At 46.8% G+C, this 72,089-nt stretch overlaps 3 long non-coding RNA genes across 3 annotated transcripts; all 3 read left to right on the forward strand.

Moving 5' to 3' along the window:
• The first annotated feature begins 18,901 nt into the window (after window positions 1-18,901).
• Window positions 18,902-32,959, forward strand: LOC149358113 (uncharacterized). Its single transcript, XR_016291924.1, has 2 exons — window positions 18,902-18,990; window positions 32,789-32,959. It is a non-coding gene; the product is annotated as an uncharacterized LOC149358113 (long non-coding RNA).
• Window positions 22,653-30,877, forward strand: LOC149358114 (uncharacterized). Its single transcript, XR_016291923.1, has 3 exons — window positions 22,653-23,773; window positions 25,034-25,141; window positions 30,751-30,877. It is a non-coding gene; the product is annotated as an uncharacterized LOC149358114 (long non-coding RNA).
• Window positions 32,960-62,988: 30,029 nt separating the features above from the next.
• On the forward strand, window positions 62,989-65,969 carry LOC149358115 (uncharacterized). The gene is made up of 2 exons (XR_016289941.1): window positions 62,989-63,077; window positions 65,799-65,969. It is a non-coding gene; the product is annotated as an uncharacterized LOC149358115 (long non-coding RNA).
• The last annotated feature ends 6,120 nt before the right edge of the window (window positions 65,970-72,089 follow it).

Raw genomic sequence — 72,089 nt, forward strand, 5'->3', positions numbered from 1 at the left:
CCACGGCCGGTCTCGACGCGCGCGCTCTCACTCTAGAGAGAGCGAGCGTGCGCGTCGAGACCGGCCGTGGTCTGTCCTGACTCGTCCGTGTCTTTCTGCGCGCTTTATGTCAAAAGCGGTTTTACACTAGCCCAAAACCATACCTTAATGAGAGATTTACTGCCGCGGCTGACTTCCATCGTGGCTCCCCTACCATAGCCTGAGTCGCAAAGATGCGGTGGTGAGCCACCCATGCTCTGGCGGCATAGTTGGAAAATTTTCAGTTTCGATGCTCGAAGAAAGTGGTCACTCATAACGCATATTCCATGCACCGAATGCTACTCACGTGTGCTCCCGCGTTTTCTGCTGAGACGACGAGTGCCTGTTCAGCGCCAGCTAAGACGTTTAGACAAGTTTTTGAACGGTGTCCATAGGCATGCGCAGAGTTCTCCATGAGAATAAGCCAAGTTTCAGCGCAGTGCCCCCTCCCACCAACCTCCTCTCACTTATGCCCCTTTGGCCAAAACGGATCGCAAAGAATGATTATAAAACATTTTGTGATGGAATTGCAAAATACACAAGATATTCACCAGTAGTTTTTATTGTAACCTGCAACATCGGCAGAGGAATATGTGGTATAGAGAAGATAAGCGGCTGGTTTTTTAACACTGAAAATGTGAGCAAGGGAGGAGAAGGCATCAGGGTGCTTGTCAGCGTTTCCACAAGAGGTATTATCTTCACCCAGACGAAGGCTGTTCTCTTATTGAAATGTTCGCAAGCACCCTGACGCTTTCCCGTCCCTTGTTCACCACGTGAGTACCGGCAGAGGAAGGCACTCACTGCATCGCTGAAGCATCAGTGTAATTTCGTGCTTCCGGAGTAATTTTCATCCTCTCTAGACCCCAGAAAATATGACAATTTCTTATTTGGTTACTGTCACTGCAAAAAAGAACCTGAAAATATTGCCTCAAAATGACCCGTCAAGAGTAAACAGTGCTTGAAACACCGCATCATGGAGCGTCGGCCGTTAACATTCCTGCGTGACCATAGCATTGCACTGTAAACAATGACGGAACAAATCGGCAGAGTAAATGTATTGGGCAGACTTCGTGATTAGGGGGCTGAGACGATTAGGGGGAGGGAGCGAACCCCCCTTCCCTTGTGCGCGCGCCTATGAAGGTGTCTAAGTAACAATAATGAGTTTCCTTTGACAATAGCCTTGGATGGTGTCTAATTACCCATATAGAGAGTTTGCACGAACGCTGGCGACGCTATGCATTCTGGGTACTACGCCATCTTGTCTTCCTATCAGCAGTCGTCGCAGCCACCGCACTTGCAACGCAGCCAAGTTTATACGGTTGTGTAGTGCGTGCAAACGGTGCTGGCATGATGGTATACTGTTATGTCATGAGCTTTAACAGCCGAACCCAAATCAAAGCGCAGAAACTAAGAAAGGACGGGCAGACTCTGATACGTCTGCACGAGTGCGAGAAGGCAAACCAGCTCTCAAGGCGACGCCTACGCGAATGGCTCGCGCGGATTAACAGACGCGAGATCGACGCCAGCCTGGACAAGTGTAAAGTCTGTTCATGCCACTTCGTGTCATGTGCGTAAACAATTTGCGACATATGGAGAGTTTGATAGTCGATTTGTTTACTGCAGCTCCTGCGTTCTACGCTTCACAAGGCAGGTACCTGGCGACGCGTCTAATTGCTGCCCACACCGAAGATCTTTGGTTACACGCATACATTTCCTACATCAACCGTCGAAACTTTTCGACGATTACCCCATCGCTGCACCTGCGCTATGACTCGAAATCCCCAAATCAGACGCGCTATCATTGTTGCAAAGCACGATCCCATGGCTGGCCAGCAGCCAGTGTTAATGCCGTCTATGAACGACTGTTTTTGAAGTGCGTGCAAGCCGTACCCTACATAATACAGTAAGGTAGCAACACGCAAGCATGCTTCGCCGTTGCCATCCATGCAGATACAGTGTGCAGATCAAATGTCGCCGTCGCTTTCGCTCCAGTGGTTCACCTGGGTTTAAATCACCAAGGCAACAAAAGGAATTTGTATCTCTGTCAATAGCATCCTTGCCTGTGTTTTCAGGATCACGGCCTCGGCTGTGACCGTTTTCATCCATGGCTTGCATACGCATCCACTGGTGAGAATGCTATGGCCTTCCAAAGCTTCCTTGTCCTTAAGTTCCTGCTTAGTGACAAAACTAGTTCTCCGAACTAGAAATTCATGACTGCGGACGACGTCGACGGGCGGCCACGTGTCCAAATGCATAGTGATCCATAGTGCAGTGGCCGGCGCGTATTGTGAACGAGTCCACACTGCATTGCTTTGCCTTTTCCTCGTAGCGCACCCGATCTTTTCGGCACAGCTGCACACAACAATCCGGAGCAGAAACTGCTGACATAGTCCATGCGCGTCGGGGTGGCACACGAGCAACCCTGTGTTTGTTTGGTTGACTGTCGAAGACGACGCGGCTCTCGGGTCAGTTCACTGCAGCCTGCCTGTGCGGCGTCGACTGCTGTTTAGGACGGCAAGATGGCGGATTACCCAGAATGCATAGTGCCGCCGGCGTGCGTCAAGCTCCCTGTTTTGTCTTCCTTGACAATGAAATGTCCGTGACTCTGCGTGAATATATTTTAGACAAGTGACGGCTATGAGTACCTTTCGCGGCACGGAAAATAGAGCGTGTTTTTACACGATCGAGTTATTTCCTCAAGTAAAGGGGAATGGGTGGAATAGGCCGCAGGTCGAGGATTTCCCCGCGTAATCACCATGCTAAGGGGAGTTGTTATTATCAATCCATTTACAAAACCTCCTAAGCTTACTACGAATGACTGATATGCAGACATTTCTGCAGAGCAGTATGTTTTCTGGGGTGGTATTCTCCCGGTGTCGCCTTTTGCGACATGTCGCATTCGCTCTTCGCTGATTGGCTCGAGCCGCGGTGACGGCGGCGTGACGACACGGACCCGCTTTCCTGCTACGTCATCGTGACGTCGCCCCAATTTACTACACTTAGTCGAACAACGGAATGTGCTGAAGCGATTCGCGCGGGCGACGGGCTACCGTTAGCGTACGAACGCAATCGGCAGTTGCGGCTTTTGCGCCCTTGGCGTGAAAACATGGCGACGTCCTTTCAAGCGAGAGCCGCCCGCTTCAGCCAATTCAGCAGTCCTTGCGATTCCGGTCGGCATGTTTACCGGCAACTACTGCTGTTGTTACTCTTCGCTATCACTTACCTTGCTTCGACGATAAAGTTTAAGCTGCAATTCAGCCTAGTTTTTTAGATACGCTCTAGATTCTGGAGCGCGCAAGCCTAATGGGTCCTCCAGCTACACTGCTACCGTCTGCAACTGCCCGAAACGCAGCCGAAACCTAGCACAACCGTCCGGAACGAAAGAAAAATAGATTTGGAGCTTTTTCGCGGTGTTTTATAGACTTAAATGAAGTAAAGCGAGTTTATATTAAATTTGCAAATGTTTTTTGAACATTATAGACGTCATGTGATGGCAAATATTCTTCACTGATCTCCACTAGGTGGCTGGATGCCGCATTCCCGCTTTCCGAGACGAGCGCGAGTGAAGCCACCGGAAGTTGGACCGCTTGTCCCGGAAGTCGGGTGTCTGCTGTGTATTTCAATGCAAAAAGTCGTGTCTTTCGCCCTTTCGTTCTCAGTTTTTTGCGTTGTTTTCGTGTGATGTCTGCTGTTATATGAAAGGAAGAAGCAAGCTGAACGCGAGAAATGTGAGCATTGTGTGCAGAACCCTGTAATTTCTGCGAAAGCGAAGAAAACAGGCATGCAGGTCTCACCCTGCCTTGCCAAGGGGGTACGTGCATTAAACACTATGTTCTTGCCTGGTTCGTGTATTCCGAGCGTAAAGGAGAAGTAGTGGAATGACTATGAGGCTAGGTCACCTTAAAACCGAATTTTCGTGCAGTAAAGAAGAGGCACAGCGCGAGAGGAACGACTGACAAGAAAGGCGAATGGTGCAGTGCGCGTGAGAAGCGCTGTTAGAAGTCAACTGCACCAAGCACCACGAATTAAAGACCATTCAGGCTTAACTTGCTACAACACGAAACAGTACATGACACGCTCCGTCGAAAAAGCAGTACCATACCTTTTGGAGGCGCTAATGTGAACCAACCGAACACCGTCGACACCTCACAAGATAGTAGCCTAGCCCTCGCTCCGGTTCGGTCTAAACTTAATTCGGTAAAATGGTCGCTGCAAAGTAAGCTGCCTGGTGAATGTTTCAACCTATTCTTTCTTATATTTATCCCACATTGATAGCATAACTTGGGCTTGAGCGTGGGAACAAGCATCGCAGTAAAGAGCACAGTTGGCGAAGCTAGGCAAAAACGAGACGACACCGAGCCGAGTAGACGAGGCTCCATACTTGCTGTGCGTAGCGGCGTCCTGTCGTCTGCTATTGTCGCCCCATTGAAATGCAATGGGCCCTTATTTTTGAAACGTCCTTCCCGAAGACTTCGCTGGTCTCCTCGCTCAGTTGGCGGCGCAAAAGGTAGGCATTGTCATGGAAAAAGACGAGAACGGCGAAAAGACGAAATGCTAAGTGGGAAAACAAAACTGGAACTGAAAAACCGTGCTGAGCTCCGATTTCATGCACTGCCAAAGGCTGACTTCCGGGACAAGGCCGCTTACTTCCGGTGGCTTCACTTTCGGGCGCCCGATGCGGCATCCAGCTCCGCTAGTGGAGATCAGTGATATTCTTGCTATAAAAGATACGAAACTACTGCTGCTAGTGAATCAGTAGTGGTAAATTGTCGCTTCTCGGAGTGAATGAATGCACCGCAGACGAAAGTGCCGGCGGCTTTTTCCGTTTCTTCGAGCATATGTAAGCACTTTTAAGCATGAAATGCTTTTAGCCCCCGTTGTCGGCAGTGTGGTGACGTCACGCCGAGACCGAGATCCACTCATCCGGGCATTGAAATCCACTCATCCGGGCACTGAAATCCACTCATCCGGGCACTGAAATCGAGTCATCCGGGCACTGAAATCGAGTCATCCGGGCACTGAAATCGAGTCATCCGGGCACTGAAATCGAGTCATCCGGGCACTGAAATCGAGTCATCCGGGCACTGAAATCGAGTCATCCGGGCACTGAAATCGAGTCATCCGGGCACTGAATTCCAGTCATCCGGGCTCTGAAACGAGAACATCCGGGCACCGTACGAGACTTAACGAGATTTAACGAGACTCTCTAAGCCCTCCTACGCGACCGGCATGCAAGCAACGGTTGGTCTCCAAACGAGTCACAAAAAATAACTGCTGCCAGTGCCTTCTCAATGTTTATCAAGATATCAGTCGCGCTGTGCGTTTGATAATGCACGGAATTATAATTTCCGATTTCTAATAACGCCTGCAAAAAGCACATAAATGCCACGTACACTTCGTTGTCGTACGTGATCTCTTAGGGGCTTCGCGCATCGAAGCAAAGCTGCGCAGGTGCACAGGGGCCCGGGGGAGAAGCGCTGCGTTCAAAGGGCAAGGCATCGCGCCGAACGGGTGGTGGCGTTCCTCCCTTGCTTTACGGTGCGGTTCGGGTGTCCACCGAGATGGCAGAGAATTACTGCGCCATTTCCTTTCCTCAAAAAACCAAATGGCAAGGCATCGCGCTGAACGGGTGGTGGCGTTCCTCCCTTCCTGTACGGTGCGGTTCGGGTGTCCACCGAGATGACATTAGGCCCGTAAACATTTCATGCTTACTCTACTCTCGGTTACGGGAGAGGCAGAGGTTTTTTTTAGGCCCCGCCCATATGCGACATGTCGCAAAAGGCGTCACCGGCAGAATACCACCACTGCATTGCACACAATCTTTCTAAAGGAGGTTTTACAAACGAGAGCAGTGTTTTTGAGGCAAGTGCGTGCGGAGAACACATGTGCATCCGCTTAGTAATAGGGTGTGCTTAAATTGCACCACATTATTCTCCAACGTCGTTCGCTGAAGCATGCGTATGCAGCTAACTTGTGAGCCATTTTGTAGCGCTCCCCCTTCTGAAACGGTAGGACTTTACTGGGAAAAGCGCCATCGAGAACGCGGCAAGCAATGGCTTGCCGCGTTCGCGATAAAAGAACTTCCATTCAGTTTTTTCTCTACCAGCCACAACACTGCAGAGAAAGGGGGTGAGTCATGCCAACACCCTCTAGAGAAAAGTCACCCTCGCTACCCTGCGGGATAAAGGGAGCCGGACAATGAAGGATTCCAAGAATACGGGTAAGGTCAAGCCCCCTCCGGGAGCGTATGCGTCACGTGGCATCCCACTGTGCACGTTCTTGTGACAAGGCGGTTCACCGGCTGCACGCAACAATCATTTCTGGCGCAAATTAAAACATCAAATATTAAGCGGGCTCACCAGGAAGAAGGCAACTCAGATTTGAACTTTTTCTGTGGATAGATGGCCACACCTGAGTACCCCAAAAAGGAGGGAAGTTCTATTGCCCCTCCAAGTGTGTAAACTACACCGCGACACGAAAGTATTCGTTCTTCCGCGTACAAAAAGTAGAGCCCATAACTTTCTGTAGGTATGCGGCAAAAGTTCCGGGGACCGAAGCACAAAAAAGTTAACCCCTCTCAAGCCATTGAGCCCAGAAGGATGTGGGGGTCATACAATGGACCACTTCCCAGGAACCCACCAATTTAGCATTTCCGGTTTGGATTGCCTAAGCTTCCTTGAGTCTTTTCTGGGAAAATTCTTTTACAATGGTAGGGTGGGGTTACTGGTTTCCCCTGAGCAGACAGGTGTGGTCGTTTAAAATGGCGGATGCGAGGCTTGGTGCATCCCCAGGAAATTACCCGGAAAAGGGTTCATTGCGTTGAACACCTATGCAGTCAGTCGCTAAATCAAAGGAAAGAAAGGAGCTCCTAGCACAATGCCTTATGACTGGTTTTCTTCCCATTCCCGCGTAGCCTTCCTTACATAGCTACAGAAGCATGTCCTCGGTTGTAGTGACAGCCTAGTCTCGTACGAGCCTTCCCAGCGCCGAACACCCATCTTCCGCTTCTCGGCACCAACAAGGCACCAAGCAAATCAAAGTTGGATGAAACTTAAAAGGACGAGAAGTGTGGTTTGCAAAAGCACTGAGAGCGTCCTGTAGCTATGCATGGTGACTGAATGCAAACTTTGGCATTGTATAAGCGAGTTCTTGCTTAGCTCTGTTTACATGAACCAATAACGCCAGGTTGAGTCAGGGGTCGGGCTGAGCGAAGTCAACCCAACTCGACCAACGCGTAGTTACACGAACTCGATTTTAGCTAGTCGAGACTAGTAGCGAAAAAATAATGTGTCGCCAGGTGGAGTCACGTCTCACTAGTAACACCCGCAGGGACAGACGAAATTACAATTAAGCTGATTAATGAACTTGGCCCAAGAAGCAAGAAAGCGCTGATAAAAGCATTGGAGACAGTCATAACAAATCAGCAAATTCCGCACAGCTGGAGACGGAGTAAAATGAATTTGAGTTATAAAGGGAAAGGAGATAAGATGAACATAAAATCCTTCCGTCCGATTACGATAACATCTGTTGTGTACAGGCTGGCAAATCAGGCTGTGAAATTAAAAATACAGTCATGGGTAGAAGGTAATCGGATACTCGGAGAACTTCAGAATGAGTTCAAAAGGAGTAGGCGCTTAGATGATAGCCTGTTCGTGATTACCCAGTGCATAGAAATAGCTAAGGCGGAAAACAGACCTCTGTTTTTAGCCTTTCTGGACATAAGCGGTGCATACGATAACGTGAACAGGGAACTCCTGTGAAGCATATTGAAAGATTTAGGTATCGTCATGAGGTAATTGATTTTCTACAGGAAATCTAACGAGATAATGAAGTTGAAATTACATGGGAAGGGAAAAAAAGTGCCACAACTGTGGGGGTGCACCAAGGATTAAGGCAAGGTTGTCCTCTATTCCAGAAGAGGGCAAATACGGGCTGGTTGGTACATGTTTTACGAATTGGAAAAACAGCGCAATCAAAGACGAGAGACAAGAGAAGGACAAAACACCAGCGCTGGTGTTTTGTCCTTCTCTTGTGTCTCGTCTTTGATTGCGCTGTTTTTCCAATTTGTCCCCTATCACCGCTGCTGTTCATGCTCTATGTGATAAATATGAAAAGAAGGCTAGAAGAAAGTAATCTAGGTTATAATCTGTCGTACAGATTAGGCGGAAATGTAGTTGAGCAGCGACTCCCAGGTTTAATGTATGCGGACGATATTGTACTGTTTGCAGATAGCCATGAAGATTTACAAACTTAGGGTAATTGCTGTGGAGACCAAGGAGACGCTCTAGGATTCAGTTTTAGCGCAACTAAATCAGGTGTGATGATTTTTAACGATACAACTGACCAGGTGCTTACAATACAAGGCCAAGAAATACCCAAAGTGGCCGAATACAAATAGCTTGGGATATGGCTAAACGAAGGGCAGATATACACGGAAAAGCATGAACAGGCTCTTAGGGCAAAAGGACGAAGAGACGCCGGGATAATGAAACATAGGGCATTATGGGGGTACAACAAATATGAAGTACTAAGAGGTATTTGGAAAGGAATAATGGTGCCGGGACTTACTTTCGGCAATGCGGCTCTGTGCTTAAGGGCAGAAGTTCAGTCGAGATTAAACGTAAATCAGAGACCTGCTGGAAGATTAGGACTAGGTGCCCACGGCAAAACCACAAACGAGGCAGTACAAGGGGACATGGGCTGGGCATCGTTCGAAGCACGGGAAGCTAAGAGGAAAATACTATATGAAGAACGCCTCAGGAAATTGGACGATAAAGGGTTGGCAGGTACGGTATTTAAATATATATACAGAAATAACGTTGACTCACAGTGGCGGAAAAGAACTAGAAAACTAACCCGTAAGTATGACCAAATATTTAGGGGAATCCCCCAAGGTGGAGTAGATTTGTAATAAGGGAGTAATTACTCATTGACGTCCACCCGAGCGCAGCCATACGGCCACAAAGGAAAGCTATACAGCTTTCACAGAAACTTCGTAGTTAAAGAAAAACCATAAGCTTGCCGTCCCGGTTAGCTCAATTGGTAGAGCGACTGCTCCGGTGTGGCGGTGGTTCCGGGTTCGAACCCCGGACCAGGGCGAATTTTTCTTTTTTTTTCTTTAACTACGAAGTTTCTGTGAAAGCTGTATAGCTTTCCTTTGTGGCCGTATGGCTGCGCTCGGGTGGACGTCAATGAGTAATTACTCCCTTATTAACCCGTAAGTATGCCGGTCATGAGGATGGAGAAAGAAAGAGTATTAAACGACAGGCTAAAAACGCGGAAGTTAAAAAATGGATGAATTCAATGGAAAATAAACATAGTGTAGAACTATATCGATACTGGAAAAGGCAGATCAGGAAGGAATTTTTCTATAACTCAAGAGGCAGTGCCCTACTTTTTGAAGCTAGATCAGGGTGCCTTAGAACGCGCAGCTGCAAAAAGAAATTTAACGAAGAAGATGACACATGTGCAGTGTGTGGTAGATCTGTGGAAACAATTGAACACCTCATAATCAAATGTGATGGTATCCATCCGGGTGGCGATGCCGGCACAGTCACTCTTCCCTAGGGTTTAAAGATAACAATGGTCATGTAAATGAATCTGCAGTGGAAGTTAGCAAAAACCGATTGGAGGATTGGTGGCTCAAAAACAGATGTGGCATAAGGTCAGAATTGTACTAAACCGTAAATAAAGATGATGGCGAATCTTAATGAGAATTGCCAACACAGTAAACAAAAAATAGTAAAGAAAAGCTGAGTATGGTGGCAATTGGCACCACCCCGCTTCAAAGGGGGCGCTCCTATCCATCCATCCAAAATTTTAGCGCGAAATTCAAATCCCCGCAGAAAAAAATATGTGCGCACGAACACAGACAAGCAAGAAGTTGGTGGTAGTGTGTAGTAGCGACAAAATAATTTGTCGCCAGGTGGAGCCACGTCGCACTAGTAAAGTTTTAGCGCGAAATTCAAATCCCCGCAGAAAATACATACACAACTTTCAGAGCCTGTAAAACGCAAACAATAGGTTCGATATGGATAAAAATTGCGGCATAACAATCAAGAAAGAAAAAGAGAGGAAATGTTGCGGATGAAATTTTGATATTTGACTTAGTTTTTTCCCTAGATGACATGAAAGTTCGACATATCTAAAAGCACCAGCTTTCTGGAACTTTGAGTCAGTTGCAGTTGAAGAGCTGGGCCAAGTAGGTCAGTTTTTTCGCGTGGGTCCGGCCCAATCGACAAATTACGGCCAGCGCAGAGCTCTGCAATGCGCACACCTGTGCGCAGAAAAAAAAAACCTAAGAGGCCACTGCAGCAGTCGAGAGCCGCATCTTACGGTAGTTATTGCCGAGAAGCGGACAGTCGTTGTTTCAGCATTAAGCATTACAACTTTTCTGGATATGAGATCGAAAAGTGCGGGGAGCGTGGTAAGAGACTATCTATTTTCAGGACGGGCAATGCGAAATTCTGTAAAGGACCTCACAAACCTTGTAGCTGCTCATTGTATCCCCGACGTGCCTGCGCCTGTGCCAACGATGAACTACAGGAGCTCACATTCACTCACTCGCACTAACACTCATCTCCACTTATATCCCCTCACTCACACTCATGTCCACCCATGCACTGACTAACACTCACACTCAAAGACGTGAGGGTGAGTTTCAGTCAGGCAATACGAGTGCACTCATGAGTGAGTCTGCCGATCTATGCCTATTTTGCATTGCAATTCACTGATAATTACGCCGTCCACGTGTAGTCCATCAGGTGGGAAGCGGGACTTCCTTCATTCATTCCTCATTCAAATAACGAATGCATATTGATATCAATCTGAGAAATATCTGAACAGACCTCGAACGCCATCGGCAGTATGCAAGCATCTACAACATTGTGAGAACAGGAGCGCTATCGAGACTTCAACAAGTGGATATGTCAAATAGAACGATAATTTCTCGGCAGACAAGCGTGAACAGCTGGATCGACTCACCTCAGGAATTTCTGGGTTGCAGTTCGCTATACGGCAGGTTCAACCTCCACACTTTCCTCACGTCGACTGTTCAGACGTCCCCGAATACACGATTCGAATCAACTTCGGACCAACTCGGTACACAAACGGTTTGACAACTGAGGGCTCCATCCTGCGGGCTCTATTTTTAAAGGCAAGGTGACCCAGGTCACGTGTGATGAGAGAGAGAAATTAAGGGAAAGAAGTAAAGGGAAGGCGATGGGTCTGGGCGTGACGTTATTGGTTTGTGACTCATGTGAATGACGGTCAACCCCTAGCACAATAGCAACCTATAGCACAACCACAATATTCTCAGAATATTGAAGTGAGTAGGAGGACCAACAAGACGAGATAAAGAAGGAAAGGAGAAAAAAGAAGGGGCCGGAAACACGTTCCCCATACAGTACAGTACAACACTAGAACCCAGTGGCTCTTGCCTGTCAAAGGTGCCCCTTCCAGGAATGTTAGGACTGGCATCCCTCGGAATGGCATCCCTCGATTTTCATGACCCTGCTAGTGTGACAATGCAGGGAGCGGGGCCACAATGGAGAGAGCTGTCCATCCCTCACCAGAGGGAAGGGGTTTTCCCCTTTCTTCGACCAATAGGTGCTTTGCCACACATCACGTGTTCATGCGTCACCACATTGAGAGGCGCGCTTTCGGCCCTCGTACACAGACGGCAATCTCGCATTCTTCTTCGAAAAGGAAGAGGAAAGACGTCCCCTTATCTCAATAGAGCCCAGGCACGAACGACAGGAGCGGGTCGAGACAGGTACTTGTCAAGGGAATGCATCATTGTAACCTTTGCAGCTCTTTCCTTTACACTCTACCTCGAAACCTGGCAATGTCCGGCGGGGCTTCAGGTTCACGCAGATTTGGGGGCAGCCCCGCGCTCGTTTTCGAAGAAGGACACAGTGCAGGGCTGCTGACTCATCTCCTCTCGCGCTAAACCCTTCATGCAGTATTGCAGGAAGCGAAAACGTGTCTGTGAACGAGGGTTTTTGGTTGCAAAACGTCTTCCTCTAAGTCAGCCTTCCCGCAATTTTGCAAGTTGTCCATTAGCGGTGGCTCGCGAAGATCCGCGCGCTACCTCTGGCAACCGCCGCCTCTTGCCAGTTTTCGGTCGGCTTGCGCATTTCGCTGAGTGACGCGCTGTTTTGATAAATTGCAGTGCGTTCGCTACCATGACGTCGTGGCCGGCTGAAACGACAGTTTATTTTATTTATCTTCTTAAAGAGTTCTCAACTCTGTGGAATAGGCCGGTATGATTATTTGAACACACAAAAGAAGCAGGTGCAGTGGGCTCAAATACGGGACAGAATGGAGGATAATAATGGAGGATACATGGCCTGGCTACATGCCATTCACTGTTGTCACGTACGCTTTTTATTTCACTGTGTTTGCGGCATAAAACAACTGGATTCTTCGCTAATGTTTTGTGCCACTCATTTATAATCTGGTTTGTTTTTTTTGTTTTATTAGCCGCTTCATTTTAATCACCTGCGTGCCTACCTCTCGTAGCTGGCTTCTGTGTTTACGTTGCCTGTCGTTGCTTTTCTCAAACTAGCACCCTGTTTATTTTTTTTTTAAAAATCCTTGGCTTGACTGTTGAGGCGTGCTGCTCAATATGAAAAAGTTCAAGCGAAATACACAGTGGCACGAGGTGAAACGGGGAGTGCCTCTTATAAATGATTTATTATTTTGTTATAAGAGAGGCCTTGAAGACCCAGTTTACGAAAAAGCGCCGCACATACCGCAAAGAAAAACAAAAAATGTCCCAGTCAAAGAGCGGGCAGGGCTCTGAAGAGAGGTACTTGCGGAGGTGGCGGTTTCTTGCGGTGCCCAGTGGCGGTGCCCTCTCCGCCCACCGCTCTTCCAATGACCCGTATGGAGTGCCACAAAAAACGGTGTGTCATTCCTCTCTTGCACAGAAGGCTGGTTGGAAGCCAACGCACGTGGTCATCGCGCTGCCCGCTGCAGGTGCCATCCGCTTCCTCGGAAATGGACTGCGTGTGAGTCATACACGCCGACGGGGCGCACGTGTGAACCAGTGGCGTGGAGAAAAAGACAGAGGGAGGAGAAGCATACATGCGAAATATGACTGGGTAAGAATATGCGAGTAAATGCATGGGCGTCTTCCTTTCATTCATATCTGAACGATCTTACATGAATGTAACCGCCGATTTCCTACTAAAAAACCAAGGTTTACATTACGACAGAAATAATGCACCATTTCTAGTAGCGCTGTCACAAACCTCCTCGTTCGCCGTCTTTGCCAGCTAGAAACCCAGATAAGTTCGCTGAACGTATATTTTAGAAAAGCGTTCGATGAAAAAAACGACAACAAAATATGGGTGCAGTGCTGGTTTCTTTTACACCCTGTTTTTCTTGGCACTGTCAGACTGCAATTACGCGGATAAAGGCAAGACTCCCTCCCCTCCCCGTCACTTTAAACGAATTATTTTTCTGAGAGGTAGCCTGGAAGTAGTAGTTCGCCGAAGGCAGCACCAGTAATGCGCAACTAGTAAAGGGGCACTGACAAGTAGCAGGGGTAATTCTATTAGAGTACGAATGCTAAATTCAACTTGAACGAAAAAAAAAATTTTTTTTTCCCAAGAAAACTCGTTTACACTCTGCTGCGCAGACTACAATGGTGCCCTACCCTTTCAACCTGTCAGTACTGCATCACTCGCCGCGCTGCTTTTTTTTTTTTTTTTTCATTTTGGTGCTGCCAATTGACCGCGCCTGCGGAGGGGGCGGCGAGTGTTATTTTTCGCTGTGCCCCACTGGCAGCGCGAAGTAGAAACAAGCAAGCCAGCGAGAAATTTTGCAGTGAACAGAATGGAAAGGTGCAAAATTAGCTTGAAAGCAACAGTGGCATCACCGCGCACTGTTTCAACATTTAAAAACGTTTATAAGTAATTTACCTGTACGTCCCACATGATTGCAGATTGCACAACAAGAATTCCATTTTTTCTGTCTGGTTGTATAGTCATGCAAATTCTACATTCGCATTACAGCTTGCAGAGGGCACCGTCGCATCAATAGGTGGCATCTTGAATGAGGAGAGCCCTGATGTTGAAGCTGTCACTGCCGGCAAACTGCACTCCATTCGGCTTAGCGCACTTCAACAACTCTCGGCCAAAAAGTTGAAACCAAGAAAAAGAGCGGAGATGTGGGAGGAGCGAAAGAACGCGCTCGCGACCATTGCGGGCGCGATGCGGCCAGCAGAGGGCAACGATGCCGCTGCGCACTTGGCAAAACTGTCGCAGCGATGCTGAGGAATTTGGATGGTGTTAAGCTTTCTCGCTGCCAGAAAGAGTTATTGGATGTACTAGAGATGCATTTCACCACGGAATAACCACACTTCGACTTCCTGATATTGTTTTATGGGGTCTGCATGGGCAGCGCGAATGGTCTGGGCAGGTAGTACATGTTGTCTACGCACAGCTGTACAATACAGTCCTATGTTTCACTTCTTTTTGCTTAGCTCTGGGCATATACACTGTGCCAACATGCGCAGACTCTCGCTGCCATGGCACAGCACCTTTGCCTTTGAAGTACGCGAATATTTTGTCACGAACAGCAGCACCATATGCAGCACCGTATGGCGGTATCCCGAAAAAAATGGACCCTCCCGCGCTTCGCCACCTCCTTCGGCAGCACCTTGTCCATCTTTAGACACAAAAATGTGCGTCCCACACACCGCATTAGCCATGGCAGCGACTCTCTCCGGCTTCGCGCTGATGACGGTTTGCAGACAACGAACACGATTCGCCAAGATCCCGAATGCACATCCGACAACGCGCCGGGCTCTTGACAGCCTACAAGAAAAAGGAGTGTTTATACGAAAAATTCAAATGCGTAACTAAGTGATGCATCAGTGGGCTGGACGCGTGGAACAGCACTTCTCTTGCGCACTAATTATTTTCCTCAGTTGTTTACTAGCAAAACGGACACCAACAGTACTTAATATGCTTGAAAAGCTTTTCACTTTCGGGGTATTCCTTTAATCAATCTTAAGCTGTACAAGAACTCATCGTTGTATGTGCATTTAGGAAAATAAATATGTGTGTCAGCCGAATAGGTGAAACTGCCCAAAACACACTGTCATGAAGCCGTTAACTACGAGAATACTAAGTTTACCTGTGACTAAATATCCTCTGCTCATCCGACAGGGTGGTTCCTCCGTATGGCTTCATTAGGTTTCTGCCGATAGGGCACGCGTCATGCGCCACGAACACAGGCGGCAGAAGCAACTCTGCCGGTCCTCCCACAATAACTGCCTCTGGCAGGTTGGCTCTGTTCTCCGTCAGGGCACGCTGCAACGCTCTCGTTTGCCCGACACCTCCATCGCCCTGGGATCCTGGCGCACCGACCTCGATGCAGATAAATCGGTACTTTGAGTACACAATACCAAATAGAACAATACTGTATGATTTTTTGTAGCTAAAATAAATTGAGCCTGATTTTGTCGGTTCGGTATGCAGACAAGTTTTCCGTCCATTGCAATGGCACAATTTGCATATTGCCAATCTTCATTAAATGCCGCTATATTGTTTTGCCAATCTTTTTTTGTTGTTTCCGGCGCCCTTTGGCAATCCCCTTAAAGGGGCTGCAGAACACTGCTTGGGGGGATACCGGCTATACTTCAGGTGGATTCTTTATGTCACACAGATGCTGACTTAAAAAGAATTCCAGGAATCGATGCACAGGAACGGGAGTTATTCAGTGAAGAAATTTCAAAATACAAGCAAACAAAACGGTGCCCTCAACTCGATTTTGGCGGGGCTTCCCACTCATATTTCGCTCTCCCAATGACAGCACCTGGCGCAACCAATCAAAACAGCCTGCCAAAGCACGTCGCGGAAGTTTGAACTCCATGGTTGCCTACTCTCTCCAACTCGTTCTTGCTGAGACTGGCAGCGTCATTTCCATATGCCGGAGCCCCTGGTGGCGTATTTTTATTTGACTTGCTTTGTAGGGCATTTATCTAGGACAAATAAGTTGTTTTTGTTCATCTAATATAAAACGCAGACAGGTGACAAAATGTTCACACAATTTGCAGTATATTTACTGTTTGTACAATCATCCAGCTCGCGCCAGATGATGCCATATCCGCTGCTGACACCCGCCACTCTGTGGGGACACCATCAGAGCCATGGACTTCTTTTTGAGAGGACATTAAAATATTAAAAACGGAACATACGCTGTTTTAGCGACGCTAATAGCACCATCGTAACTCACTGTATGCGATCAACAGGCAAAACAGTCAACTAAGATTGTGTTTCTGGGCCCCTTTAAAGCTTTCATATATCGCGGTGCAGGTGTCTGCTATGATGCGATCCACTGTTCAGTGGCCAAGTCTGAACTGCCGTCTCCCTCTCTCACTGTGATGACTTTCCTTTGAGCTTAGCGGTGTTTTGCTGGCATGCTGTTTGCGCGTGTTGGAGTTCATGAGCGAAAAGGGCTTCCTTGGCTGATGAATTGATGATTTATTTCATTCCCCTTGTTAACGAGTTTGCTATTCGGTAGGATACCAGTCGCGATGACTATTTAAAAGCAGGTGATATGGCTGCAGATACGTGGCCAGACGGAGGATACTTGGCCTGCCTACGGGCCTTACACTCTGCACTCTAAACACGATTTCGCTTATACGGGAGTAAAAATGGAGTAGGCTGTCCTTTAGCGCACTCCCTTTTCAAAAAAGGAAGTGCGCTGAAGGACATCTGGACTCCTTTCTGCTTAGAGTGTGGGTACATGCACTGCTTTTTTTTTTTACTGTATTCGTTCCATATTCCCAGTTTGAATGCGAATTACCCTTATAAAAATGGTCTATAGACTTTCTATAGACTTTTTATAGACTCTATAGCCATCCTATAGACTTTTCCTTTTGTCTATAGACAGTCTATAGAAAATCTATGGACTAAAGTCTATAGCTGCTTCAATTTCCTTTTGTCTATAGACGGTCTATAGACTCTCTATAGACTAAGGTCTATAGCCGCCTCAATTTCCTTTCGTCTATAGACTGTCTATAGACCCTCTATAGACTAAGGTCTATAGCCGCCTCAATTTCCTTTCGTCTATAGACTGTCTATAGACCCTCTATAGACTAAGGTCTATAGCTGCCTGAATTTCCTTTCGTCTATAGACTCTCTATAGACTCTCTATAGACTAAGGTCTATAGCTGCCTCAATTTCCTTTCGGCTATAGACTGTCTATAGACACTTTATAGACTAAAGTCTATAGCTGACTCAATTTCATTTTGTCTATAGACGGTCTATAGACTCTCTATAGACTGAAGTCTATAACTACCTCTATTTCCTTTTGTCTATAGACGGTCTATAGACTCGCTATAGCCTAGGGTCTATAGCTGCCTCAATTTCCTTTTGTCTATAGACTGTCTATAGACTAAAGTCTATAACTGCTTCAATTTCCTTTCGTCTATAGCCGGTCTATAGACTCGCTATAGACTAAGGTCTATAGCTGCCTCAATTTCCTTTCGTCTATAGACTGTCTATAGACTTAAGTCTATAACTGCTTCAATTTCCTTTCGTCTATAGACGGTCTATAGACTAAGGTCTATAGCTGTCACAATTTACTTTCGTCTATAGACGGTCTATAGACTCTCTATAGACTACGGTCTGTAGCTGCTTCAATTTCATTTCGTCTATAGACGGTCTATAGACTCTCTATAGACTACGGTCTATAGCTGCTTCAATTTCCTTTCGTCTATAGCCGGTCTATAGACTCTCTACAGACTACAGTCTACAACTACCTCAATTTGCTTTCGTCTATAGACTGTACACTATAGATAGTCTACTGCCTACAGACCAGTCTATAACAATCGTAATTTTATCTAACAATGTTCGATACACTGACCTTCGACTAAGTCCAGAACAATGTCAATTTGCACTGTATGTTGAGGGGACCTGCATCTAGTGACCGCAACTATGTCGGGATTCCCCCACCTCCTTCGCTATTACGGAAATTAAAATGTATTGCGTAAGGCCATCACAACACCCTCCTGTATATTGTTGTCAGGAGCCTTGACAAGCTCCTTTTCGTTATACCGTGACGTATATTGTCAATACAATTAAATATTTAATGCTAACAAGTAAGCCGAGGAAAAGCAGCCGTTCTTGAAGTAAGGGCGCCCGCAAACTGTACTACATCGAACGAATACGCTGTCCCTTAAAGGAATCGCTCGACAAAATTCCATTCCATCTTTCAATCGTTACTGTCCAACGTGCTGAAATCAGAAACATTTTATCAACGGATCTACATTTCTCTTTATAACGTCCTGAAAATAAAGGGGGAAATACGGGTGTGAGAATTCAAGGAAGCGCCCATGCCTTAGAAACATCTTAGATTAATCTCAAAGAGCCTGGTCCTTTCTGCGATTAACATCTGCCATTTCTACCTTTGCAGTTTCTATTCACGTGAATAAGTGCTGCGACGCAACACTCACAAAGCCAGTATTTTTTCGTTCCTACCCTTGCACCTGTTGCTTCGGAGCCGATGACACGCTGATGTGGCGCATATCAGTTTTCTAAACACGAACACACGCAAAAAAGACGTTATGCTATGTAACCTTATAATTATTATTTGAGAATTGTACCACATACTATTCGGTGGGAGATGCGGCGCGTATATCGACAAGAAGTTAGATTTCGGTTGTGTTTTCACGAAAACAATAAACTTTTTAGGGGGTAAGCGAAGAATTTAAGCTTATAAACCCATTGCCTTCTGTGGTCTTGGATATCAGATCAAGCTGCACACGGGAAGAGTGCGAGCGATAAAGATACGACCGTGAAATGGGTTTCTGTTTCACGTTTTACCCATTTTACCGCGAGACGGCGGAAAATCTTTCGGGCTGCAAACAACCCTGTGCGTGGCTGCATCAATGGCGGTGGCGTGTTTTTCGCGGATTACGTTTTCTTCAAAATCCAGCTTCATCGTCCCCTTACGGTAAGTCTACACGTTTATATTTTATTCATTTGGTCTCCTAAACCACTCTAAGCAGAGCTGTGTGTGCAGAACAGATTATGTGCGCAGTTACAAACGTCCTATCTTCGTTTCTAAGGCGGAAGCCATCGGGCTCTCGACTAATGCCGCTTATCTCTGTGCCGCTGTCTTTACTAACGCGCGGAAAGGCAGTCTGTGCGATGCCCTTGATGATAAGCCGCTCCTCGCGAGCTGTCTACTAGATTTTTCGTGTTTCAAGGTAGATGCGCGGCCAGAAATGTCGTTTAGCCTGTGAATGACGGCCGAAATGGAACTGTGTGTTAGCGCCGTGTGAGCTCTATTTACTTTGCACTTCCGAAAACGTACTTACATACAGTCTCGTTCAGTGGTGGATTACATTTATTTCCTTATCTTTGTGTTATCGCCTGTCTGGACCATGGAGTGCTGTTCTTTTGGAGGTGTGCATTGCTTGCTACGTATGGACGCTCGCTCGGTGCGCGTCGTGGACGCCGACGTTTCAGCAAAGTTGTCTTGTAACGCTATAGACTGAAGCGCGAGACGTTTGTCAAAGTTGTACTCAAGCGGCGCTGGAGGAATCCTTGTAGTGTGATGGGTGAATAAAATTCGTTGCCGGCGCGAATGGCCGGCGTGCTCAAACACCGCGAAGAACCCACGAGCTCCATCCCATCTCCCCTTCGTTGCACACGTATGGATTCGTCCGTGTCTGTCATCAGAGCCGTTGGCCGCCGCCGTTGGCTTGCGGGCACTTCATTTTGAAAGCTGGGTAAAGGTCGGCTCGACAAGAGGTGGCTTACATTTCGTTCCGAGTGGTTCGTTCATGGATCCCGCTCACACGTGCACAGATTTCTCGAATACCATTTGCGCTAGAGGCAAAGCATGTGTTTTTGATTTAAGACTTCTACGTTATGAAAGCGGCGATGTGACTCGCCGATTATTTGCGCCTAAAATTAAATTAAGCTCTCGTGTTATTATAGCTGCGACTGTAATTGTTTCATTGAAATACTTCCTACTTTGAGCACGTTCAATGCTTTCGCTGATTTTTCTAGCAGCGTTGGGTTAGGCTACCTCCATGCAATAAACACACCTCTTTACTGCGCTGTTGGGGCTGCACTTGAAGGAAAAACTAAGTAAATTTCAGACGGTATTTTATCGTGACAGTAATTTGCTGTCTCAACCTCACGACTGCTTTTGAAACGGCGCAGCTGCAGCCTCTATGTGCTGTATTAGTATTCTGAATAATGAGCGCGGCATGGAAGCGCTGCAACCCGCTTGTTTCTAAGAGCGCGCGCAGATGTATGAGTATGCTGTTCCGTCTTTGTGCTTCAACCCTATTGAAAAAACTCTGCGTGAGTTTGCACGAGAACAGTGATTTTTGTACGATCACGTTCATTTTGCACACGAATGGGCAGAAATTGTGCGTTACCTGTACGCATTCTGTGCGTCCTGTGTGTACATGATCGCGTACTGTGAGCTGAAAGACGTACACGCACACTCTTTGTGTGTAAAAAATCGTGGACTCTCGTGGACAACTCTCTGTGCGTGGACATCTGCGTGCTGAGAGGGGGCTTGCCGAAGCTGTGCGTGCTTATGTGCACACTGAGCAAGCTCAGTGAGGCTGCGTGTGGCCATGTGTGCGTTTGCTTGCTTAGTAGCAACTTGTCGAGACTGTAAAGGCCCATTTAGGGTGAAAGCAAACAAAGTTCGAGCATTCAGTTATTGATTACTTCTCAATAATGAGCAATAAGCTCACGTTTTGCTGTTTTATAATTTTCGTCTTGGCGTAAGTACCCATTAATCATTTTCAACTTCAGCAAACAAATAACCAAAAAATTATCTTTTAGTGCAAAATGGTTCCCTTCGAAACTGCAGGGACCTGTACATGACAACATGCACACTGAGCAAGAACTTGTCAACATTGCAAGTTCATTATAAAATAATGTAAAAAACAAGCTTCTAACGACTCTTACAGCATCCTTCAGTTCTTCCTTTAACCAATTCTGAAAGTTACAGATATCTTATAGATGCATGATGAAAGCCATCCAGAGCATTTATGTTGTCGCCCGTCATGCAGACAGCCATATTTCGAAATCGGAAGCAACACAACCATTTGTTGCTTGCACTCGAAAGGAGTCAATCAATGGAATAACTCTGAAAGGGCAACAGTGTCTGTTAGGTGCAACAAACAAGCTTGGGGATATAATCAGGTTCAATCAAACATGACGTGCAGAAAGCGAATTGTGAGCTGTAACAGGAATGTTACGAGGCAATTTCTAAAACCATTTCCAAAGCAATTTCCAAAGTCATTAGCATAAATTTACATACACGTAAAAAAGCCATGTAAGCCTACATGAAAAGACAGTTTTGAATTCACAGTTGGTGTCAAAAGTTCAGAAATTAGTGCCCTCTCTCAATTTCAGTGACAAATCACAGATCGATTAATTAATTCCCAGTATGGCTCCAGAACAAATCCAATGAATCTCAAATGTGCGAAGTATATATACCACACATGTTGCCTGATTAGCACCAGCATTGCATGATGCATGACGAAGTATCACACTCTTCATTCTTCTTCAATCTGTTTTGAGATTTGCACTACCACAAAGACCATCTGGATGGACTAGGATTCCATCATATTGCTGAGAGTCACATTTGGAGACCAAGAGCAACACAACAGTGTGCTGCACATGAGTGGATATAATGCACTGGGACAACTGTGCACAGTAAGGAACGCTTGTAAGGCGTCAGGTATTTGCTTGGGGAATGTAATCAAGTTCAGTCATGTTTCATGTGTAGAAAGGAAGATAAAAGTTGTAGCAGAACTATGAAATCCAACATCCAATACTGAACTTCCCCACGTGATCTACACACACATAAAAAGCACGAAAGGATAAGCTCAGCGGTACTGTTAAGTTTGATGCCCTTTGAGGTTTGACTTGCGCGTCTGTATGCAACCATCAAATACCATCTTGAAGTTACCAGAATGCCCAAAACAACTTTGTTGAACTGTTCTACTCTAAACTGAAATACTTTTCCTTAAAACATTTTTTTGCAACATGCTGTGTAGCTAATTATAAAATAAAGAAAAGAAGCTGATAAAATTTTCTCATCTCAAACGTACTGATAAGTACACAAATCTGAGTGCTTTCAAGAGAGGTGACGCACCCGGTATTCAGTGTCCAGAAGCATACATAATGCTGCAGAATCCTATAGCAAAAAAATTTCTTTTAGTTGACAAATGGCTATGTCTGGTCACAAAGTCAATACCAAGTAAGGCGCATATCCTAACCTGCAGTTACATGAAGCTGCACGTGCTTCATAGGCTGTAACTCCGCCAATAACTGCTACATATTTCCCACCTCTAGCACGAGTGCGGAATCAATATACAGCATGGAAACAGCAGTTTTGTTGCTTTAGCTTCTTTACTATGCTGTTTAGGCAAGAGACGAGTTGAAATATTTGCATGGGCAGTTCTAGATTGAAGTAACGTAAAAAACATCCGCACTCCTTTCTGCTGAAGCGACTGGTGGACCACTTTTGCATGTTGCATCTCGTATGACTTGCTAAGGGTCCAGACTGACACACGCACTTCGTCAAACCTTCACAGAAAACACTCTTCGCTTTTGCTATAAGCTCCGGCCACAGGCAGTAAGTGTCCCGTCACCGTTCACATCGCAAAAGAAGGCAGCGCTCGCAGGCGGTCAGTTTGAGCTGACAGCGACAGGCGTTGCAGGCACACCGCCGACTAAGTTTCCAAGGAAGCCACACTGTAGAAGGGCGCCGTCTTGTAATCGAAACACACCACAGAAACAATGGCCACTGTCGCTGCTTATGAGCCAGGCATTTTTGCAACGAAGTTAGCAGAGCAATAGGCCGAAAGGTTCGACTCATCAAACGACGGCACCGCACTGCTGACCTCATTATCGTTGTCGACCAGACAACCATAACACATATGCCCCGACGGATCGCTTAATTGGGAGCTGCTACTACTCTTGGATGAGAGCGCGCCCACCGGCAGCACACACCGGTAATCCTTCTTCTTTTGCGATTCCAGCACAGTAACAGCGGCGCACAAGACCGCCCAGCAGCAGCACGAGAAAACAAGCGAAGCTCACGGCGGTGATCTCAGAAACCATGCAGCATGTCGGATAGGCTTTGGATTTGACGCGCTAGACCATGCCCACTCACGCACGCACGCACGCACGCACGCATGTACCGACACGCATATTCATGCGTCCACGCGTCACAAATTTCTCAAGTTTTTAATGCTAATATGTGCACAAGAACTTAATTATTTTTGTAACGAAAGTTTCATTTGGTTTTAATCCTTTGCTATCGCACTGCCCAAAAGCATAGAGCCCGAAAGAGACGACCTGGAGGAATGCCTGGAGGCGATGCCTTTCTAAACGGGCCGAAGGAAGCCGGAACTGGCCGAAGCGCTAGCCAACGAACGCAGCGTCTGGGAAGGGACAGCATGGCGGACAGCGTTGCTACGTTTGTCGTGGTCGGTCGTGGTCCTCCTTTGTGGTGCCGAGGGCGTGAACCATCGCTGGAATGAGCATTTGTCACTCTTCCGATATGTGATGTGCCGACAGCAGTGAAATTCGCTAAACCTGTGTTTATAGCGTGCGTCAGCGGGCTCGACGGATAGCGCGTCGTCCTTTGCGCGCCTTCACTGGAAACGCTATGCTGACGGCGGGGCTCATTTCCTCCATGGCGGAGCAGCTGGTGGGAGACCACTACCCGGGTGACATCTCGCATCTTGGGGGTAAGTTAATTTTCTTCGAACCTGTTCATTATTTCAAAGCCTTTGCGCACAACTGGCCACGTCAACACAGCTAGTACAGAGACGCGAAGACGCAGTGCCTATCGCGGCAGCACGCAGCGCTGAAAGGTTGTTTGCTGGCGGCACACGGGCATGAATGCGCGTGTAGTGTCAGTGGTCACACGGTCATGGTCAGTATGCCATGCAAATATGCACAGCTGATCCGATCGCGGGGTGCACGATATCGGCGCCGTACTGCCGCCGTACTGCCATTCATCTCTCGCCGAGAATGGAATATGTGCCCGCGAATAGATCTTCGGCCCGGGCTTTGCATTCTCGCCGCATGTTACGCTGTAATTGAAGTAACAGCGCTCGAGCAGTATAACTACGTAGACTGCGATTCAGCTGTATGCCTTAGGATTGAGCTTCCTCCTCTTTCACTTGTATTTCACTTGTACTTTTATAAATTGTGTATTTAAGGTACGAAGCTCCGTATGATCCAGCTGCGTTCGTACTTATAGCCGAGCCAGTGTAGTCGAGCCTTGAATAGCAGAACGGTGAGATAAAAACAAATTGCTCTGAAGTTTTTCGCCTCTATTTTGGCATTCGCTTTTTCATACTTTGGCTCGGAGCTGAAATGGTACAAACAACTGCAAAATGCACACAGGTGCCCTAGCTCCATTTGGCCTAAATCCCGAAGTTGCAGTGGAATTTAAGGGTAATTGAGCCTTTAATATGTACGAAGAATAAACTTAATTGTTTCATGATTATAACCAATGGCGCAAATAAATCTGACTTTGACTTAAATATGCTGAGGTACCTCTCCAATACCTTATTTGATGTTAAAGGAAAAAGTGTGGTTTTTCTGCAATTGGCACTATTAATTCATCATACCTGTGAGAATGTGAAATCAGTGCTAATCATGCCAGATTTCAAATTGAGGGACGCATGCAGAATTTGAAGCAAACCAGCCTTCTACTGAAAATATCGTTCTGCTGTGGTCTGTTCTTTTGAATGGTGGCATGTATTGTAGAAACGATGCTGGATATCGATATGCAAGTGATGTCTCGTCTGAGGCTAGCTTGTGAATGACTGCCGTGGTTATGAATTTCTTGTTGCCTGGCCCACTTCGAAATGTGGTTAAACAGTCGTGTTCCATTCTGCGACCGGCTCCTTTTTGTGCCTTGCATTTTGCCTTACATGCTTGATTCTAGTCCATTTTTTGCACTGTGCTGCTGTTAAATGTGTCTTTTTACCTTGCAGCAAGCTCCACATAGCTTTACCAGCAATGCCTCTTCCAAGCTCTCCAGTATAGCTGTGCCAGCCTTTCACTTGGTGCTAGGATGCCCAGCAAGCAAGCAGGCTTTTGAGGTAAGCACTGAAGACATCTTCCGACACAAGTAGCTTTTATTTTCCTAGTCCACTGCTACTTGTGTGACCCCTCGTTATGTTGATTTTTGCAAGTTAGGTTGCCTATTAAGGGCTCTCTTTTGTTTTTCACCTGCTGCTGTGGCCTACTGCATTGGTGTTCGGCTACTGAGCCCAAAGACGTGGGATTGAATTGTGGTGGCTTCGTTTCGACAAGGCGAAATGCATATTTGCTCGTGTGTTATGCAATGTCAGTGCATGTTAAAGAATCTTTGGTGGTCGAAATTTATGCACAGCCCTCCTCTATGAATGGAGCTATTGTTCAACTTTGAGGCATTAAAAGGACACTGATGGCAAGCTGAAGTTGACCTGTGATGATGAAGTTCCGCATCCTAACCACAAAGACGACACTTTTTCTGAAAGTGGAGCTTTATAAGCCAGAGAAAGCAAAATATACAATTGTCATCAGCACTGGCTGATATCGGAAATAAATTGCGATGCGCTGACTCCGTTTTTTTTGGCACAGATTCCAGAGGCTAGGCTGAACTGCCATTCACCTCAGAACGGTTATCATGGAGTCCTTTGTGTAGACTTCATGAGTTCAAATCAAAGTGTCGGGAAAATTTTTAAATGTAATTTTTGCGCCAATCATTGTGTTGATGGCCTTTGCGCTGCTGTTAAAACCCGGGATAGCAGTATGGTATCCCATAAAACTAGGTTCAGGACTTGCAGGAAGTGGTTTATCACATTCCGCTAGCTTGTGCAAGAAACTACTTCAGGGATATGTGCAGGTGTCTTTAATGTGTTCCTGAGTGAGCACTAACTCGTTAGGGGGAAGGCAGCTTCTAATCTGGCACTACAGTGCCAATGTCGTGAGTGTAAATCATAAGATGACCCATCAGTGTGTACGCCTGATTTCTGTGACACTTGAGTGGTGTATAGAAGTGGTAAACAAATCTGTAAGGTATTTGATGCATATCTCCAAGGCAATGGCTGTATGAGTAGCGAAGCCATTAGTCAATCTTCAACGGAAAGAATTTTCTCTTTTAGATGACGTGCTTGTATATCAGTGACAGTTATTTGTTGTCCTGCCTTTCGCTGGTGTGGGTCATGTGTGGCGCATCTTCATGCGAGCCTTCTTTTCCTTCACAAAAAATTCAATTGATAGTCCAACCTGTTTTCTTCTCTTTTCCTGTGTTGCATCTTTTGGCTGGTTTTAAATCTGTAACTGAGCTCAGACCGTGATAATTACAGCCGGAAAACAGGGCTACTGAATGTGAGCTTGGCATACATGCGTACTGTATGTGTGAAAGTGCAGTTTACAATATTCAGAAATGCTTGATAGCCTTACAAGAATCTAAAATTTTGTTGGTATTCCTATTTGTTCTCTGTTCAAGTGTCGAGAGTTTTTCCGCTTCATCGTGTGATTAGAGCCACTTTGGTACTTAAGCTGAAATCTTTTCTTTAGCCTGCATGTTTCTCACTTTTGGGACAGAAATGTGGAGGCTAATTAAAAGAGTTCAGCTTAAAAGAGTATAGACACCTAATCTTGGTGGCATGTTTTCTTCTCTATAATGCTGCGGAAGACACTACTATGCATGAATCACCATCTGGTATTCGCGTGAGACCGCTGAATAATTTATAATCAACTTTTTCTGCCATCCTGTTTCGGTGAACAATTTGACTATGGCTATGACATCAAAGAGAGGTTATAGGTCACGTGAGGCGTGGTAAAACTGCACTTATAATCGCTGCTTCATCATTTTAATTCGCTACAGCGCTGACACCAGCATTCCTTAAGAGCCAGAAGTACCAATTGTATTGCAGTTTTTCATGCCTCACGTGACCAATAACCTCGCTTTGACGTCACAGCCATCATTCAGCTGTCGAAACCGAAACAAATACAGCAGGAGAAAGAAATTTGATTATAAATTATTTAGCGGTCATAGGAGGATGCCATGTGGTAATTCATGTATAATACTTTATGCCTTATTACAAAGAAAAAAACACGTGCCAAACAATAAGGACAGCAAAGTGTGCTATGGAAAGAAAAATGATAAGTCTAACATTACGAGACCAAAAGGGGGCGGAGTGGGTGAGGGAACAAACGCGGGTTAATGACATGCTACTTGAAATTAAGAGGAAGAAATGGGCCTGGGCGGGGCTTGTAATGGGAAGACAACATAACCGCTGGTCCTTAAGGGTAATGGAGTGGATTCCAAAAGAATGCAAGCATAGCAGGGGGCGGCAGAAACTTAGATGGGCGGATGAGGTTAAGAAGTGTACGGGGATATGGTGGCCACACCTAGCAAAGGACAGGGTTAATGTGGAGACATGGGTGAGTCCTTTGCCCTGCAGTGGGCCTAGTCAGGCTGATGATGATGGTATGTGTCGCACCTGCTGCTTCGTGCTATCAGCTGGCCCATGCTTGGCCGACCAGACTAGCCAAATTTGTGATGTGGGTTTTCTATTGCACCTGCATTTGTGTACACAGAGGACTTGAATGGTAGCAGGCGATCCTGTGCATGTGTTCACGCCACAGCACACATGACCCACACTGAAAGCTTCTCTGCCTTTAGTAAGACAGCTGCATCAGTCTGGGGCATAACGTATCCCAGTGCTAGAGTATGAGTAAATTGCTCTCGAATCTTAATCTGGTATCAGGTAGCATAGCGCTAAAGAAGGCTAGCGCGGCTGCCTAATATTCTCTTGGGCAGCTGTGTTGGATTTTCAGTGCCTGTTAGTGTAATCCGTGAAAGTTCACTGTAAACCATTCGTTTCGATGTAAATTAGGAAGTCCTTAGAGCCCTGTACTTTTTAATGATAACAAGGTAATGCAGTAATTCAATTGTACCTGTTCTCTTTCAACACAGTAAAGTGCTGCTGGGTCGAGTTCACAGTTTTACTTTGTAGGTGTGCTCAGGCTGTCATCATCATCATCATCAGCAGCAGCAGCAGCAGCCTGACTACACGCACTGCAGGGCAAAACCTCTCCCATGTCTCTCCAATTAACCCTGTCCTCTGCCAATTGTGGCCACCGTATCCCCGCAAACTTCTTAATCTCATCCGCCCACCTAATTTTCTGCCGCCCCCTGCTACATTTACCTTCTCATGGAATCCACTCTGTTACCCTCAAGGACCAGCGGTTGTCTTGCCTTCGCCTTACATTCCCTGCCCGAGCCCATTTCTTCCTTTTGATTTCAAATAGGATTTCATTAACCCGCGTTTTTTCCCTCACCCACTCCGCCCGCTTCCGATCTCTTAACGTTACACCTATCATTTTTCTTTCCATAGCTCGCTGCGTTGTCCTTGAAATAAGCTGAACCCTCATTGTTAGCCTCCACATTTCTGCCCCATAGGTGAGTACCAGTAAGATACAGCTGTGTTAGACTTTTCTCTTGGGGGATATTGGCAACTGGCTTTCACGATCTGAGAGAACCTGCCATATGCGCTCCACCCCGTTCTTATTCTTCTAGTTATTTCCCTCTCATGATCCGGATCAGCGGTCACTACCTGCACTAAGTATACATATCCTCTTACTACTTCTAGCACCTCGCTACCAATTGTGAACTGCTGTTCCCTTGCTAGGCTGTTGAGCATTACTTTGGTTTTCTGCGTGTTCATTTCTAGCCCCACAATTCTGCTCTGCCTGTCTAACTCATTCATCATGCTTTGCAGTTCATATCCTGAGTGGCTTAGCCAGGCAATGCCATCAGGGAATCTCAAATTACTTAGGTATTCTCCAGTAACTCTTCTCCCCAACTGTTCCCATTTCAGGCCCCAGAATACCTCCTGTAAACAGGCAGTGAATAGCATTGGTGAAATCGTGTCTCCCTGCCTGACACCTTGCCTTATTGGAATTTTATTGCTGACCTTATGGAGAACTATGGTAGCTGTGCAGTCGTTATAAATATCTTCCAATATTTTCACATAACACTCTTCTACACCCTGATTCCACAATGCCTGCATGACAGCTGTGGTTCCACCGAGTCAATTGCTGTCTGGTAGTCAATGAAGGCTATATATTGGGGTTGGTTGTATTCTGCCCATTTCTCTATCACCTGATTGATTGCATGAATGTGGTCTCTTGTTGAGTATCCTTTATGAAAGCCTGCCTGATCATTTGATTGATTGAATTCGAAGGTTGTCCTGAGTCTATTAGTGATTACCTTAGTAAATACCTTGTAGACAATGGATAGTAAGCTGATCGGTCTGTACATCTTCAAGTCCTTGACATCTTCTTTCTTATGAATTAAAATAATGTTCGCATTCTTTCAAGCTCCTGATACGCTCGTGGTCACGAGGCAAGCGTATGCAGGGTGGCTAGTTTCTCTAGCATAATCTCTCCTCCATCCTTCAACAAATCTGCTGTTACCTGATCCTCACCAGCTGCTTTACCCCTTTGCATTGCTCCTGAGGCTTTCTTTACTTCCTCCCTCGTTACTGGCTGGTGTCCCATTGCTGTGCTCTACTGCCTCTCTCTGTAACCTTCTGATTACATTCACTACTGTAGAGATTTGTGTAGAACTCTTCGGCTACTTTAACTATCTTATCCATATTGCTTATGACATTGCCCTCTTTGTCTTTCAGCGCATACATCTGGTTTTTACCAGTGATTAGTTTTCTCTTCACTGATTTTAGGCTACCTCCATGCTTTAGAGCATGCTAGGTTTTCTCCATGTTAAACTTTCTTATGTTGGCTACCTTGCACTTATAATTAACTTCGATAGCTCTCCTAGTCCTATTCTATCTCTGAAGTTAGACGTCCTGATGCTTTGGCGTTTCTTCATCAGATCTTTCGTCTCCTGAGATAGCTTGCAGGTATCCTCTCGAATGATCTGACCACATACTTCTGCAGCATGCTGCAATGAATTTAAATATGTATTTAAAGATAACAGTTAAGGTGGGAGATTGAGCTTTGAGATTTGCACTTCAACTCGGGAGTTATGCCGCTGCTACACAGAATACTTGATCGCCGTAGAGATATTTCATCATCTCGCACCAAACTGCTGTGGAGCCACTGTCACAGTTGATAATTTTGCTGGGAAGCTGTTGTAGCACTCACGCAGTTTTGAAAAGGTGGTATTCATTGTTTTTGTGCTATTGGCAACAGTGATAATACGCTTGCTGCAGTGTTTTGTGGCCAGCCTCCTTTTTTTTTCAGTGAAATAAGTTGTACATTTCATGTTGAGTATTCTTTCAGCGATTAAATTGCTTTGATTTTATTCCTTAGTGTAAGTTGCGAGTGCTCCATGTCTGAGTGCAAATTTCTACCACTGAAAAGCCTTCAAAATCTTGATAGATGTCCACACTGTTCTAGGGACTCTGTGGCTATTGGAAATGCCCATTTAGCTGCATTCAAGTGCCACTGAGTTGATGGCCATTTGAAAGCCTTCAAAATGCCTGTGTGACACGGTTATTAGATTTTGTGCAGGTTTGATGCTGAGCAGCCTGCGTGCTTGAGTCGGGTTTTCCAATGTCTGTATTTCAAACCTGATACTTTTCGAAATCATCATTAGTTCATTAATGGAAGAACTACTTGTGCCCTTTTCTGGAATTTCGAGAAAACAAATTAACTGAATTTTTTTGCATATACTGCTACCTTTTTGCAGGTGCTGCATAGTGAGAACCTGGATCAAGACGCCAACCTGCTGGACTTGGAGAAGCTGAAGAAATTGTTTAGCCACTGTGTGGCACCCGTCATGAGGGATGTGGCATTAATAAAGCCAGTTAAGGTGACCTTATCTATGTCCTTTTGCAAGCATGCTACACACATGAGAGTCATCCCACGAAGCACCATTGCTGCAAAGCTTGTTATCTCACAACATGCATGCTGAATGAGGCAGTGACAGACAGGTGAGGAGGCCTTTAGGTAGGGCATTGGCGTAACGTGTTGAGCAGTGATGTAGGAGCCTTGCAGCCATGCAAGGTATTATCGGTATCTTGATGGTAACTCCATTTGACACTGTCTAGTGCTCTGTGAGCCAGACAAGGCTCTTGAACATTCTGGGACTCACCCTTGGCTCTCGGACATTCTGGAAGCCCCACCCGGCTTGCGCATATCACGCGAGGATGTCTCCTGCTGTACGAGCCTTACGCGGCTTGCGCACTTTATGTGACAGATGTGTCGCATTTGCGAGCTTGCTCGGCTTGCGCAAATTGTGTGAAATATGTCTCGCGTTCTGCGACCTCGCTCAATCGTCACAATGTGCGTGGCAATAAACACGCAAAGATAGGCACGCAGAATCCACGTTCAGTATTTTCAATAGGGAAGTTATAGGCGAAAATCTGTGGTGAACTGGTTGCTTCTGCCTGCTGGTTTTGTATAGCTTGTGCCCGTTTGAGTATCAGCTTACGTACACTCGGCCAAATCTTTAACTGGCTCAGGTGTTGCATCGCTAAATGCACCTTGTAAAAAGGTGCCTTTTGGCTACACTGCTGGCATATTCATGTTGTAATTTGACGCGTGAGATGGCATTTCATAGTTTATTTTTGTTAATATAATGTTTGAGTGGAGTACGTGCATGTTTAGATCAAAGTTATCAGAAATATTCATCGTCTCCCGCTGTACGAAGAGCCGAAACAAGCGGAATACGAAGCAATGGTTCTGGTGGCGCATTTGCACTAATCTGGCTAAACAACTTGTCCGCCATGAAAGGAGTGGTACTTTACCCAGATAATGAGGCCATATGGACTAGATCCATTTCTGCGTATGCCGCTTATTTCAGCTGTTCGTAGTGGCAGACGAATGTTTCTGATAACGTTGATCTAAACACGTAAGTACTGCACTCAAACATTATATGAACAAAAAGGAAGCACGAAATGACATTTCACTCGTTAAATTACAGCATGAATATGCCAGCAGTGTAGCCGAAAGGCACCTTTTTTGCAAGGTGCATTTAGCGATGCAACACCCGAGCCAGTTAAAAATTTGGCCGGGTGTACCAGGCTTCACGCAGGGTATTTTGAAGCGCTTCTTCTATAGCGGTTATAAGAATAAATGCTGCAATATTCTCCTTTTTGGATCCCTGTGTGAGGTGCACTGAATCTGTATTTTATGGAGGTGGCATTCTTAACAGCTCCTTGCGAGTCAATGCAGATATGTGGCACAATTGTTCGAAGTCTTCTGTTACAAATAAAGTAAAAGGATTGCCATAAAGAGGTCAGTATTGGCTGTAACAGTATTGCCATACAGAAATCAGTATCAGTACTGGATTCAGAGTAGAGTGCTCCAGGGATTAGGGTTCTTTGTTACAATGTTTTATGACGACGCATATAATCTTTCGTGTATTTACTGATATGATTGAGCCGGCGTGATAGCTCAGTGGCTATAATGTTCGTATGGCGACCTGAAAGATGCAGGTTCGATTCCGGCGTAGGCGGTCGCATTTTAATAGAGGCAAAATGCTAAAGGCCTGTGTACTCTGCACAGGTGGCCGAAATTATTCCCCAGCCTTTCACTTCAGCGTCTCGTAGCCTGTGTCGCCTTGGGTTTTTGAACCCCATAAAACCAAACCAAAAGATCAAGATTGCCTTTCTAGAATGGCATAGCCAGGATAGCCTTGCATTGTAAAGCACATGTGTAGAGATGGAATGGGAATTTTTTTTTTCAGTTCCTCTTATATTATTTTTTTCCTTTGTGCTGTACAGGTAAACGTGCCCGGACGATTTACTGCAGACAACAGGCCACAAGAATGCTTCTGAGGAAACTAGCCGGACTGTTACTTTCAACTTTTATGTAACTGTGGTGCATTCTTATGGTGCATGTATTGCATATTCCCAGCCTGGATAGCTTGGAAATAAACTAAATTTGTAAGTATATTGATTGTTTCATGTGTGAACTCTGTCTGGTGACCTTTTTCAATGATTGTAGACAGTCTATATGCAGTCTATAGATAATGGTCTACTAACAGTTTAGTAGACAGAGGTCTATAGACTGTCTATAGACTGCCAGGCCACACACCTATGGAATGTCTATAGACAATCTGTAGACATATGTCTACTGGACCAGTAGACTTTTGTCTGTAGACTGTCTATAGACGGTAATCTACAGGAAGTCTATGGCCATAAGTCTATAGGTCGTCTATAGTCCGTCTATAGACAAGTGTCGATAGACGGTCTATAGACACCTCTATAGTAAATGTATGACCATAAGTCTATAGATCGTCTATAGACTGTCTATAGACCTGTGTCTATAGACTTCCTATAGACCCATAGACTTTCAGTAGACATTTGTCTATAGACTGTCTATAGACAAAAGTCTACTAAAAGTGTATGGCCATAAATCTATAGACTGTCTATAGACCAGTCTAAAGGATTTGTCTATAGACAGTCTATAGACTTGATAGACTAAAGTCTATAGACAGTCTATGGACTGTCTATAGAAATTTTTATAAGGGTACTCATTGATTTTGTGCTACAGTGCACCGGCTTTTAGAGTTTGTTTTGTTTGGTTTTCTTAGCCGCTTGCTCGATCCGTGGCCACCTCTATTTTCCCGTTGTCTGTCGTTGCTTTTCTCAAAGTAGCTCCGTGTTCTATTCGCGCTTTTCACGGCCTATAAGGGGCGCCACCGTTCGGTCAACATGGCCGACAGCATGATGATCGCTGCATAGCACAGCCAGCGCAGCTGCGATGTTTTGCGGCTAACAACGTGTTCACTCGCTGCAAACACGGCCAAGCTCACGTGTGTCTTGACGGTGTGGCACCTCCGGAAATTCTTTCCATAGCGTCTGTGTTTTCTTACGTCCGGGATCGCAAGCGCTGTCTAAACTATGGCGAAGCAGTCCTGGACGCCGGGCACCCTATGTGCTGCGGCCGCCGCCGATATTCAGACCAAGATGTGCAAGCAGTCAGTTTGTGTCTGGACACGAATAACGTGAAAGGACCACCGCATGAAATTCAAGTGGAACTGGACATAAAGGTGAATAAAGCATAAACCATTTGATATATCGCTAGCAGTCAGAAGGAACCACAGCAGAAGCAATGCTGAGTTGCGCAGTTTCGTTTTACAGGACAGGTGCCCTTGTAAAGCTAGACTGTTCGCTTATTGCAAGCATGTGATAGCGACGCAACTGCATGTAAATGGGTAAGTCTCCAATTAATCAAAATAAATAACAAGCGGCATCAAGTACGGCGTATTTCGTTTCACCGCTTTCTTCTTAGCCTTGGTAATTAAGCTGAGATCTTTAATCATTTTGCACTGCATTTGGTTCATTCAGTCATATCTTGTTGCGCATAGAGTCGGGCGCTAATCGATAGTTTTGTCGAAAAAAATTATAGTGAAAAAATTGTGGCCTGTCCACAAAGCATTCAGTATCTGCGCCCTCGCTTTAACCTTCCCCGCCGCTCACCCATAGCTAGCGCAACCTTGCGCGACAAAAACGTGTCTGCTCGCAGCGGAGCCTGATGTCCGATTTGCGAGATGGCTGTGTTAATTGACAGCGTTAATATGTGTCTCGTTAAGCGGGAAACCCGGATTCTAGCGAAACTCCGAGTGGCGTCATGCGTCAATGTCTGCAATGAAATTGATAGAAAGAGGACCTTAATTTGAATTAAAGGACGGCGCATGTCTCAACTGACTTAACTTTGTAAAGTGAGTAAAGAAAATATTTCATAAATCTCATTCGAACCCGTGACCCTTGGGTAGCGAACCAGTCCATGTCCCCACTGGCCACGTTGACTAAGTGGAGTGGATGTATGTGTTGTAATGTGCTATCCAGTCGAATGGATTAGGTGAGATCATAATTAGAGTAATTAAGTGTACAAGTGAGAAGTTTCTGTCCGCGAACGTAGTTTAGTGATGGGCTAATGAGGGGAGTGGAAGTAGAGGTGTGCTAATTAGTGATATAGTAATTATACTATATATTTATGCATTAATATATTACATTTATATATTAATTATACATTTATACTGGCATCATGTGACTTGGAATATGTGCCCGCAGCGTATAACCGATTGAGATTACTAGTTCTGATATCATATGGCCCATGTGTTGTGTGCTAATAAGTCCCCCGACCATTAAGCAATCACGCCATACCCTTAAAGGCGGAACTTAAGTGTCCTCCAAATTTTTTTCCTTCTTGCAGGCTTGGCCTCAAAAACTTCCAAGTTTTTGCTCTCACTAATGCCCGCAAGGCCACGAGGGTATTTAAATAAATAAAAATAAATAAATCAGAGCTTCAGCAACAGTAGGGCCGGCGCTCGTCGAAAAACCTCTACGATCCAAAGGAGACAGAAAAATTCTGCCACGTGAAAAACATTAGAAACAGTGAAGCTGGACGAGTCTACTCAAAAAAAATCCTGCAGAACTTCTCGCAGGCGGATCTAACGTCGCCCTGCATGTAGGCGGCCGACATAGCGGGAATGTTGTTGAAGATGAGATCGTTGAAAGGAAGGCTAACCATTCACTGGTGCAATTTATAACATCAGACACTAGTTTGGATGAGCTTGCAGCGCTCCACTAATTTGTTGTTAAAGATTTGCCGTTGCTGCGAAAAGGCTTCTTAGCCACACGCATTCTTGAAAGATCACTCGGCGAAACAAGCGCACAACACAAGAAACGGTTCACTGACGTCCTATGCAACTACCGCAGACGCCTCTGATTCCCCACCGCCGCTGTTCATCACGGAGACTGGGACGTCTTTCGCCCCACCGCGGCGCTTCAGTGTGTGAAACGCGCCAATAACGTTGTCTGTTGCACTGAGCCACGTTGCACAAGTTCAAAAAGGAACAGTAAATGCACGGCATTTGAAACGGAGGTGACGCTACGTGCTATGAGGTGCCTATAAGTTGTGGCAGTTTTTGCAGGTTTACCTTGTATCATGCGAGTCTGCGAAATTTATTAGTGATTACCTATTCTCTTACTACTACAGAGGTCTTGAAGGCTTCTGATGATGATGATCACCGAAAAGGGGATAATCTCCGACTGCAAGAGCGGACAAGGCTCGAAGGAATAGTATGGAAGAATGTGGCGCTTCTTACGTGCGACGAGATTTTTTAATGCTGTGCCCACGCCAAATCACCGCTCCGTCAGCGACGTGTACGGGCGGGAACACGAAGCGGTATTTATGTCATTCTTCTCCTGCACAGAAAACTGGATTTCATCTAGATTATCCTAAACTCTTGTTCCCTAAACCACACCTGACGTTCGGCCCGATACGCCCGCGTCAGCTCGCTGAAGGTATGCATGTTCTCTCTCGAGTCGTCCAGGTTCGAGTCCGCCGCCGCCCGGTTTATTAGTCCTCGGGCGTGGGCATTGGCGGCTTCGTTACCAGGGTTTCCCGAGTGCGCAGGCAACCAGATCAGCTCCACTTGGCGGGGCAGTGTAGCAGGAAGGAACTGCAAGACGGAGTAGGCGGTCTCGTGGATCCTGCCTCTAGCAAAATTTTGTAATGCGCTTTTAGAGTGAGAGCGAATGTACCGGGCTTCAGTGTGGGCAATGGTAGCGGCCATTGCAGCATCCTCTGCTGACTCGGGGGGGATGCGTGGGCAGTCCGTGTATGTTCGGTGCCCGTAGTATTTATGGAGGGCACGTGTGCACATCGCTCTGCGTGCGGTGTGATACTCCGGGTGTTTGTTAAGTGGGAGGGGCTTATGTTGTGTTGGGTTTAATGGCACATAGGCATCTCAGGCCACCATGCGCCAAACACAACTTGGAGGGGCTTAATTAGGAGGTTGGAGTGTATGTGTGAAGGGAGGGGCAGAAGCTGTGGATGGTTTGCGGGGATTCAGATATGGAAAATGTCTACGTATATGTGTCTGCCTGTAGAGGTTTTAGTGAGCCGCAATTATAGCCGACGCCAACCGTGTGGACCTTTAAGCCTGCTCGGCGGAGGCAACACATCACTTTGGTCCCAGCTTCCTGTAGACGGCACCACCGTTATGATCCGACCGGAGGAAATCGGCAGTCCCCGTTTCCTGTCCTCCCCTTCATCTTTCCCTTTCCTATCTTCGTTCTGACCACTCCCCTCTTCTCGGTTTTTCTTTTTCTCCTGGCGGCTAGTGTTTACCTTGTATGGAGTAGTTACACTGTGTTGCTCCATATTGGGTTATAGTTGGGGTATAGAGCTGATGTGGGCAGGACTTCCGAATTCCTGTCCCGTCCCTCGTTGGGCTCCGTGTTGGGCGCCTGGCACCATGACCGAACAATATACTTATTTCATGGCTCCCTCTTCCCAACAAAATGATCGCCCTAATAAAACAGCTCCGACCGGTGCAACACCTCAGCTCCTAACGGTAAAAGAAAAATTTTCAACACACCATGTTATTCATGGTGAAATAATGGAGCAACCAGCCACAAAGATATCCCCGTTCAAAGTTGCTAACAGTCTGACAGATACGTTGGGCCGCGGCTACAGGGTAACAAACTAGCAAGGGGTGTTCTACTGCTCGAAATCTAAGATAATACGCAACATGAAAAACTCCCAAAAGTTGTCTTTTTGAGAGACGGCAGTCTCTATCACCGATCCTTGAGTACTGTCAGTGGGGTAATTTCTGAACATAGTTTTCTTCTGCTCACCAAAAAAGAGATGTTGGATGGACGAACTGACCAAAGTGTCGTAAATGTCAACCGAATAAAAATCAGAAAAGGTGACAAGGAAATAGCAAACAAACACTTAGTACTCACTTTTGCCAGCAGCACACTCCATGAATCTATCGAATTTTTATATGACTAAATCCGCGTCCACGGCTATATTCCAAACCACCGTCGATATTTTAATTGGCAGAGGTTTGGCCATGGCTCCCAGAGTTGCCGCGGCCACCAAACATGCGCAAAATGTGCCTCAAGGGAACATAAATCCGAGAGCTGTGAAGCATCACCGCACTGCGCAAACTGCGAAGGCGAACACCCAGCATATTCCAGGTCTTGTCCATCATAGAAGATGGAAAAGGATATAATAACGTTGAAAACCAAGGAAAACATTTCATTCAAGGCGGCACGTAGACGATTTTCACTATCTAATCCAGTCGCCTTCACAACCAAGAAACTTCGCGGATGTGGTGCGCAGGAGCGACGCATCATGCCGCAGTCCGGCGCCTGTCCAAGTCCCGTTTACCGGGACACAGGTTAGGACCATCCACGTCCCAGGCGGGGACAGCGAAAGTTGCCCAGTGACCTCCGAAAAAGATCCGGACACTCCTCGAGCCCGCGGACAACCAGTGTACTCACCACAGTGGACGGCCTGAAACCCCTCCACGCGCGGTTTCGTCGAGGGGCTTTCAGCACCTCCTCCGAGACGATGGATGTAACCCCTAGCATCTCCGTCCTGCTCGGGCGGCACAGCTCACTCGAGCGTCGAAGCAAAGGAAGGGCCAGAATAACGAGACCCGAAAAGCCAGAAACAGGTTTCTGCTTGGCCTTTCAAACAAAACAATAAAAACGTTGAAAATGGCATTTTTAATCCAATGGAATGCTGCATCTAACGCAACACGTCGTCCAGCAACAGGTAGCCTCTGATAGCAGCCCAGCAGTAGTCGTTAAGGGCGACCAGCTGGGTGCGGCGGTCGTTGGTCGGGAGGCACTCGACCTGCTTCTTCACTACCCCGGCAAGCCTCATGAAATCGTGCATCGACTGGGCCTGGCGCAGCGCTCTCCGTACCATGGTCGCTGTCTCTCTCTGGCTGGCGGCGAGCATCCTTTCCAGCTCCTCAGTAAGTGTAGGGAACTGGATCACTATTTCTAGTGCCCGGATCCCTTCCCTGTGGAGAAAAAAAAAAGTTGGCACACGTAAGCTGAATGAAGTCTCTCTGCCAAGGCCGAAGCCCGCCCGCTCACTTTGTGAACGCAGTCGCCGCACGCAGCGGCGTGACGAAACCGTACGTAGCCGCCGCCACGGCTTGGTCTTTCCGCACTTAACGTTCATAGAGCCCTGGGAGCGATGATACCACTCCTGGCTGCCCTGGGATGGACGGTGCTGCCACCGGTCGAACCATCTTGTCACACATATACACGCACGCACACACACAAAAACGCAAACACACACGCCTGCGCACACACACTGGGACAAGTAAGCCTTGCGCCTTAAAAGGGTATCCGCACTTAAACCGCTGTTCGCCTACGAATATATTGCATTCAGTTCTGCACTTGCATCCGAACTAGACAGGACCGAAATTCAGGGTCGCGTTCACCTTATTCATTAAAATTTAGTGCGATCGATGTTTACCTGCGTGGCAATCTACCAGTACTATCTACCAGTAGGACTGCTGGGGGCAACCACTGCGCTTTCTACTCTTGGGAGGTTGCTCTGTCCAGCACAGACCCACAAGACCCGCCACGGCTGATCTAGCGGGCACGCCGCAGATTAGCCACAGCCAACGGACTCCTGGGCTATGCACACCGCCCGAAGAGGATGGCCACCAGCTGCTAAATAAAAGGCTTTCTGCATCTTCCTCTGAGAGCAAAGCTTCAATACGGAAGAAAATAGCGCTTGTTATCGTTTGATTCTTCTTGATGCCGGAGCGTCCAAGCTGTGTTCCATCAGCACCAATCCAAAGCAGGAACAGGCCAACGCTACCATCAAAACGGGAACGCGTAAATGTTAGCTGCTGGAGAGGATGTCGTGCCTACTAACCCTTCATCGCTGTGGTCTCCGCGCCATCAAAGTGAAAATGAAAGGCCCCATTAATCAGTCTGCCTCGAGTAAAATCTTTTTGTAGCGTGAGCTACATTGGTCACAGTCTCGCTGTTTCGCCTGCCCCCTCCGTCGACCATACCGCGCATGCGCGAGGAGCGAGTGACGTCACTGCGCATAGTTGGCGCGCTCGCCGCTGGCGCAGAGCCACGTGACGTCACTGCTACGTATATCCTGGCATAGCTGAGCTAAGCCACTCCTCCTCCCGTTTCAACTGTCATCTTCGCAGTTCATTTGATCCTAAGAGTACTTTAATTACGGCGTAATTTGTGAACAGAAATCTACATGGGCGCTTTTACCTTCTAAGCGTACCTTAAAGGGGCTGCAAAACACTGCCTGGGGGAATACCGGCTATACTTCAGGTGGGTTCTTTATATCACACAGATGCTGACTTAAAAATAATTACAGGAATCGATGCACAGGAACGGGAGTTATTCAGTGAAGAAATTTCAAAATACAAGCAAACAAAACGCTGCCCTCAACTCGATTTTGGCGGGGCTTCCCACTCCTATTTCGCTCTCCCAATGACGGCACCTGGCGCAACCAATCAAAACAGCCAGCCAGAGCACGTCGCGGAAGTTTGTACTCCATGGCTGCCTGCTCTCTGTAACTCGTTCTTGCTGAGACTGGCAGCGTTGTTTCCATGCCAGAGCGCCCCTGGTGGTGTATTTTTATTTTACTTGCTTTGCAGGGCTTTTATCTAAGACAAGCAAGTTTTTCTTGTTGATCTAATATAAAACGCAGACAGGTGACATAATGTGTCTCTATTTATTCACACAATTTGCAGGATATTTACTGTTTGTCCAGTCATCAAGCTCGCGCCAGGTGATGTCATATCCGCTCCTAAAAACCCGCCACTGTGTGGCGACACCATCAGAGCCATGAAGTTGTTTTTGGGAGGACATTAAAATATTAAAAAACGGAATGTACGCGGTATTACCGACGCTAATAGCACCATTATAACTAACTGTATGCAATCAGCAGGCAAAACAGTTAACTAAGATTGTGTTTCTGGGCCCCTTTAAGGGCTTGCTGTTCTTTCCAAGGATTCTGTATAAATATTTGAGGCCTAAGTTATGTTAATTTCCGTCCTAGTAACTCCTTTTTTAAATCTATAGTGTATTGCCTAACGCGTGTTCAGGTTGTCGCTATGGCGCAAACAGGACTATAGATTTCGGTAAGTTTACTATGTGATGGCTGTGAGTGATTAAAGCACTACACCTGCGGTGCAACTAATCTTTTCCATAGTCCAAGGCCGGCCAATGAGCGTAGTGCGGAGAGCAACAGATAACACCTGCTTCCAGCAAAAATATTGAGACCACAAGGAAACGTACCTGTCGTTGCGCAAGCCCATCGCACACAAAGCGGCCTGGCACATAGTGGCCGCGTTCCTACAGACTTGCTCTGTGACGTCGATCCACTGGTCAGGTGTCTGGCCTTCGAGGTCGCCCCGAAGGGTGGCCTGTAGTAGCGTCCGGTTGTCCGCGATGTGCGCAGACAGGCCCCGGACGAAGGCGTTTCCTTGCACAGGCCCTTCCGTCTTGAAATCTGCGAAGTGCACGTTTCGGCTGCGGCCGACAGCAGCACCCAGAGACTCAGCGTCTCGCTCGGGTAAGTGTGTCGCTTCAATGCGCAGCTTCCTGATGGTGGAGTTCTTGTGTAGCGATTCGACTATCAGGCTCCAGCAGTCATTTGGAAACGGCCATATGCAGGGATTCCAAGATTCAAGAGTGAAGTCCTTGAGAGAAGTCGTGGTTTGGATAAATTGGGCAATGACTGACGCCATTTGTTCGTCAATGTGGACGGGCTTAATGTCCAAATAGACTTTGGTCAACTGGCGTAGCTCTGGCAAACGGTGCAAAACTAAAACCAGTCCTGTGTAGTTCTCTGATGATCTGGCGAGTAGCTCCGTCACCGAACTGCCGGCCAGCATTTGGGCTTCACCGGGCGTGCCCCGGACGCGGTAGCACATGGACAGAGCCGTGTTAGCAGCCGGCTCCATGGTTGCAGTCGCGAAGGTCACCAGCCAGCAGATCCTCGGGTATCAGCTGTGGATGAATGTGGGAAGAAGAAATCGGGTTAGAGTTAACAATATGAAATAAGATGTCTACAACATCAATTTTTATGAACCGTGAGTAGTAATCTATTGGGTAGTGATATATCATCCAAGAGGTATAAAACCTTAAAAACGCGTGAATTGAGACCTATCCACGATGAAAATATGCACTCTCGACCATTACACCTCTCCGAACTTTAATAATAATGTACGAACAGCCCCTTGAACAAGCTTTTCATAAAGTGTTTGATATAGCTTGTGATGTGTAAGAAGTTGAATGTAAAAAGATTAAAGGTGCAAGAATTCAGCTTGATATGCCCTCCACATTCTGTACGTTTAGCAGCACGAATAAGCGTAATATACAAGGTGTTTCAAGTGAGACTGTTAGCAATTTTTTAAATATAGCGCCTGTGCCAGTTAGGAGATCGCACTCTCCGAGATACTATAGTCAGTGATGTTATACATCACAATACAACTAAGACTTGTTAACTAGTAGGCTGCTTGACTATTATTGAAACATTAACTTTTTAGCAACTACCCTCGAGCTTCTCATTAAGAGATTTAAAGCCTACTTTATTACCCAGATGCCGTTCTCCAGCCGCTGCCACGCAATGCACTTTGGGAACGCACAAGGGCGAAACCAAAAGAGCGTGGCTAGAGGAAGTTATCCGCGCCCACGAGCGCGCCTCACACAGCAACACGGTTGTCACAGCCGCACCCACGTGGGAGTGCTGGGCGAGCAGAGAGCACGTGACGGACGCAATAACTAGGCAACCGACAAGTGCAAAACATGGGGCCTCCTTAACCTTCTATCCCAAAACGAAAGAAGGAAAAAAATTGGCTAAGCAAGGCATCGGCCCAGTATGCGACGACATGGAGAAGCAAATGAGTTTTCCCAAGACGTGGAGCATCTTCCGCCACCTATTATGCCCCAAACAATATAAAACCCGCCGGGCATAAACCAATGGAATATAAAGCACTCTTTCTAATGCTCAGAACCATTAACAAACTCAAAGATAATTATGTTGGAAGCAGCATCATTCAAGCACCTCCAACATACTCGGGACTTAGACAACCCAGAGTTGAACTAGCCCATAACGGAAGCTGAAGTACGAGCAGTGATTACCAGCCTCAAAAGGAATTCTGCACCCTGGCCGGACGACATAACTAATAGAATAATTCGAAACCTAGACGACGACTTCATCGCCAGCCTCACATGCAACAAGTATTGGAGAAGGGAGAACTCCGCAAGCAGTCGAGATCATCGGATGTCATCTTTATGAACCCCAAACCTGTAAAACCGGAGAAACTAGAAAACCTTACCTCTATTTCCCTCACCTCGTGTCTAGGGAAAATGGTGGAAAAGGTCATCAAAACAAGACTTGCCAACTACATGGAAACCGAGAGACTCTGGCCTCATGAAATGGTTGGCTTAAGAAGACTCATATGCACACAGGACGTCAGACTAAAACACGAAATCGTAGACAAAAGAAGGACTAGGAACACAAATGCCATACTAGGCTTGGACCTCACAAAGGCATTTGACAACGTAAGACTTTATGTAATCCTCAAGCACCTTCAGAGAATGAATGTCGCCGAAAAAAACATTCGCCTACATACCTCTCAGAGAGAAGTTGAAATTCCTTGAGGCTGAATCTCCAGTCATCAAGACAACAGACAGAGGCACAATACAAGGATCTGTACTCTCCCTCTTGCTTTTCTACATAGCAATGATCAACCTCCCGCCTTTGCTCAAAGTAGACATCAAGTTCAGCCTCTACGCCGATGACATTAGCGTCTGGCTAAACAAAGGCTCGGACGCGGAAAGATAAGAGAAACTACACCGCACGGCTGAAACACAGTTACGTAGTACGCAGCCAAAATAGGACGCAAGTGCTCGCCGTATAAATTAGAACTACTAGTATAGACGAGTAAGAAGGAGAAACTAAGTTTAAACCTCATAATAGACAGCCAAAAACGCCCCTGGTGAGGCAGATCAGAATCCTCGGCCTCATTATTCAAGCCGACGGCAAAAATCCACAAACTACAAGGATATACCGCACAACCGACTCGCCTTATCAGAAGAGTGTCTGTCAAAAGCTACAGGCTCAAAGAAAAGAATTTATTAACGCTAGTTCAGACATACATAATCATCAGGGTTTGCTATGCAACACCCTACCTGAACTTGACATCAAGAGGAAGAGAACAAATTGATGTCGTGATAAGAAAAAGCGTCAAAAGCGCACTCAGCCTCCCCAACAGTACATCCACAGTAAAATAATGGGAATTGGAGCACATAACACGTGGGCGGAAGTGGCGGAAGCCCCGCGAGTCGCCCAAGTAGAAAGGCTCAGCCAATCCGAAACAAGGCAAAAAATCCTATAATGGGTCGGGCTCCAGCACGACAGAGGGTCAAACCCCAAAGCCAGCCTAAGCCAAGGTTGCAGGGCCAACTTGCTCATCCCACCCATGGCAAGAAATAAGAGTCCCACCCACAGCGCAGACAGAAAAGCCGGGGCTAAGGCCACCGAAAGGGACATTAAAGAACTAGAGCTAAACAGTGTAGCACACGCAGACGCGGCTACTGGCAATTCGGGACCTGCAGTCGCAGCAGTGGTAAACGGGACTGGAACCCCTTTGATCTCGGCTTCGGTGAACACAAGAGACGCAGACGTTGCTGAGGAGGTGGCGGTCGCACTAGCCTGCGTCGCCACGAAGGCAAACATAATAATCAGCGAGAACAAAACGGCTATATTAAACCTAGCGAAAGGAAGAACCTCGATCGATGCGAAGTAAATACTCACACCAAGAGAGATCAAGCGCAAGATCCAAGTCAAATGGCCCCCAGACCACGAATCGGTGTCTGGAAACGAAACCGTTCACGCGCTCCCCCGAGATATCTACTACCGGACGAACGCAAAAAGGCCCCACAACCCAGAGCCCGGGAAGACGATAAACATATACAACATCTGCGAATATTACAGGCCCAGCAGGAAAATAATCCGAACACCACACAAACAACAAAACAACGGAGAGACGATAAGCCTTCGAAGGCTACAGGCTGGAAACTACCCAAATTTCGTATGGGTACACCACCTCAAAATAGATGACAGAGAACACGATAAAAGCAAACAATGTGGACAGAGAGGCACACTAGACCACATCATATGGCAATGCCCCTTCTCGCCTAGGACTATGGCGAACATCCTAGACTTAGAAGCTTGGGAGTCCCTCCTGCGTAACTGAGTAGGGGAGCCTCCTATATTGCTCGAATAAAAAAAAGTGTCAATCAATCATTCCTACGCCCTCGCGTCAACACAGCCCTCTTCGCGAGCTTCGTCCGAGGCGTCAGTCTGGAGGTTTTCGCATCATCGATGGCGCGGCTCTCAATACTGCAAGATCTTCGCCGGCCGCCCTTCATCGCCGCTGAACAGCTTCTCGCTCGGCGACTAGCACAGCTGCGGGGATGCGAGCCTGTCTGTCCACGGCCGGTCTCGACGCGCGCGCTCTCACTCTAGAGAGAGCGAGCGTGCGCGTCGAGACCGGCCGTGGTCTGTCCTGACTCGTCCGTGTCTTTCTGCGCGCTTTATGTCAAAAGCGGTTTTACACTAGCCCAAAACCATACCTTAATGAGAGATTTACTGCCGCGGCTGACTGCCCTCGTGGCTCCCCTACCATAGCCTGAGTCGCAAAGATGCGGTGGTGAGCCACCCATGCTCTGGCGGCATAGTTGGAAAATTTTCAGTTTCGATGCTCGAAGAAAGTGGTCACTCATAACGCATATTCCATGCACCGAATGCTACTCACGTGTGCTCCCGCGTTTTCTGCTGAGACGACGAGTGCCTGTTCAGCGCCAGCTAAGACGTTTAGACAAGTTTTTGAACGGTGTCCATAGGCATGCGCAGAGTTCTCCATGAGAATGAGCCAAGTTTCAGCGCAGTGCCCCCTCCCACCAACCTCCTCTCACCTATGCCCCTTTGGCCAAAACGGATCGCAAAGAATGATTATAAAACATTTTGTGATGGAATTGCAAAATACACAAGATATTCACCAGTAGTTTTTATTGTAACCTGCAACATCGGCAGAGGAATATGTGGTATAGAGAAGATAAGGGGCTGGTTTGTTAACACTGAAAATGTGAGCAAGGGAGGAGAAGGCATCAGGGTGCTTGTCAGCGTTTCCACTAGAGGTATTAGATACTTTTAGCTGAGCGGGTTTGCGGCCAGCGGCGCTGAGCGGCCCAGCGGATACACCAGCGGAGCGTCGAGCGAGAAAAGACTTTTAGCTCGGCGGGTCCGGAACCCGCCCGAGCGGAAAAGATCGGCGCGCTCTGTTGCGCGATCTCGTGGTCAGAATTGGAGCTAGCGTAATATGAATACGCGTCGCGCTTGTTTTTATTATGCTATAACTGCGGAATAAATGTAATTTTCTTTTGTTTTCTCTATATTAGTTTAAAATAGGGGTGTTCTGGATGCAGTAGAGAAATATTTGTGTTAGAAAAAATGTTTGCGACTGCGACGCTACGAAAATGAAGCCAAGTGCTAACCGCCAGGTCAGTTGTTCTTTCGCGCGCTTTTTTAGTTGCTTCTGCTCTGCTTATATCCGTTTCCAAGATGCCGAAAAGCATATTGCAAGATCCGCTACTCCTGTCGAGACTTAAATGGTCCAAGATAGAAGATCGCCGCGGTCGTAACCGACGAAACAGCGTTGCCAGCGGTCGTGCTCGCGGCCGCCATCTTGAATACCCATACACGCTCGCGCGCGCTCACGCACACTCGCGCGCTCCGCTGAGGAAGGCCTCCCAGCGGGGCGCCGTAAACGCGCTCGCCGCCCCAGCGCACTGCGCATGCGCAGTGGCGTCCGCGCTCGTCCGCTCGGCTCCGCTGGCCGTAAAAACGCTCAGCTAAAACTCTTTATTGTCTTCACCCAGACGAAGGCTGTTCTCTTATTGAAATGTTCGCAAGCACCCTGACGCTTTCCCGTCCCTTGTTCACCACGTGAGTACCGGCAGAGGAAGGCACTCACTGCATCGCTGAAGCATCAGTGTAATTTCGCGCTTCCGGAGTAATTTTCATCCTCTCTAGACCCAAGAAAATATGACAATTTCTTATTTGGTTACTGTCACTGCAAAAAAGAACCTGAAAACATTGCCTCAAAATGACCCGTCAAGAGTAAACAGTGCTTGAAACACCGCATCATGGAGCGTCGGCCGTTAACATTCCTGCGTGACCATAGCATTGCACTGTAAACAATGACGGAACAAATCGGCAGAGTAAATTTATTGGGCAGACTTCGTGATTAGGGGGCTGAGACGATTAGGGGGAAGGAGCGAACCCCCCTTCCCTTGTGCGCGCGCCTATGAAGGTGTCTAAGTAACAATAATGAGTTTCCTTTGACAATAGCCTTGGATGGTGTCTAATTACCCATATAGAGAGTTTGCACGAACGCTGGCGACGCTATGCATTCTGGGTACTACGCCATCTTGTCTTCCTAGCAGCAGTCGTCGCAGCCACCGCACTTGCAACGCAGCCAGGTTTATACGGTTGTGTAGTGCGTGCAAACGGTGCTGGCATGATGGTATACTGTTATGTCATGAGCTTTAACAGCCGAACCCAAATCAAAGCGCAGAAACTAAGAAAGGACGGGCAGACTTTGATACGTCTCCACGAGTGCGAGAAGGCAAACCAGCTCTCAAGGCGACGCCTACGCGAATGGCTCGCGCGGATTAACAGACGCGAGATCGACGCCAGCCTGGACAAGTGTAAAGTCTGTTCATGCCACTTCATGTCATGTGCGTAAACAATTTGCGACATATGGAGAGTTTGATAGTCGATTTGTTTACTGCAGCTCCTGCGTTCTACGCTTCACAAGGCAGGTACCTGGCGACGCGTCTAATTGCTGCCCACACCGAAGATCTTTGGTTACACGCATACATTTCCTACATCAACCGTCGAAACTTTTCGACGATTACCCCATCGCTGCAGCTGCGCTATGACTCGAAATCCCCAAATCAGACGCGCTATCATTGTTGCAAAGCACGATCCCATGGCTGGCCAGCAGCCAGTGTTAATGCCGTCTATGAACGACTGTTTTTGAAGTGCGTGCAAGCCGTACCCTACATAATACAGTAAGGTAGCAACACGCAAGCATGCTTCGCCGTTGCCATCCATGCAGATACAGTGTGCAGATCAAATGTCGCCGTCGCTTTCGCTCCAGTGGTTCACCTGGGTTTAAATCACAAAGGCAACAAAAGGAATTTGTATCTCTGTCAATAGTATCCTTGCCTGTGTTTTCAGGATCACGGCCTCGGCTGTGACCGTTTTCATCCATGGCTTGCATACGCATCCACTGGTGAGAATGCTATGGCCTTCCAAAGCTTCCTTGTCCTTAAGTTCCTGCTTAGTGACAAAACTAGTTCTCCGAACTAGAAATTCATGACTGCGGACGACGTCGACGGGCGGCCACGTGTCCAAATGCATAGTGATCCATAGTGCAGTCGCCGGCGCGTATTGTGAACGAGTCCACACTGCATTGCTTTGCCTTTTCCTCGTAGCGCACCCGATCTTTTCGGCACAGCTGCACACAACAATCCGGAGCAGAAACTGCTGACATCGTCCATGCGCGTCGGGGTGGCACACGAGCAACCCTGTGTTTGTTTGGTTGACTGTCGAAGACGACGCGGCTCTCGGGTCAGTTCACTGCAGCCTGCCTGTGCGGCGTCGACTGCTGTTTAGGACGGCAAGATGGCGGATTACCCAGAATGCATAGTGCCGCCGGCGTGCGTCAAGCTCCCTGTTTTGTCTTCCTTGACAATGAAATGTCCGTGACTCTGCGTGAATATATTTTAGACAAGTGACGGCTATGAGTACCTTTCGCGGCACGGAAAATAGAGCGTGTTTTTACACGATCGAGTTATTTCCTCAAGTAAAGGGGAATGGGTTTAATAGGCCGCAGGTCGAGGATTTCCCCGCGTAATCACCATGCTAAGGGGAGTTGTTATTATCAATCCATTTACAAAACCTCCTAAGCTTACTACGAATGACTGATATGCAGACATTTCTGCAGTGCAGTATGTTTTCTGGGGTGGTATTCTCCCGGTGTCGCCTTTTGCGACATGTCGCATTCGCTCTTCGCTGATTGGCTCGAGCCGCGGTGACGGCGGCGTGACGACACGGACCCGCTTTCCTGCTACGTCATCGTGACGTCGCCCCAATTTACTACGCTTAGTCGAACAACGGAATGTGCTGAAGCGATTCGCGCGGGCGACGGGCTACCGTTAGCGTACGAACGCAATCGGCAGTTGCGGCTTTTGCGCACTTGGCGTGAAAACATGGCGACGTCCTTTCAAGCGAGAGCCGCCCGCTTCAGCCAATTCAGCAGTCCTTGCGATTCCGGTCGGCATGTTTACCGGCAACTACTGCTGTTGTTACTCTTCGCTATCACTTACCTTGCTTCAACGATAAAGTTTAAGCTGCAATTCAGCCTAGTTTTTTAGATACGCTCTAGATTCTGGAGCGCGCAAGCCTAATGGGAAAGAAAAATAGATTTGGAGCTTTTTCGCGGTGTTTTATAGACTTAAATGAAGTAAAGCGAGTTTATATTAAATTTGCAAATGTTTTTTTGAACATTAGACGTCATGTGATGGCAAATATTCTTGCTATAAAAGATACGAAACTACTGCTGCTAGTGAATCAGTAGAGGTAAATTGTCGCTTCTCGGAGTGAATGAATGCACCGCAGACGAAAGTTCCGGCGGCTTTTTCCGTTTCTTCGAGCATCTGTAAGCACTTTTTTAGGCCCCGCCCATATGCGACATGTCGCAAAAGGCGACACCGGCAGAATACTACCACTGCATTGCACACAATCTGTCTAAAGGAGGTTTTACAAACCAGAGCAGTGTTTTTGAGGCAAGTGCGTGCGGAGAACACATGTGCATCCGCTTAGTAATAGGGTGTGCTTAAATTGCACCACATTATTCTCCAACGTCGTTCGCTGAAGTATGCGTATGCAGCTAACTTGTGAGCCATTTTGTAGCGCTCCCCCTTCTGAAACGGTAGGACTTTACTGGGAAAAGCGCCATCGAGAACGCGGCAAGCAATGGCTTGCCGCGTTCGCGATAAAAGAACTTCCATTCAGTTTTTTCTCTACCAGCCACAACACTGCAGATAAAGGGGGTGAGTCATGCCAACACCCTCTAGAGAAAAGTCACCCTCGCTACCCTGCGGGATAAAGGGAGCCGGACAATGAAGGATTCCAAGAATACGGGTAAGGTCAAGCCCCCTCCGGGAGGCGTATTCGCCAACTGCAGCCTGTACAGCCACATGGCTTGAAACCACGGTGAATTGATCACGGTGACTGAAGAGTGTCACAACGGCTTACCTAAAAGGGATAATAAATGCTCTTAAACGGCGTTATATGCCACTAAGCATCACTATTTGCGACCTAAAAGGGGAAAAATGCTAAAAAATGAAATTAAAAAAACAATAAAATTACAGTACAGAGAGCGGAGTCGAACGGCCGACCTTCCATACGCAACACGTGCCTCTAATCCACCGCGCCATAGCGGCGATGTCAAGCCGTCGTTCTGAATGAATATTTATAACAAGCCTTAATGTGGCTGCTACCTGCCGGTGGGCGGCGCTGTCATCGCTGGCTGTACCGGCTGCATTTGGCGAACACGCCTCCGGGAGCGTATGCGTCACGTGGCATCCCACTGTGCACGTTCTTGTGACAAGGCGGTTCACCGGCTGCACGCAACAATCATTTCTGGCGCAAATTAAAACATCAAATATTAAGCGGGCTCACCAGGAAAAAGGCAACTCAGATTTGAACTTTTTCTGTGGATAGATGGCCACACCTGAGTACCCCAAAAAGGAGGGAAGTTCTATTGCCCCTCCAAGTGTGTAAACTACACCGCGACACGAAAGTATTCGTTCTTCCGCGTACAAAAAGTAGAGCCCATAACTTTCTGTAGGTATGCGGCAAAAGTTCCGGGGACCGAAGCACAAAAAAGTTAACCCCTCTCAAGCCATTGAGCCCAGAAGGATGTGGGGGTCATACAATGGACCACTTCCCAGGAACCCACCAATTTAGCATTTCCGGTTTGGAATGCCTAAGCTTCCTTGAGTCTTTTCTGGGAAAATTCTTTTACAATGGTAGGGTGGGGTTACTAGTTTCCCCTGAGCAGACAGGTGTGGTCGTTTAAAATGGCGGATGCGAGGCTTGGTGCATCCCCAGGAAATTACCCGGAAAAGGGTTCATTGCGTTGAACACCTATGCAGTCAGTCGCTAAATCAAAGGAAAGAAAGGAGCTCCTAGCACAATGCCTTATGACTGGTTTTCTTCCCATTCCCGCGTAGCCTTCCTTACATAGCTACAGAAGCATGTCCTCGGTTGTAGTGACAGCCTAGACTCGTACGAGCCTTCCCAGCGCCGAACACCCATCTTCCGCTTCTCGGCACCAACAAGGCACCAAGCAAATCAAAGTTGGATGAAACTTAAAAGGACGTGAAGTGTGGTTTGCAAAAGCACTGAGAGCGTCCTGTAGCTATGCATGGTGACTGAATGCAAACTTTGGCATTGTATAAGCGAGTTCTTGCTTAGCTCTGTTTACATGAACCAATAACGCCAGGTTGAGTCAGGGGTCGGGCTGAGCGAAGTCAACCCAACTCGACCAACGCGTAGTTACACGAACTCGATTTTAGCTAGTCGAGACTAGTAGCGAAAAAATAATGTGTCGCCAGGTGGAGTCACGTCTCACTAGTAACATCCGCAGGGACAGACGAAATTACAATTAAGCTGATTAATGAACTTGGCCCAAGAAGCAAGAAAGCGCTGATAAAAGCATTGGAGACAGTCATAACAAATCAGCAAATTCCGCACAGCTGGAGACGGAGTAAAATGAATTTGAGTAATAAAGGGAAAGGAGATAAGATGAACATAAAATCCTTCCGTCCGATTACGATAACATCTGTTGTGTACAGGCTGGCAAATCAGGCTGTGAAATTAAAGATACAGTCATGGGTAGAAGGTAATCGGATATTCGGAGAACTTCAGAATGAGTTCAAAAGGAGTAGGCGCTTAGATGATAGCCTGTTCGTGATTACCCAATGCATAGAAATAGCTAAGGCGGAAAACAGACCTCTGTTTTTAGCCTTTCTGGACATAAGCGGTGCATACGATAACGTGAACAGGGAACTCCTGTGAAGCATATTGAAAGATTTAGGTATCGTCATGAGGTAATTGATTTTCTACAGGAAATCTAACGAGATAATGAAGTTGAAATTACATGGGAAGGGAAAAAAAGTGCCACAACTGTGGGGGTGCACCAAGGATTAAGGCAAGGTTGTCCTCTATTCCAGAAGAGGGCAAATACGGGCTGGTTGGTACATGTTTTACGAATTGGAAAAACAGCGCAATCAAAGACGAGACACAAGAGAAGGACAAAACACCAGCGCTGGTGTTTTGTCCTTCTCTTGTGTCTCGTCTTTGATTGCGCTGTTTTTCCAATTTGTCCTCTATCACCGCTGCTGTTCATGCTCTACGTGATAAATATGAAAAGAAGGCTAGAAGAAAGTAATCTAGGTTATAATCTGTCGTACAGATTAGGCGGAAATGTAGTTGAGCAGCGACTCCCAGGTTTAATGTATGCGGACGATATTGTACTGTTTGCAGATAGCCATGAAGATTTACAAACTTAGGGTAATTGCTGTGGAGACCAAGGAGACGCTCTAGGATTCAGTTTTAGCGCAACTAAATCAGGTGTGATGATTTTTAACTATACAACTGACCAGGTGCTTACAATACAAGGCCAAGAAATACCCAAAGTGGCCGAATACAAATAGCTCGGGATATGGCTAAACGAAGGGCAGATATACACGGAAAAGCATGAACAGGCTCTTAGGGCAAAAGGACGAAGAGACGCCGGGATAATGAAACATAGGGCATTATGGGGGTACAACAAATATGAAGTACTAAGAGGTATTTGGAAAGGAATAATGGTGCCGGGACTTACTTTCGGCAACGCGGCTCTGTGCTTAAGGGCAGAAGTTCAGTCGAGATTAGGCGTAAATCAGAGACCTGCTGGAAGATTAGGACTAGGTGCCCACGGCAAAACCACAAACGAGGCAGTACAAGGGGACATGGGCTGGGCATCGTTCGAAGCACGGGAAGCTAAGAGGAAAATACTATATGAAGAACGCCTCAGGAAATTGGACGATAAAGGTTTGGCAGGTACGGTATTTAAATATATATACAGAAATAACGTTGACTCACAGTGGCGGAAAAGAACTAGAAAACTAACCCGTAAGTATGCCGGTCATGAGGATGGAGAAAGAAAGAGTATTAAACGACAGGCTAAAAACGCGGAAGTTAAAAAATGGATGAATTCAATGGAAAATAAACATAGTGTAGAACTATATCGATACTGGAAAAGGCAGATCAGGAAGGAATTTTTCTATAACTCAATAGGCAGTGCCCTACTTTTTGAAGCTAGATCAGGGTGCCTTAGAACGCGCAGCTGCAAAAAGAAATTTAACGAAGAAGATGACACATGTGCAGTGTGTGGTAGATCTGTGGAAACAATTGAACACCTCATAATCAAATGTGATGGTATCCATCGGGGTGGCGATGCCGGCACAGTCACTCTTCCCTAGGGTTTAAAGATAACAATGGTCATGTAAATGAATCTGCAGTGGAAGTTAGCAAAAACCGATTGGAGGATTGGTGGCTCAAAAACAGAGATGTGGCATAAGGTCAGAATTGTACTAAACCGTAAATAAAGATGATGGCGAATCTTAATGAGAATTGCCAACACAGTAAACAAAAAATAGTAAAGAAAAGCTGAGTATGGTGGCAATTGGCACCACCCCGTTTCAAAGGGGGCGCTCCTATCCATCCATCCAAAATTTTAGCGCGAAATTGAATCCCCGCAGAAAAAAATATGTGCGCACGAACACAGACAAGCAAGAAGTTGGTGGTAGTGTGTAGTAGCGACAAAATAATTTGTCGCCAGGTGGAGCCACGTCGCACTAGTAAAGTTTTAGCGCGAAATTCAAATCCCCGCAGAAAATACATACACAACTTTCAGAGCCTGTAAAACGCAAACAATAGGTTCGATATGGATAAAAATTGCGGCTTAACAATCAAGAAAGAAAAAGGGAGGAAATGTTGCAGATGAAATTTTGATATTTGACTTAGTTTTTTCCCTAGATGACATGAAAGTTCGACATATCTAAAAGCACCAGCTTTCTGGAACTTTGAGTCAGTTGCAGTTGAAGAGCTGGGCCAAGTAGGTCAGTTTTTTCGCGTGGGTCCGGCCCAATCGACAAATTACGGCCAGCGCAGAGCTCTGCAATGCGCACACCTGTGCGCAGAAAAAAAAAACCTAAGAGGCCACTGCAGCAGTCGAGAGCCGCATCTTACGGTAGTTATTGCCGAGAAGCGGACAGTCGTTGTTTCAGCATTAAGCATTACAACTTTTCTGGATATGAGATCGAGAAGTGCGGGGAGCGTGGTAAGAGACTATCTATTTTCAGGACGGGCAATGCGAAATTCTGTAAAGGACCTCACAAACCTTGTAGCTGCTCATTGTATCCCCGACGTGCCTGCGCCTGTGCCAACGATGAACTACAGGAGCTCACATTCACTCACTCGCACTAACACTCATCTCCACTTATATCCCCTCACTCACACTCATGTCCACCCATGCACTGACTAACACTCACACTCAAAGACGTGAGGGTGAGTTTCAGTCAGGCAATACGAGTGCACTCATGAGTGAGTCTGCCGATCTATGCCTATTTTGCATTGCAATTCACTGATAATTACGCCGTCCACGTGTAGTCCATCAGGTGGGAAGCGGGACTTCCTTCATTCATTCCTCATTCAAATAACGAATGCATATTGATATCAATCTGAGAAATATCTGAACAGACCTCGAACGCCATCGGCAGTATGCAAGCATCTACAACATTGTGAGAACAGGAGCGCTATCGAGACTTCAACAAGTGGATATGTCAAATAGAACGATAATTTCTCGGCAGACAAGCGTGAACAGCTGGATCGACTCACCTCAGGAATTTCTGGGTTGCAGTTCGCTATACGGCAGGTTCAACCTCCACACTTTCCTCACGTCGACTGTTCAGACGTCCCCGAATACACGATTCGAATCAACTTCGGACCAACTCGGTACACAAACGGTTTGACAACTGAGGGCTCCATCCTGCGGGCTCTATTTTTAAAGGCAAGGTGACCCAGGTCACGTGTGATGAGAGAGAGAAATTAAGGGAAAGAAGTAAAGGGAAGGCGATGGGTCTGGGCGTGACGTTATTGGTTTGTGACTCATGTGAATGACGGTCAACCCCTAGCACAATAGCAACCTCTAGCACAACCACAATATTCTCAGAATATTGAAGTGAGTAGGAGGACCAACAAGACGAGATAAAGAAGGAAAGGAGAAAAAAGAAGGGGCCGGAAACACGTTCCCCATACAGTACAGTACAACACTAGAACCCAGTGGCTCTTGCCTGTCAAAGGTGCCCCTTCCAGGAATGTTAGGACTGGCATCCCTCGGAATGGCATCCCTCGATTTTCATGACCCTGCTAGTGTGACAATGCAGGGAGCGGGGCCACAATGGAGAGAGCTGTCCATCCCTCACCAGAGGGAAGGGGTTTTCCCCTTTCTTCGACCAATAGGTGCTTTGCCACACATCACGTGTTCATGCGTCACCACATTGAGAGGCGCGCTTTCGGCCCTCGTACACAGACGGCAATCTCGCATTCTTCTTCGAAAAGGAAGAGGAAAGACGTCCCCTTATCTCAATAGAGCCCAGGCACGAACGACAGGAGCGGGTCGAGACAGGTACTTGTCAAGGGAATGCATCATTGTAACCTTTGCAGCTCTTTCCTTTACACTCTACCTCGAAACCTGGCAATGTCCGGCGGGGCTTCAGGTTCACGCAGATTTGGGGGCAGCCCCGCGCTCGTTTTCGAAGAAGGACACAGTGCAGGGCTGCTGACTCATCTCCTCTCGCGCTAAACCCTTCATGCAGTATTGCAGGAAGCGAAAACGTGTCTGTGAACGAGGGTTTTTGGTTGCAAAACGTCTTCCTCTAAGTCAGCCTTCCCGCAATTTTGCAAGTTGTCCATTAGCGGTGGCTCGCGAAGATCCGCGCGCTACCTCTGGCAACCGCCGCCTCTTGCCAGTTTTCGGTCGGCTTGCGCATTTCGCTGAGTGACGCGCTGTTTTGATAAATTGCAGTGCGTTCGCTACCATGACGTCGTGGCCGGCTGAAACGACAGTTTATTTTATTTATCTTCTTAAAGAGTTCTCAACTCTGTGGAATAGGCCGGTATGATTATTTGAACACACAAAAGAAGCAGGTGCAGTGGGCTCAAATACGGGACAGAATGGAGGATAATAATGGAGGATACATGGCCTGGCTACATGCCATTCACTGTTGTCACGTACGCTTTTTATTTCACTGTGTTTGCGGCATAAAACAACTGGATTCTTCGCTAATGTTTTGTGCCACTCATTTATAATCTGGTTTGTTTTTTTTGTTTTATTAGCCGCTTCATTTTAATCACCTGCGTGCCTACCTCTCGTAGCTGGCTTCTGTGTTTACGTTGCCTGTCGTTGCTTTTCTCAAACTAGCACCCTGTTTATTTTTTTTTTAAAAATCCTTGGCTTGACTGTTGAGGCGTGCTGCTCAATATGAAAAAGTTCAAGCGAAATACACAGTGGCACGAGGTGAAACGGGGAGTGCCTCTTATAAATGATTTATTATTTTGTTATAAGAGAGGCCTTGAAGACCCAGTTTACGAAAAAGCGCCGCACATACCGCAAAGAAAAAGAAAAAATGTCCCAGTCAAAGAGCGGGCAGGGCTCTGAAGAGAGGTACTTGCGGAGGTGGCGGTTTCTTGCGGTGCCCAGTGGCGGTGCCCTCTCCGCCCACCGCTCTTCCAATGACCCGTATGGAGTGCCACAAAAAACGGTGTGTCATTCCTCTCTTGCACAGAAGGCTGGTTGGAAGCCAACGCACGTGGTCATCGCGCTGCCCGCTGCAGGTGCCATCCGCTTCCTCGGAAATGGACTGCGTGTGAGTCATACACGCCGACGGGGCGCACGTGTGAACCAGTGGCGTGGAGAAAAAGACAGAGGGAGGAGAAGCATACATGCGAAATATGACTGGGTAAGAATATGCGAGTAAATGCATGGGCGTCTTCCTTTCATTCATATCTGAACGATCTTACATGAATGTAACCGCCGATTTCCTACTAAAAAACCAAGGTTTACATTACGACAGAAATAATGCACCATTTCTAGTAGCGCTGTCACAAACCTCCTCGTTCGCCGTCTTTGCCAGCTAGAAACCCAGATAAGTTCGCTGAACGTATATTTTAGAAAAGCGTTCGATGAAAAAAACGACAACAAAATATGGGTGCAGTGCTGGTTTCTTTTACACCCTGTTTTTCTTGGCACTGTCAGACTGCAATTACGCGGATAAAGGCAAGACTCCCTCCCCTCCCCGTCACTTTAAACGAATTATTTTTCTGAGAGGTAGCCTGGAAGTAGTAGTTCGCCGAAGGCAGCACCAGTAATGCGCAACTAGTAAAGGGGCACTGACAAGTAGCAGGGGTAATTCTATTAGAGTACGAATGCTAAATTCAACTTGAACGAAAAAAAAAATTTTTTTTTCCCAAGAAAACTCGTTTACACTCTGCTGCGCAGACTACAATGGTGCCCTACCCTTTCAACCTGTCAGTACTGCATCACTCGCCGCGCTGCTTTTTTTTTTTTTTTCATTTTGGTGCTGCCAATTGACCGCGCCTGCGGAGGGGGCGGCGAGTGTTATTTTTCGCTGTGCCCCACTGGCAGCGCGAAGTAGAAACAAGCAAGCCAGCGAGAAATTTTGCAGTGAACAGAATGGAAAGGTGCAAAATTAGCTTGAAAGCAACAGTGGCATCACCGCGCACTGTTTCAACATTTAAAAACGTTTATAAGTAATTTACCTGTACGTCCCACATGATTGGAGATTGCACAACAAGAATTCCATTTTTTCTGTCTGGTTGTATAGTCATGCAAATTCTACATTCGCATTACAGCTTGCAGAGGGCACCGTCGCATCAATAGGTGGCATCTTGAATGAGGAGAGCCCTGATGTTGAAGCTGTCACTGCCGGCAAACTGCACTCCATTCGGCTTAGCGCACTTCAACAACTCTCGGCCAAAAAGTTGAAACCAAGAAAAAGAGCGGAGATGTGGGAGGAGCGAAAGAACGCGCTCGCGACCATTGCGGGCGCGATGCGGCCAGCAGAGGGCAACGATGCCGCTGCGCACTTGGCAAAACTGTCGCAGCGATGCTGAGGAATTTGGATGGTGTTAAGCTTTCTCGCTGCCAGAAAGAGTTATTGGATGTACTAGAGACGCATTTCACCACGGAATAACCACACTTCGACTTCCTGATATTGTTTTATGGGGTCTGCATGGGCAGCGCGAATGGTCTGGGCAGGTAGTACATGTTGTCTACGCACAGCTGTACAATACAGTCCTATGTTTCACTTCTTTTTGCTTAGCTCTGGGCATATACACTGTGCCAACATGCGCAGACTCTCGCTGCCATGGCACAGCACCTTTGCCTTTGAAGTACGCGAATATTTTGTCACGAACAGCAGCACCATATGCAGCACCGTATGGCGGTATCCCGAAAAAAATGGACCCTCCCGCGCTTCGCCACCTCCTTCGGCAGCACCTTGTCCATCTTTAGACACAAAAATGTGCGTCCCACACACCGCATTAGCCATGGCAGCGACTCTCTCCGGCTTCGCGCTGATGACGGTTTGCAGACAACGAACACGATTCGCCAAGATCCCGAATGCACATCCGACAACGCGCCGGGCTCTTGACAGCCTACAAGAAAAAGGAGTGTTTATACGAAAAATTCAAATGCGTAACTAAGTGATGCATCAGTGGGCTGGACGCGTGGAACAGCACTTCTCTTGCGCACTAATTATTTTCCTCAGTTGTTTACTAGCAAAACGGACACCAACAGTACTTAATATGCTTGAAAAGCTTTTCACTTTCGGGGTATTCCTTTAATCAATCTTAAGCTGTACAAGAACTCATCGTTGTATGTGCATTTAGGAAAATAAATATGTGTGTCAGCCGAATAGGTGAAACTGCCCAAAACACACTGTCATGAAGCCGTTAACTACGAGAATACTAAGTTTACCTGTGACTAAATATCCTCTGCTCATCCGACAGGGTGGTTCCTCCGTATGGCTTCATTAGGTTTCTGCCGGTAGGGCACGCGTCATGCGCCACGAACACAGGCGGCAGAAGCAACTCTGCCGGTCCTCCCACAATAACTGCCTCTGGCAGGTTGGCTCTGTTCTCCGTCAGGGCACGCTGCAACGCTCTCGTTTGCCCGACACCTCCATCGCCCTGGGATCCTGGCGCACCGACCTCGATGCAGATAAATCGGTACTTTGAGTACACAATACCAAATAGAACAATACTGTATGATTTTTTGTAGCTAAAATAAATTGAGCCTGATTTTGTCGGTTCGGTATGCAGACAAGTTTTCCGTCCATTGCAATGGCACAATTTGCATATTGCCAATCTTCATTAAATGCCGCTATATTGTTTTGCCAATCTTTTTTTGTTGTTTCCGGCGCCCTTTGGCAATCCCCTTAAAGGGGCTGCAGAACACTGCTTGGGGGGATACCGGCTATACTTCAGGTGGATTCTTTATGTCACACAGATGCTGACTTAAAAAGAATTCCAGGAATCGATGCACAGGAACGGGAGTTATTCAGTGAAGAAATTTCAAAATACAAGCAAACAAAACGGTGCCCTCAACTCGATTTTGGCGGGGCTTCCCACTCATATTTCGCTCTCCCAATGACAGCACCTGGCGCAACCAATCAAAACAGCCTGCCAAAGCACGTCGCGGAAGTTTGAACTCCATGGTTGCCTACTCTCTCCAACTCGTTCTTGCTGAGACTGGCAGCGTCATTTCCATATGCCGGAGCCCCTGGTGGCGTATTTTTATTTGACTTGCTTTGTAGGGCATTTATCTAGGACAAATAAGTTGTTTTTGTTCATCTAATATAAAACGCAGACAGGTGACAAAATGTTCACACAATTTGCAGTATATTTACTGTTTGTACAATCATCCAGCTCGCGCCAGATGATGCCATATCCGCTGCTGACACCCGCCACTCTGTGGGGACACCATCAGAGCCATGGACTTCTTTTTGAGAGGACATTAAAATATTAAAAACGGAACATACGCTGTTTTAGCGACGCTAATAGCACCATCGTAACTCACTGTATGCGATCAACAGGCAAAACAGTCAACTAAGATTGTGTTTCTGGGCCCCTTTAAAGCTTTCATATATCGCGGTGCAGGTGTCTGCTATGATGCGATCCACTGTTCAGTGGCCAAGTCTGAACTGCCGTCTCCCTCTCTCACTGTGATGACTTTCCTTTGAGCTTAGCGGTGTTTTGCTGGCATGCTGTTTGCGCGTGTTGGAGTTCATGAGCGAAAAGGGCTTCCTTGGCTGATGAATTGATGATTTATTTCATTCCCCTTGTTAACGAGTTTGCTATTCGGTAGGATACCAGTCGCGATGACTATTTAAAAGCAGGTGATATGGCTGCAGATACGTGGCCAGACGGAGGATACTTGGCCTGCCTACGGGCCTTACACTCTGCACTCTAAACACGATTTCGCTTATACGGGAGTAAAAATGGAGTAGGCTGTCCTTTAGCGCACTCCCTTTTCAAAAAAGGAAGTGCGCTGAAGGACATCTGGACTCCTTTCTGCTTAGAGTGTGGGTACATGCACTGCTTTTTTTTTTTACTGTATTCGTTCCATATTCCCAGTTTGAATGCGAATTACCCTTATAAAAATGGTCTATAGACTTTCTATAGACTTTTTATAGACTCTATAGCCATCCTATAGACTTTTCCTTTTGTCTATAGACAGTCTATAGAAAATCTATGGACTAAAGTCTATAGCTGCTTCAATTTCCTTTTGTCTATAGACGGTCTATAGACTCTCTATAGACTAAGGTCTATAGCCGCCTCAATTTCCTTTCGTCTATAGACTGTCTATAGACCCTCTATAGACTAAGGTCTATAGCCGCCTCAATTTCCTTTCGTCTATAGACTGTCTATAGACCCTCTATAGACTAAGGTCTATAGCTGCCTGAATTTCCTTTCGTCTATAGACTCTCTATAGACTCTCTATAGACTAAGGTCTATAGCTGCCTCAATTTCCTTTCGGCTATAGACTGTCTATAGACACTTTATAGACTAAAGTCTATAGCTGACTCAATTTCATTTTGTCTATAGACGGTCTATAGACTCTCTATAGACTGAAGTCTATAACTACCTCTATTTCCTTTTGTCTATAGACGGTCTATAGACTCGCTATAGCCTAGGGTCTATAGCTGCCTCAATTTCCTTTTGTCTATAGACTGTCTATAGACTAAAGTCTATAACTGCTTCAATTTCCTTTCGTCTATAGCCGGTCTATAGACTCGCTATAGACTAAGGTCTATAGCTGCCTCAATTTCCTTTCGTCTATAGACTGTCTATAGACTTAAGTCTATAACTGCTTCAATTTCCTTTCGTCTATAGACGGTCTATAGACTAAGGTCTATAGCTGTCACAATTTACTTTCGTCTATAGACGGTCTATAGACTCTCTATAGACTACGGTCTGTAGCTGCTTCAATTTCATTTCGTCTATAGACGGTCTATAGACTCTCTATAGACTACGGTCTATAGCTGCTTCAATTTCCTTTCGTCTATAGCCGGTACTTCAGAAGAATGGCCTGAGGGGCGAGTTGGTGCATGATGAAATGAACGGCGGCGCAACAAGAAGAACACAACAAGAGAGGGGACACCACATGCGCACATGCGCACACCACATGCGCACCACGTGCGCATGTGGTGTCCCCTCTCTTGTTGTGTTCTTCTTGTTGCGCCGCCGTTCATTTCACTATAGCCGGTCTATAGACTCTCTACAGACTACAGTCTACAACTACCTCAATTTGCTTTCGTCTATAGACTGTACACTATAGATAGTCTACTGCCTACAGACCAGTCTATAACAATCGTAATTTTATCTAACAATGTTCGATACACTGACCTTCGACTAAGTCCAGAACAATGTCAATTTGCACTGTATGTTGAGGGGACCTGCATCTAGTGACCGCAACTATGTCGGGATTCCCCCACCTCCTTCGCTATTACGGAAATTAAAATGTATTGCGTAAGGCCATCACAACACCCTCCTGTATATTGTTTTCAGGAGCCTTGACAAGCTCCTTTTCGTTATACCGTGACGTATATTGTCAATACAATTAAATATTTAATGCTAACAAGTAAGCCGAGGAAAAGCAGCCGTTCTTGAAGTAAGGGCGCCCGCAAACTGTACTACATCGAACGAATACGCTGTCCCTTAAAGGAATCGCTCGACAAAATTCCATTCCATCTTTCAATCGTTACTGTCCAACGTGCTGAAATCAGAAACATTTTATCAACGGATCTACATTTCTCTTTATAACGTCCTGAAAATAAAGGGGGAAATACGGGTGTGAGAATTCAAGGAAGCGCCCATGCCTTAGAAACATCTTAGATTAATCTCAAAGAGCCTGGTCCTTTCTGCGATTAACATCTGCCATTTCTACCTTTGCAGTTTCTATTCACGTGAATAAGTGCTGCGACGCAACACTCACAAAGCCAGTATTTTTTCGTTCCTACCCTTGCACCTGTTGCTTCGGAGCCGATGACACGCTGATGTGGCGCATATCAGTTTTCTAAACACGAACACACGCAAAAAAGACGTTATGCTATGTAACCTTATAATTATTATTTGAGAATTGTACCACATACTATTCGGTGGGAGATGCGGCGCGTATATCGACAAGAAGTTAGATTTCGGTTGTGTTTTCACGAAAACAATAAACTTTTTAGGGGGTAAGCGAAGAATTTAAGCTTATAAACCCATTGCCTTCTGTGGTCTTGGATATCAGATCAAGCTGCACACGGGAAGAGTGCGAGCGATAAAGATACGACCGTGAAATGGGTTTCTGTTTCACGTTTTACCCATTTTACCGCGAGACGGCGGAAAATCTTTCGGGCTGCAAACAACCCTGTGCGTGGCTGCATCAATGGCGGTGGCGTGTTTTTCGCGGATTACGTTTTCTTCAAAATCCAGCTTCATCGTCCCCTTACGGTAAGTCTACACGTTTATATTTTATTCATTTGGTCTCCTAAACCACTCTAAGCAGAGCTGTGTGTGCAGAACAGATTATGTGCGCAGTTACAAACGTCCTATCTTCGTTTCTAAGGCGGAAGCCATCGGGCTCTCGACTAATGCCGCTTATCTCTGTGCCGCTGTCTTTACTAACGCGCGGAAAGGCAGTCTGTGCGATGCCCTTGATGATAAGCCGCTCCTCGCGAGCTGTCTACTAGATTTTTCGTGTTTCAAGGTAGATGCGCGGCCAGAAATGTCGTTTAGCCTGTGAATGACGGCCGAAATGGAACTGTGTGTTAGCGCCGTGTGAGCTCTATTTACTTTGCACTTCCGAAAACGTACTTACATACAGTCTCGTTCAGTGGTGGATTACATTTATTTCCTTATCTTTGTGTTATCGCCTGTCTGGACCATGGAGTGCTGTTCTTTTGGAGGTGTGCATTGCTTGCTACGTATGGACGCTCGCTCGGTGCGCGTCGTGGACGCCGACGTTTCAGCAAAGTTGTCTTGTAACGCTATAGACTGAAGCGCGAGACGTTTGTCAAAGTTGTACTCAAGCGGCGCTGGAGGAATCCTTGTAGTGTGATGGGTGAATAAAATTCGTTGCCGGCGCGAATGGCCGGCGTGCTCAAACACCGCGAAGAACCCACGAGCTCCATCCCATCTCCCCTTCGTTGCACACGTATGGATTCGTCCGTGTCTGTCATCAGAGCCGTTGGCCGCCGCCGTTGGCTTGCGGGCACTTCATTTTGAAAGCTGGGTAAAGGTCGGCTCGACAAGAGGTGGCTTACATTTCGTTCCGAGTGGTTCGTTCATGGATCCCGCTCACACGTGCACAGATTTCTCGAATACCATTTGCGCTAGAGGCAAAGCATGTGTTTTTGATTTAAGACTTCTACGTTATGAAAGCGGCGATGTGACTCGCCGATTATTTGCGCCTAAAATTAAATTAAGCTCTCGTGTTATTATAGCTGCGACTGTAATTGTTTCATTGAAATACTTCCTACTTTGAGCACGTTCAATGCTTTCGCTGATTTTTCTAGCAGCGTTGGGTTAGGCTACCTCCATGCAATAAACACACCTCTTTACTGCGCTGTTGGGGCTGCACTTGAAGGAAAAACTAAGTAAATTTCAGACGGTATTTTATCGTGACAGTAATTTGCTGTCTCAACCTCACGACTGCTTTTGAAACGGCGCAGCTGCAGCCTCTATGTGCTGTATTAGTATTCTGAATAATGAGCGCGGCATGGAAGCGCTGCAACCCGCTTGTTTCTAAGAGCGCGCGCAGATGTATGAGTATGCTGTTCCGTCTTTGTGCTTCAAGTTATAGGCGAAAATCTGTGGTGAACTGGTTGCTTCTGCCTGCTGGTTTTGTATAGCTTGTGCCCGTTTGAGTATCAGCTTACGTACACTCGGCCAAATCTTTAACTGGCTCAGGTGTTGCATCGCTAAATGCACCTTGTAAAAAGGTGCCTTTTGGCTACACTGCTGGCATATTCATGTTGTAATTTGACGCGTGAGATGGCATTTCATAGTTTATTTTTGTTAATATAATGTTTGAGTGGAGTACGTGCATGTTTAGATCAAAGTTATCAGAAATATTCATCGTCTCCCGCTGTACGAAGAGCCGAAACAAGCGGAATACGAAGCAATGGTTCTGGTGGCGCATTTGCACTAATCTGGCTAAACAACTTGTCCGCCATGAAAGGAGTGGTACTTTACCCAGATAATGAGGCCATATGGACTAGATCCATTTCTGCGTATGCCGCTTATTTCAGCTGTTCGTAGTGGCAGACGAATGTTTCTGATAACGTTGATCTAAACACGTAAGTACTGCACTCAAACATTATATGAACAAAAAGGAAGCACGAAATGACATTTCACTCGTTAAATTACAGCATGAATATGCCAGCAGTGTAGCCGAAAGGCACCTTTTTTGCAAGGTGCATTTAGCGATGCAACACCCGAGCCAGTTAAAAATTTGGCCGGGTGTACCAGGCTTCACGCAGGGTATTTTGAAGCGCTTCTTCTATAGCGGTTATAAGAATAAATGCTGCAATATTCTCCTTTTTGGATCCCTGTGTGAGGTGCACTGAATCTGTATTTTATGGAGGTGGCATTCTTAACAGCTCCTTGCGAGTCAATGCAGATATGTGGCACAATTGTTCGAAGTCTTCTGTTACAAATAAAGTAAAAGGATTGCCATAAAGAGGTCAGTATTGGCTGTAACAGTATTGCCATACAGAAATCAGTATCAGTACTGGATTCAGAGTAGAGTGCTCCAGGGATTAGGGTTCTTTGTTACAATGTTTTATGACGACGCATATAATCTTTCGTGTATTTACTGATATGATTGAGCCGGCGTGATAGCTCAGTGGCTATAATGTTCGTATGGCGACCTGAAAGATGCAGGTTCGATTCCGGCGTAGGCGGTCGCATTTTAATAGAGGCAAAATGCTAAAGGCCTGTGTACTCTGCACAGGTGGCCGAAATTATTCCCCAGCCTTTCACTTCAGCGTCTCGTAGCCTGTGTCGCCTTGGGTTTTTGAACCCCATAAAACCAAACCAAAAGATCAAGATTGCCTTTCTAGAATGGCATAGCCAGGATAGCCTTGCATTGTAAAGCACATGTGTAGAGATGGAATGGGAATTTTTTTTTTCAGTTCCTCTTATATTATTTTTTTCCTTTGTGCTGTACAGGTAAACGTGCCCGGACGATTTACTGCAGACAACAGGCCACAAGAATGCTTCTGAGGAAACTAGCCGGACTGTTACTTTCAACTTTTATGTAACTGTGGTGCATTCTTATGGTGCATGTATTGCATATTCCCAGCCTGGATAGCTTGGAAATAAACTAAATTTGTAAGTATATTGATTGTTTCATGTGTGAACTCTGTCTGGTGACCTTTTTCAATGATTGTAGACAGTCTATATGCAGTCTATAGATAATGGTCTACTAACAGTTTAGTAGACAGAGGTCTATAGACTGTCTATAGACTGCCAGGCCACACACCTATGGAATGTCTATAGACAATCTGTAGACATATGTCTACTGGACCAGTAGACTTTTGTCTGTAGACTGTCTATAGACGGTAATCTACAGGAAGTCTATGGCCATAAGTCTATAGGTCGTCTATAGTCCGTCTATAGACAAGTGTCGATAGACGGTCTATAGACACCTCTATAGTAAATGTATGACCATAAGTCTATAGATCGTCTATAGACTGTCTATAGACCTGTGTCTATAGACTTCCTATAGACCCATAGACTTTCAGTAGACATTTGTCTATAGACTGTCTATAGACAAAAGTCTACTAAAAGTGTATGGCCATAAATCTATAGACTGTCTATAGACCAGTCTAAAGGATTTGTCTATAGACAGTCTATAGACTTGATAGACTAAAGTCTATAGACAGTCTATGGACTGTCTATAGAAATTTTTATAAGGGTACTCATTGATTTTGTGCTACAGTGCACCGGCTTTTAGAGTTTGTTTTGTTTGGTTTTCTTAGCCGCTTGCTCGATCCGTGGCCACCTCTATTTTCCCGTTGTCTGTCGTTGCTTTTCTCAAAGTAGCTCCGTGTTCTATTCGCGCTTTTCACGGCCTATAAGGGGCGCCACCGTTCGGTCAACATGGCCGACAGCATGATGATCGCTGCATAGCACAGCCAGCGCAGCTGCGATGTTTTGCGGCTAACAACGTGTTCACTCGCTGCAAACACGGCCAAGCTCACGTGTGTCTTGACGGTGTGGCACCTCCGGAAATTCTTTCCATAGCGTCTGTGTTTTCTTACGTCCGGGATCGCAAGCGCTGTCTAAACTATGGCGAAGCAGTCCTGGACGCCGGGCACCCTATGTGCTGCGGCCGCCGCCGATATTCAGACCAAGATGTGCAAGCAGTCAGTTTGTGTCTGGACACGAATAACGTGAAAGGACCACCGCATGAAATTCAAGTGGAACTGGACATAAAGGTGAATAAAGCATAAACCATTTGATATATCGCTAGCAGTCAGAAGGAACCACAGCAGAAGCAATGCTGAGTTGCGCAGTTTCGTTTTACAGGACAGGTGCCCTTGTAAAGCTAGACTGTTCGCTTATTGCAAGCATGTGATAGCGACGCAACTGCATGTAAATGGGTAAGTCTCCAATTAATCAAAATAAATAACAAGCGGCATCAAGTACGGCGTATTTCGTTTCACCGCTTTCTTCTTAGCCTTGGTAATTAAGCTGAGATCTTTAATCATTTTGCACTGCATTTGGTTCATTCAGTCATATCTTGTTGCGCATAGAGTCGGGCGCTAATCGATAGTTTTGTCGAAAAAAATTATAGTGAAAAAATTGTGGCCTGTCCACAAAGCATTCAGTATCTGCGCCCTCGCTTTAACCTTCCCCGCCGCTCACCCATAGCTAGCGCAACCTTGCGCGACAAAAACGTGTCTGCTCGCAGCGGAGCCTGATGTCCGATTTGCGAGATGGCTGTGTTAATTGACAGCGTTAATATGTGTCTCGTTAAGCGGGAAACCCGGATTCTAGCGAAACTCCGAGTGGCGTCATGCGTCAATGTCTGCAATGAAATTGATAGAAAGAGGACCTTAATTTGAATTAAAGGACGGCGCATGTCTCAACTGACTTAACTTTGTAAAGTGAGTAAAGAAAATATTTCATAAATCTCATTCGAACCCGTGACCCTTGGGTAGCGAACCAGTCCATGTCCCCACTGGCCACGTTGACTAAGTGGAGTGGATGTATGTGTTGTAATGTGCTATCCAGTCGAATGGATTAGGTGAGATCATAATTAGAGTAATTAAGTGTACAAGTGAGAAGTTTCTGTCCGCGAACGTAGTTTAGTGATGGGCTAATGAGGGGAGTGGAAGTAGAGGTGTGCTAATTAGTGATATAGTAATTATACTATATATTTATGCATTAATATATTACATTTATATATTAATTATACATTTATACTGGCATCATGTGACTTGGAATATGTGCCCGCAGCGTATAACCGATTGAGATTACTAGTTCTGATATCATATGGCCCATGTGTTGTGTGCTAATAAGTCCCCCGACCATTAAGCAATCACGCCATACCCTTAAAGGCGGAACTTAAGTGTCCTCCAAATTTTTTTCCTTCTTGCAGGCTTGGCCTCAAAAACTTCCAAGTTTTTGCTCTCACTAATGCCCCCTGCTCATTCCCCTTCATTCCAGTTCATTCCCCTGCTGGAAGACTTCGGGAGGTTCCTTTCCCGCTGGGCTGGTTGAGTCAGCATTCTCCCCCTCTCATCGACCCAGCTGCGTTAGAGTGGAAAAGCTCGCACCTGCCCAGCCGTGGGTGGTGACAAGAACGTCCCCTTCGGTCCATCGGATTGGACAGTGCTCGTCGACCATTATTCCCCAGCCAGGGATCTGGGGAAACCGGACGATATTTAACTCGGCCGTGAGTGTGGCCGAGAGAAGCCTGCTAGATCCAGTCGACTACGGTTGACGAAGACGTTCCTCTTCCACTGAGAGCCATTCTCAGTCCCGCTCTATGTAAATAATGTAAATATGTGAATACAGTTTTTCCTTCACTTCCCCTACTCCCCGTCTCCGGCCCACGTTTCCTTCCTCCTTCGGCACAGCGGCGGTGATCCTGGACACGATGCCTGGTGGGACACGCTTCTAGCATCGACAAATATATCAACTGGTTGGCAGCGGTGGGATCTTCCACGCTTGGTCCTGGCTTCGGCAGTGGTGAGCGCTTGACTTTCTTTAAGAATCTGCCAGGCTTGATAACTCTGGAAATTTATCACTTCCTGTAGATTGTTTTTCTGCACGTGCTCGCTTATGCATTTCACGTAGCAGCTTGTATTGAAAGTCCTCGTTCGGAAGTTGCCATGGATTTGAGCAAGCTAAAGAAGCCAGAGTTGATGTTGCTGTGTGAAAAGCTGGGTATTGAGGCCAGGAAGAGTCACAGAAAGCCGCAGCTGATTGAGGCTATTAAGGAATGTGGTGCTAAGGAGGATGGTGACAAAATTTGGGAGACCTGGGAAGTCATTCAGGAGGGAATCAGGAACGCTAAGGAGGAGGCCGTCAGAGTTGAAGAAGAACGCAAGGAGGAGGCCGTCAGAGTTGAAAAAGAACGCCTTTACCGCAAGGAAGCCGCTAAAAAGGAGGCCGACAGGGTTGAAAAAGAGCGCAAAGAGAAGGTCGAGAGGGTTGAAAAAGAATGGCAGGAGCAATGCCGTAAGAGACTCGCTGAGCTCGAGGAACTACGTAAACGAGAGCAGCAGGAGCTCATACGTACGACTCAATTTCTCAGACGGCGAAGGGCCCGAGATCGGTTGAGGACTTTTCAGAGAGGCGAGAGCTTCAGAACTTTCCTCGCGAATTTTGAACAGATATGTACGGAGGAGGAGCTAGATCAGGGCGAATGGTCAATGATGTTGCTGGCCATCCTTCCTTGTGATGTCGCTGCCGTATTAGCGCGACTGTCCGATGAGGATGCCCGCAACTACGACAAAGCAAAAAGTGCCCTCTTCCGATACTTCGGAATTCGTGTACAGACCGAGTCTAAAAGCCGAAGTGATAGCAGCGGGCAGCGCTCCCATCAGTGCGTCAGTGACCAGCCAAAGAGCCTCGCTTGGTCGGCTACGCACAACGTAGTTGCTCAGGAGAACAGTGACAGTCGGGAAGTTGACGCGATCATCTGCGGCACAGAGCGTCGTTGTCCGTCACCTGACAGCAACTGTGGCGCTCCAAGCAAGAGCGCAGCGTTAGCTGAAAAGCGGGATGCCGCAGAAATTGCCCTTTCAACCCAGAAAGACTTAGGCGCAGCGCAAAAATGTCGTCCTCCAGAAAGCAGTCGCGCGCTGAACGCGACAGATGAAAGTTCTATTGTAAGCGAGGAATGCGCCTCAGCGCTGCCTCGAAACAATGATCAGTTCAACGATCAGGGAACGACAGCCGCTCGCGACCAAACACCCGAAATTGAGTTATGCTCCACTGAAACCAGCGTGTCTTTGCCCATTGCCCGCGTCTCGATCGAGAGCCCGCTCGGGGTGCGTCTGACCGAGGCAGCCGTCTCCCAAAACCTGCCTAAGCAGCATCCCTCGATTTGCTCAAATCGCTTGGATACGCTGCCCAAAGAAAAAGGCCTTTGTTTTGGAGATAACGCTGCGCAGGTCCTTACCATTTCGAAGGCTCGTGAGGTCGCGGCGCCAGCAGAGCACGTGGTTGAAGAGGGCAAACCTCAACCTGTAAGCCCGAAGCCTGTAAATTCTCGCGGTGACGAGCCAGAGCAATCTCTAGTAAAGACTGACGATGAGACGAACGCCGGCGACTTAACCCGTGACGGCTCCGCGTTACCTAATGACGAGTCAGCACAGGACTTACTCACTTCTAGCACAGGGATAAAGAGCACCGATAGTAGTGCAAGCTGTAGTGAGTCTTCCGAAGCAGGCGCAAGTGATGAGCTGGGGCTAGGTGAGGAATTGAATACCAATCTTGTGTTGCCCCACTCAGATGGCTTTCTCGAACTCCTTCGTGTGGACAGAGAAACGTTCACCGCTGAGCAAGAGAAAGACCAGACTCTACATTACTTGAGTCACCAAAGTGACATAGGTGTGTCACGGAAGAACATACCTTTCCAGCTCCGTTCTGGCCTGCTGTACCGCCAGTATAAGGATAGGAAAGGTATCCAATACGACCAACTTACTGCCCGCGTCGCGAACGAGAGCCCGCTCGAGCTGCGTCTGACCAAGGCAGCCGTCTCCCAAAACCTGCCTATGCAGTATCCCTCGATTTTATCAAATCGCTTGGATATGCTGCCCAAAGAAAAAGGCCTTTGTTTTGGAAATAATGCTGCGCAGGTCCTTACCAGTTCGAAGGCTCCAGAATTCGCAGAGCCAGCAGAGCACGCGGGTGAAGAGGGCAAACGTGGCCCTGTAAGCCTTATAAACTCTAACGGTAGTGAGCCAGAGCAGGCTGGATCACAAACTGACAATGAGGCGAACGCCGACGACTTAACCTGTGACGGTTCCGCGATGGCTAGTGACGCGCCCCGCAAACCAACAGCGAGGGTTTCCACAGAGCGGCGGCGTATAGAGGTGGCCAAACGGGGAATGTTAATGAAGGGGAAAGTGCGCCTCATGTTGACTGCTGCACAGAAAACCGGACAACCGGTTACCCGCCCCAATTTGGCACCTCAGCGCTCAAGAGTTCGCACGCGCCGCTTGAAGGGAACACAAGCTAAGGGGACGCAACGCGCGAACCCAATCCGAGAGAGACGGATACGCTGGCACGGCATTCGCACCCGTTCGTTCCCTTCTCGCATTCTGCTTTCTGAGCGTCAGCCAAACTTCAGAACCGCGAGACTTGGACGAGGAACAGTTAAGGGTCCCAAGCTGAAATTCCTAGCCTTGTGTCCTGTTGCACCTGCTAGAGTAGCTATCGGACCGCGGCCGCGCAGGGGGCGGCTGAAAAATAGGAGCCAGTAAATTCCCTGAGTCGCACCGCTGTTTGCGGGCGGGTTCGAGGAATAACCCGTTCTTGAGTTGAATGCTTGTCTCTTTTGTTCATTTAACTCTCCTGTACAGAAATGCAAGCTGAAATTCCTAGCATTATGTAATGTCTTATCTGCTAAAGCAGCTGTCGGACCACGGCCGCGCAAGGGGCGGATATGACGCATAATCTCATATTGAGTTTAATGCTTGTTTTTGTCTTTTGTTCATTACACTCTCCTATGCGAAATGAGAGCGAAATTTTGGAGCTTGGCATTGCGGGACTCAGTTCACTTGCGTTGCAGAAACGTAAGAGATAATGGCAACGCTGATGGCCTCAGCCGAAGCTTTCCCGTGTAATGCCCTTTCCTGACTCCCCGGACGTTAATCCGCTAAGCAAATTTGTATTTTCTTTTTTTTTGCTTTAGCGAGAATCATTTTTGTCTGTTTGTATGTGTGTTCAGCAGCTCCACCTTCCCTTTGTGCTCTCACGGGCGGTGGCTTTCTGTGACAT

Source organism: Amblyomma mixtum, chromosome 3 (genome assembly GCF_055824585.1).
Source record: "Amblyomma mixtum isolate Tamu chromosome 3, ASM5582458v1, whole genome shotgun sequence".
Lineage (NCBI taxonomy): Eukaryota > Metazoa > Arthropoda > Arachnida > Ixodida > Ixodidae > Amblyomma > Amblyomma mixtum.